The sequence below is a fragment of the Marmota monax genome, unplaced genomic scaffold (assembly GCF_021218885.2).
Source record: "Marmota monax isolate L192 unplaced genomic scaffold, Marmota_monax_Labrador192_F-V1.1 WCK01_AAM20220418_F8-fsc00444, whole genome shotgun sequence".
Taxonomy (NCBI): domain Eukaryota; kingdom Metazoa; phylum Chordata; class Mammalia; order Rodentia; family Sciuridae; genus Marmota; species Marmota monax.
The window spans coordinates 2,384-74,472 of record NW_026692644.1 but is presented as its reverse complement, the minus strand read 5'-3'; the positions used below and the strand labels follow the sequence as shown (position 1 = coordinate 74,472).

The 72,089-nt window shown below is 43.0% G+C and overlaps 4 protein-coding genes across 4 annotated transcripts; all 4 read left to right on the top strand.

Moving 5' to 3' along the window:
• The first annotated feature begins 8,024 nt into the window (after window positions 1-8,024).
• On the top strand, window positions 8,025-9,188 carry LOC124093779 (olfactory receptor 14C36-like). The gene has a single exon (XM_046446339.1). It carries the CDS (start codon window positions 8,038-8,040, stop codon window positions 8,971-8,973), a length of 936 nt encoding a protein of 311 aa, XP_046302295.1. The 5' UTR covers window positions 8,025-8,037; the 3' UTR covers window positions 8,974-9,188.
• Window positions 9,189-21,371: 12,183 nt separating this feature from the next.
• On the top strand, window positions 21,372-22,304 carry LOC124093754 (olfactory receptor 14C36-like). Its single transcript, XM_046446323.1, has one exon. The coding sequence runs from the start codon at window positions 21,372-21,374 to the stop codon at window positions 22,302-22,304; it is 933 nt and encodes a 310-aa protein (XP_046302279.1).
• A 17,943-nt stretch (window positions 22,305-40,247) lies between these two features.
• On the top strand, window positions 40,248-41,204 carry LOC124093752 (olfactory receptor 2T6-like). Its single transcript, XM_046446322.1, has one exon. The coding sequence runs from the start codon at window positions 40,248-40,250 to the stop codon at window positions 41,202-41,204; it is 957 nt and encodes a 318-aa protein (XP_046302278.1).
• A 13,187-nt stretch (window positions 41,205-54,391) lies between these two features.
• On the top strand, window positions 54,392-57,850 carry LOC124093767 (ras-specific guanine nucleotide-releasing factor RalGPS2-like). The gene has a single exon (XM_046446330.2). It carries the CDS (start codon window positions 54,522-54,524, stop codon window positions 55,956-55,958), a length of 1,437 nt encoding a protein of 478 aa, XP_046302286.1. The 5' UTR covers window positions 54,392-54,521; the 3' UTR covers window positions 55,959-57,850.
• Window positions 57,851-72,089: the final 14,239 nt, after the last annotated feature.

Here is a 72,089-nt window from a genome sequence, read left to right as displayed (position 1 = left end):
CACTATCTTCCCAAGCTTATGCAGCACAATCACAATCAAAACTTGTAGACTTCCTGGCTGAATTCTGCCAATCTGTCAAGGACGGATACTAATCCTTCTTTATGGCTGTCCATATGGATCATAAAATATGCCTTAAAAATGAGGAAAACAGGGACTGGGGTTGTGGCTCAATGATAGAGCACTTGCCTAGCACCTGTGAGGCACTAGGTCCAATCCTCAGCACCATATAAAAATAAATAAAATAAAGGTATTGTGTCCATCAACAACTAAAACTTTTTTTTTAATTAAGGGAATATAAATTATAAAATATGTGCTCTCAGACCACAATATAATTAAATTGGGAACCAACAGCAGAAACACAGCCATAAAAATCCCAAAATATTTGAAGATTGCACAATATCTTTGAATAGCACATGGGTCAAGAGGAAATTACAATACAAATTTAAATATGTTTGGGAGCTAAATTAAAACCTATAAAATTAATTGGATGCAATGAAATTAATTCTTAATGAGAAAATTGTGGAATTGTTAAGAATTTTTATCATGAAAAGATTTTAAAATTTGTCAAAATTTTAAGATAATCATTCGGTATTCACCTTCACTTTGTTAATGTGGCCTTTATTGATTTATGGATACTGAACCACTGCAGCAATCAGAAATTAAACCTACTTGAACATGGCATATGACTTATTTTGATGTACTGCTGAATTTGGTTTAGTTGAACACTTTTGCATCAGGGATACACAGCTACTTTTATTATCTTGTTGTGACATCTCCTGGCTTTGGTGTGGGAGTATTCATGGCCTTGGGAAATGAGTTTGGGTGTGTTACTTCCTCTTCAATTGATTGGGAGTGTTTGAGAAGGACTAGTATCTGTCCTTGACAGATTGGCAGAATTCAGCCAGGAAGTCTACAAGTTTTGAGTGTTTATTTCTTGGGAGATGTTTTCATTACTGGTTCACTCTCCATACTTATAAGTTTGTTCGACTTGTCTTAGGCTTCCTGCTCGTACTTCCACAAAACCAAGGGCGTGAGTGATAGACTCACAGCTAACAGCATACTCAACAGCAAGCACCTGACGGCCTTTATTCCCACATCAGGAAGAAGACAAGCCCACTGCCACCATTTCTACCAACGCATTATTGAGGGTCCTAGTAAGAGCAACTAGGCAAGAGAAAAATAAGAGGTCCCAATCAGAAAGAGAGACAGTAAATGCTTCCATTTTGCATGTGTGACACTACATAAAAACTAAATACGCTACCCAAACTCTATTAGAACTAATGAGAGAATTCAGTAAAGCTGCACAAATAAAAATCAACATCCATATGTCAGCAGGTTTTCTATAGGCTGACAAGAAAATAACTGGAAGTAAAAAAACTAACCTCTTTTTGATTTCAATACACAACCAAAGTCAAGGAAAAATGTAACTAAGGAGCTGAAATATCTGCCTAGACTTCCGTAAAACACTGATGTAATAAACTGAAGTCACAAACAGGTGGAAAGACACCCTGTGTTCACAGGTTGGAAGAATTAACAAAAGTGTCCATGTCACCCAAGCAATAGACACACTTAATGGAATTCCTGCTTAAAAATTCCAGTATCATTCTTCCCTTAAGTAGGAAAAAAGTCCTGAAAGTACTATGGAAACCTAAATAGCCAAATAATCTTTAGGGAAACAATGAAGGGTGTATCGTACCAGGTCACTTCTAAATATATCACAAAGCTGTTCTCATCAAAATTGATTGGCATTGGCTTTGAAAGACTCATCGACCAAGGAACAGGATCTAGAAGAGAGCAAAACATACACATTTCCAATCAATGCATTTTGACAAATGGATCAAAAACAAACATGGGGAAATAACGTTTCCTTCAATGAAATGATGCGAGCAAATCTGGATGTTCACACACAGAATGGTGAAGCTGGTCCCTTTCCTCAAATCAGACAGCAGATAAACTCCTTGTCCTTCGGTAAAGTTTATCATGAATTGCAGCATCTCAGTCACATCTGTTGGCTCCACTTCTATTTCTCATTTTCTTGCTATGTCTGCAGGTTCTTCATTCATGTTTTAAACCCCTCCCAGTCTCCACGAGGAATGACACTCTGACCTCCTCCCACTAATCCTGACTGTCCTTAGAGACATCTGGAATGGCAAATCTTGTCCAAGGGGTTTCAGTTTACCTTGCTCATGTCCATCAGAGCAGCCACTCTCTCTAGCCTTGCAAAATGTATCATGATTATATAATATAAATGTACATCATTATATAAATACATATTATACATGTATTATCTAACGCCTAAGGCTGGCCTTAAATTTACTCCTGACCATGAGCAACAAAAAAGATGTATGTCAGCACCCATGAAAACACCGCTCCTCTCATTTGCATCCCCCTCAGCGCTCCTGGAAAATCACATCTTTATCAGTGAACAGCAATATTTTAAAATCACCTTTATCAGAGCACTAGGTAGCAACAGGAGACTTCAGCCTCAGTGGTCTGTGTTGTGAACAGATGTGCTCGTATCAATTTTTGTTACCACACTTATGGAGCAGAGGCATAGCCAGTCTTGTAGAGCTCTTAGTGATGGGAAGATTCCCAGGACAGTGAATTAGCCTTGAATTCGACTTACACTCACCAGCTGCACAAAGGCAAAAACAGTGGCAGGATGTCCTAGATACTAAGCCGGGCAGGGACTTCTCCTCTCCAGCTGTGAACATCCCATGTGGCATCTTCCATGATGAGGTTGTTCCATCTGCATTTAAAACCTCTTTTTTAGTGCAACCAACATCACCAGTGATCTGATACACACCCATGGTGACTACCAAGAAGTTCATGTAAAATGTTTCCTACATAAAACAGTGTAGTTTAAGCTAATAACAGCCTTACTTTGGTCACGTAAAAAAACTCAACACTTTTAGGGTTGGGGTTGTGGCTCAGAGGTAGAGCGCTTGCCTAGCGTGTATGAGGCACTGGGTTCGATCCTCAGCACCACATAAATATAAAAAAGAGATATTGTGTCCACCTATAACTAAAAAGTAAATATTTAGAAACAAAAACAAAAAAACTTTTAACACTTTTAATACCCTTGTATGTCACAATTTCCATATAATGTTTATCTCTTGATCAAATGCTGGGAGAAAGAGTGGGGCCCTCAGATGGGCCTCTGTGTCCAGCAGCTGAGAACAGGGCTGGAAGCAGTGGTGTAAGCACACTCTGCTGGGGAGACAATCTTCAGGCACAATCTGGACACAGAAGATTCCTCAGGCCCATGCATGGCAGCAAGGGCTAGGTGGTGTAGGCCTGGATCCAGATGTGAGTGATGTGTGCCAGCTGGGCTAGTAGCTAGCATGTGCAGGATTGTAGAGACTGGCTGTGAGCCAGCAACAAAGGTTAGGCTGTCCACCTGGGCCTGAGCAGCTAGACTGCAAAACTGTAGTCAAATGCACCAACATGCAGCCCCGGGGCGAGCTGCGTATACACACACACTGGAGGAGGCAGGACCCAGGCAGGAGAACAGCTTCAGAGGCTCAGCTTGGCAGCACACAGCAATTTATCTGCAGAAGTCAGCTGTGCATACTTAGGCAGTGGGGAATGACTCTCGATTGGGATTTCAGAGCTGTTTGCTGACACACTTGTACTAGTAGCTGTTCTGTGACCTTGGGATAAAGTGTCCCTAGAAGTGCCAGCTGGGCTGGCTCTAGAAAGAAGGGTTCTTTTTGCACCTGGAGAATGTGGCGGCTGCTGATGAGGAACTCTGGGCCAAGGTAACTGAGTGGGAATAGCTCAGGGCACTCTAAGAGGAGATTGGAGCAGGGTGGTGGACCAGCCACCCAGAGATGGGCCAGGTCCCCAGGGTGGAGTGAGCACAGTAATGACAGTATTGAGTCTCTGGTGGCAGGACTGCCTGAGTGGCTCCACAGAGGGAGAAAGGAATGAGGTGGTGGATCAGAAACCCAGGAGATGCAAAGACTGCAGGGCTGGGTCCCTTGACTGGGACATATGTCTTGCAGCTCTGGATGACTCCTGGGAGCAGAGGGCGGGGAGCTGGCTCAGGTACCTGAAGCCTGCAGATGCAAAAATCATTATGGCGTGATGGTGAAAGGTATACAGAGTCCTCTGTTTTGTTGGAAGTTAGAGTTGCCAGCAGCAGAAGTTGGCAGGTTTCTCTACAGAGAAGCTGCTGGGCACACTGATGGCACATCAGTGTCCTAACAGCCAAGAGGGCAGAAGTGATGCAAGCTTCTGAGTCCCATGCCTAGTAGGGGACTAGGGGCATGTGGTGACTCCAGTCACATGGGTGATACTGAAAAGTCCCAACCCCCTTTCTTATTTCCCAACTGACTCCAAACACCTCCCTCACATGGGTCTACCCAGACAGAGGTGGGGGTTGGAGCTGGATGCTTGGGCAGGGTCCTGAAATGCAGGGAACACTGCTGAACCCCCACTCTTCTTTTCTCTGCAAGAGGATTATGCAAGCCAAGGAGTTTCATCTCCATCCTGTGCAGTGCTAACTTAAGGGATGAGGTGATGAGGACAAATTCAAAATGTTCTTCTGATGGGTTTGGGGAAGGTTTTTGCAGAACTTTTTTTTTTCCACGCTGCATTAATCTTCCACTTAAGTGCGTCCTAACGTCTCCAATGCTTTCTTTTTTCCTAAAAAGACCAGATCTCCAACACTGCCATTATGTTGACATTCAATTTCAATAAATTGAAATGGGAGCATTTTCAAGCCAAAAGCATGAAAGAAAATGAGTTTAAAAAATGAATTTTATGCAAATATGAAGCAAGAAAAAAACATATAGAGAAGGAGACAAACATTCCAGGAGAGGAAGTTGAAAGTCAGCATCAGGACACTCCTCCCAGCCAGTCCACCCCAAGGAAGTTTTAATCAAGCTCTCAAAAATTGAAGGGTTGAGAGAAGATTCTGAAGGTTGCAAGAGAAAAATCAGTCCATCCCACATGGGCATCACAATGCATTGGACAGTAGACTTCCCAGCAGAGGGCTTATAGGGCAGGGGACAGTGGGATGAGATGTTCTCATTACTGAAGAAATGAAACTTCCCAATGAGAACTCTGCACCCAGAATGTGCCATTTCTTAGAAATGAGAGATAAAGATATCCCCAGACAATCAAAAGCTGAGAGGTGTGCCCTTCCATAAGTTTTTGGATGCTTTTCAAATACACATTCTACACCTTTAGCATCTCAAGTCCCTCTTATAATACTAGGAATAAGGAGGAAGGAAGGAAGGAAGCACAGGGGTATGGAAGAAGAAAGGAGGGAAGGAGGAGACACTCAAATAGGGCAAGGATCTGCCGAGCAGCATGGTGCACAGCAGACTAAGGCCCAAACAGCCCCTGTGTCCAGCAGCGCATGAAGGATAAACAAATGTGGCCCCTGTTGAATAGTGTGAATACTGTGAGTCACTCATGAAATGAGGTTTTGGCACGTGCTACGAAGTGCATACCCTTGAAAACACTGTGGAATGTGAAAGAGGATGAAGAGCAGCTCACATACTGTAGGACCACAGTCATTAAATACACATAGTAAAATAAATAAGAAAAGAGGAAGATTAGTATTTATCACAGGCTTCAGCAGGAGATAGGAGGAGATCCAGCCTCCCACAGGTGTGGGTCTCTGTCTGCAGTGCTGGAGACTTTGGGGAGTCAGGACCTGGTGCTCGGGCATCACAGTGAATGACCTGAAAGCCACCAGATAGCTCAACCTACAGGGGTGAATTTATTTGGCAGGAATGTAAAACATATCCAAATCCATTCAGCTGGTGTCAAGTCTCAAGTGTGAATCCAGCCACAATGGCCCTGGCACTAAACCCTGTCCTCCACAATGTCCTGGCCTATATTTATTCATGGTTTTCCAAAGTTCCATTTATGTAAGACACTGTGATATGTTCAGAGTTCTTAAAGACATGCAAGCAATGAGCTGTGTCACTCTCTCCAATCTGAACATGACAAATACATAATCCTGTCATTCAGAGAGGGAATGGTGGAGGGCATCACAGATTAGCAAGCTCAGGGCACAGGCTAGTCATCTGGGCCCCTCAGAATGCAGGACTTGGTCTCTGAGGCACACACAGAAGCCCCAGTGAACCCCCACACAGAGAGGACTGCTGGGTTCCCCATTCTCACAGTGCCTGATTCCATGATCCCCACACACCTGCACAGGTAAAATATGTCTACTAGTTCAACCTCATGTCCACCCTGTAGTTGACTGGTCTTTCCCCTGTACTCTGGAGAGCACTGCCTGCCTGAGTTACTGTGAGCTAGCCCCATCATCAGGAGGTGGGTGCTGTGTTCCCGGAGGACCTCTGGGGACTGCAGGGACACAGTCACATTTTATATAAAGAGAGCACACCAGCCTGTTTGCACAACCTGAAACTGTGTCTGTGTGTCTCTGGAGATGTCCTGAAAGCCTGTCTGCCTGGAAACTCCTGGGAGACCAGATTTCAGCCAGAGATTTGGAGAAGACAGCAGGGGAGACTGCTTTACTTCAGGAGGAGAACACACGACCCTCAGAGTAAGTGTTTTATAATTCAACCAATGACCCAGCTGTAGTGAGGTGGCAAAGAAAGTGATTTTATTAGAAGAATAAGTCAGAACTGTTGTCTTGAAATCATAAGAGAATAGAAGCACGCAGAGTAATTATCACATGTTTTATTGCTATATTTCTAAATCCACAGTGGCACTATCAGGGACAGGAGTGCATTCATAGATAACGTGAAAGCTAAAACATGGGGAATAAGTCTTTCTTTATGCTGTCCCTATGAATTTAAAAGTTTTAGTGTCAAACCACTTTGCTTAATTTTAACTTGAATAATGTGCATAGTTGTATATATGTAAATTTTATAAAGAAGATAAAAGACATTAATATAAAGTCAAAATCATAACATACAAAAGAAATCACAGTAGACCACAGGAATTTTTTAAAGGAACAATGGATTGATAGAGACAGGTGCAAACACAGGCAAATCTCGGACAACTCTGAAAAAAGTTAGCAAAACACATGATCCTCACAGGGACAGCCCGGTTAATGTGACTCGAAACTTGAGCAAGGAAAAATCAGACAGAAAATAGCCATGCCACCACTCTCAGGACTTAGCGAGGCAGGGTTGTACCTCAAGTGGGGAGTCAGCAGTTAATGAACTTCTTATGAGGAAAGGATTGAAATACCTTTGCAATGTTAATGAATAAAAGGGGGGAAACTAAAAGTAATAGATCCTATCTACCAGACCCAGCCAGAACTGACCGCACACAGCAGCTTCCTACAGTTTGTGGAGGTAAGAGCATGGAGTGGAAGGATCTGGCAAGCAACAGAACATGAGGAAAACAGCCAAAGAGAGTGGGTGTGGCAGAGGCTTTCAAAGAGAGTGGGTGTGATCACAGGGGGCTTACTTCAACTCGAGCTGTGACTTCAAATTCAGTTACAGCTTCAACTTTGCTCCAAGCATTCACTGAGTCATAATTTGCAGAATTGAAAGATTTCCATAGAACAACATTGTAAAATCACATGTAAATCAGCAGCCTACCACCCACTCTGGAAGTCCTGACAGTGGCAGGCTTTAGGAGTGTGTAGAGACTCTCAATACTGATTTCTGCACATAGGGACAGGACAGTGAATAGAGACATGTCTCTTGATGACAGGCAGACCATGCTGGAGGGCACTGAGCCCATCCTTGCTGGGTGTCCACATCCACACAAATGTGCTGGCCAGCTCCTAATTACACTTTCATGGAACTGTGACCATACTCTAACACAGGGATTTCAGATGCACTGGGTACTCAGTCTTCATTGAGATGATGACTCGGTGCTGGGTGTTACAGAAGACAGGGAACCTCCTGAGCACTGAGTCCAATCTACTCAGAAGTGGTGAAGCCAATCAGGAGGCCAGTAGTGGACGTGCCTCCATGCACAGATTACCTAATACAGCAGTAAACACTTGGAGGAAGAACATCTGAGATGGTTGTTAACTTTTGTGTGCCCCTTGTCTTCTTTCCTCTGCCTCCCAGTCGACAGCATCTCCACAAGATGGCCAACTCCACCATGGTGACCGAGTTTCTCCTCATGGGCTTTGCTGAAGGCTGGAAACTAAGGTTCCTCTACTCCATGTTATTCTTATTCATGTACCTGGCCACCCTCTTAGGGAACCTTCTCATCGTCACCGTCACCACTGCTGACCAGAACTTGCACACACCCATGTACTTCTTCCTCAGGAACCTGTCCATCTTGGACATGTGTTATATTTCCGTCACTGTCCCCACTGCCTGTGTCAACTCTCTCACTGGCCACAGGGCCATTTCAGTGGCTGGCTGTGCAACCCAGATCTTCCTAGTCATTTTTTGTGCCTTTGTGGAGATTCTGTTTCTCATGGTCATGGCCTGGGACCGCTATGTGGCCATCTGCCAGCCCCTCCATTATTCAACTATCATAAACCTCCAACTTTGTGTCCACCTGACCCTGGCTTCCCTGCTCAGTGGCCTGGTCTACGCAGGTGCACACACTGGAAACACTTTACAGCTGAACTTCTGTGGCTCCAATGAGGTCCCTCAGTTCTTCTGTGATGTCCCCTCCCTGCTGAGGCTCTCTTGCTCTGACACATCCAGCAATGAGCTCTCCATTCTCATCTCCGCTGTGGTGGTCTGTGGAGGCTGCTTTATTTTGATCGCCATGTCCTATGTGCACATATTTTCTACTGTGCTCAGGTTCCCCACACAGGAGCAGGGGAAGGCCTTCTCCACCTGCGTCCCCCACATGCTCGTGGTGACCGTCTTCCTCAGTTCTATCTCTTACGTGTGTCTACAGCCATCAGTGACCTCTGAGGGGACTCCGGACATTGGTCCTTCTGTGTTTTACACTATAGTTCCTCCCCTCTTGAATCCTATCATCTACAGTCTCAGAAACAAACAGGTAAAGGAAGCTGTGCGGAAAGTCATATTGAGAAGGGTTTATTCCAGAAAAAAATAAACATATTTAAAATGGTAATTCTCATTTCACCCAATGACTTAGAAACTTTAAGAAAGCATTTCTTCTCTGCATTTTACATATTAGACCTCCTGTCACAGTACCATCCCCTTGAGGCCTATAGACTCAAATGTTTTCAGGAAATGCTGTGCATTTCATTTACAATTTCTGTTCTCCTTCCCCACATTTAAAAAAATTTCAGCAACTCTTTAATACGTATGTTTCATAAAATTTGGATAAAATGCTAAAGACTAGATGATTTCTTGATCTTATCTTTAGCAATATCAATGCTAATAATGCAGTGAAGAAGACCTTAACAAATTATATCTGATCCAGGCTGCAGGCATAGATCACTTGGATGAGGAGGAGGATGCCTGTCTGTAGGGATTTTAACTGTGGAAATGTACAAGGAAGCGTTCCCCTGGTGAGCAAACTCCCTCATGGTGACAGGCACCTGGTTTCCACCCTTAGAATGCCCTGTGATCTCTCTTAGGATCTAGTCATATAGCTAATATATGTGCCAAGTCTAGCTGGTATGACAATGACTTGAGAAGCCTCTGTGTTAGAGCCTCACCAAGCCTCAACCTTGATTGCAGCCACATAGCTCCTGGGAATAAAGGAACTTGCTTGCTTGATAACTACAATGTTTCACCAAGCTCTGCTGCTCCTGGATCTACTGCCTAACACTAACTTCAGACAATGGACTTTCTGGAGAGCTGCACAAAGCCCCTAACATTGCATATTGTAACTGAATTGTAACTGCAGAATATCTAACCTTACTGATACTCTAAACAATAACGAGCTTATGGTACTAATGACCCAATGTAACCTATTAGTATGAATAAAAATAACTCCTCAAACAAAGAGCCACTCTGCCATCTTCCCTGCATCTGCACCTTGTCTCTTTCTCCTCTTTATTATTAGTCCTTACACCTGTCATTTCAGAACAGACCCACAGGACAAACATGTGCTGTCCACCTTCCCCACAGACTCCTACACAGGCACCCAGACCTGTACCAGGGTGAGTACATGAGGGGCAAGGACACTGCCAGAACTCACAGGCACTGTGGGACAGCAGCACTTAACTGAAATGTGGGACCTCACCATGTCCCCCAGTGAGGGGGATACACAGGAGGCCGACAGTCAGGAAGTGTGAGCTCAGGGCCATGTCACAGTGGGTCCCATGCCCCTGAATAAGTCCTGTGGAGACCTTCCAGACTCACAGTGCTCAGCTGGAGAAGCCACATCCAGCAGCTGCCAAACCCCACACTGGCCCCTGACCTGTGGAGGGAAGGTGGATCTGGCAAGGGTGTGCTGTCCATAAGAGAAGCTCTGAGCACAGTGCAAGCAACGGAACCCCACACTCTGTGCTGGAGGGACTGTGGGATATGGGACCCTGCCTCCACCAGGACTTGAGGAGAAAACACACTGGGCGGGTCTGCTCTTCACCACAGAGAGTGGGACAGGCCACATGGAGCCACCCAGGGGCGTCCCAGCCAGCTGTGCCCCCCAGTGCTCAGACTGGCAGCACATTTGGGACAGGCATTCCCTCCACCTGATGCTGTGGTCTGTGACCATCCCCACCATACCCTGTGACAGTGTCCCCAGTGATAGTGAGTTGATGTTCTGTTTCCTGAACCCCTCAGCAGGCTGGCTCCTGGCCCCCTCTGAGAGCTGGCTGAGTGATACTGTGGGGGCCCCTCTGAAGCCACTTACGCATGAGGAGCCCCTTTTAGACCAGATCCTGAGTGGAAACAACTGCCTGCCCTCCTTGCCATGGGCACTGCTGGTCTCTTCCCGTCCACTTGCTGTCCTCTCAGCTGGGCAGTGCATGCAGGCCCCCCCCCCAGCCAGGGGGCAGAGAGGCAGTACCCTGGCTCTGTGCTTTGCTCCCACTTGCCTTTCTGCCTCTCTGTGCTGCGTGGGTTCCCACCTGTTGCCCTGACCCTTCTCTATCTGACCATATGGCGGCCACTTCTATTCCAACATCTTGGCCCTCCTATCTTCTACCCAAATCTCCAGGGTCCATTTCCTCTTTTGACCGAAGCAGTCATGCACATCGCAACTTCAAGGTGTCAGAGAAGGAAGAAGGACAGTTCTGCCCTCCCTAATGCAGACGGGTTCTCCAGGAGAGCATCACTTTGTGTGGTGCCAATGCTGTGGCTGAATTCCACTCTGGCTCATCCGAGAGGAATATATTTAATGACTGGGAACCACCAGGGACTGGTCTTTGTCTTTGTTGCAGATGGAGACACACTGGCCATGTGTCCCGCCTGTGCAGTGACCTCCAGTGCTAATCAGAAATTCTTTCCTGCATCTGATGTTTCAAATTGGTCTAGCTGAGCTCTGACAGGCATATCCTGGTCTGTGGGTGTCACCTTCTCTTTGCACTTACCAGAACTATCCCGAAAGTCCTAGGCTGGACTTCTCAGTTGTGCAGCCTAGGCGAGGTGGCTCATTCTCTGATGTCCACCTCTCACTGTTCCTCAGGTCTCCAGGTTCCTGTTGATCTTGCCTGCTGAGTTCACAGACTGTCCCAGGAAAGACTCTGAAGCCAGTCACTCATGCAGGCAGCTGAGCATGTTGAGCTTCAGCAGGGGCCACTGTCTTGGGTAATGGTAGAGGGATGGTCCTCATCTACTATGAGCCTCCAGCTGCAACGAGTGAGCACTCCTCCTGACTCCCCTGGGCTGGAGAGGAGCCAAGTCCACATGCAGGAGCCATGGGGCCAGAGGAAAAGCTCCTACTCATCACATAGGTCACCCATAGAGCCACTCTGAATGCAGCACTGGAAATCCAGTTTCTTCAAAGAAGATGCACCTGGCCAGGGCTCTTGCATTCTTCTGTGTAAGGGTTCTGCCTGAGGAAATGTACAAGATAGCAAATTTCCTCTGATGAGCAAAATCCCTTGGGATAGCAGGCATTTTGTTTTTCACACTTAGAGTATTCTGCAGTTTCTCCCAGGAACTAGTAAGATAACTACCACATGTGCAATGCCTAACTGATGTGGGAATGTCCTCTATGAGGAGGCACTGTGCAAGAGTTTTACCTTGATCTCAGTTCCTGGGAATAAAGGAACTGGCTTGCTGGGTAACTACAATGTTTCTCCAAGCTCCTGGACCTCCCCACCTAATAGTAACTTCAGACAATGGACTTTCTTGAGAGCTACACAAAGCTCCTTCCATTGCATATTGCAACTGTGGAATGTAACTGCAGAATAAGCTACCTCCGTGATACAATAAACAATAATGTAGTAATGGCAACAGTGACCTAGGGCAACCTCCTGGTATCAGTGGCCACTGAGACCAACAGCCACTTTCTGCCTCTGCATCCTGTCTCTGAGTCTCCTTTTACACTTCTGAGTTCTCTATCACTTTCTACATGGTCTTCAGCCTTACAAAAATTTGGAGGAAATCTTTTTTCCCTTAACTCAAGACAAAGCAGCAATGTTCTGGGAGGTATAGTGCTGCCTCCCTGACCTGCACTGGCCACCTGACTTCAGCAGACAATTGCCCTTCTCAATCTCTAATAAAACAGGCTCAGGACCCTCCCTGAGCCTCTCTTTCTTAGTTGCAAACTCAGGGTAATATTCTTAATATATAGGTTTTTTGCAGAAGTGTCATTTGGCAATACCTGTGAGGGAGCTGAGTCCATTTAAAGCCTGCCCAAGCACTCTTCCAACCCACTTAAAAGTGGCCAGAAATATCGTTCCTGGGCTGTCTTTTATGTGATTATGTACATAAACTCTCTCATCTTCTCCCCAAGGTTGACATTTAGAAATAGCAGTAACACCAACAATCCACCCAGCCCAACCAGAAATGCCAGGAAGGAGAGCAGCCAATAGGACAGTTGGGCTTCTCTCCACCCACAGGGACAACTGACACCTGTGGGTTCTTCCAGTGTCCTTTCCCTCCAGACCCTGTTTCCTAAATCCACCAAGTCAACCACCCCTACATCTGGGAAGCTAGACATTCTGTGACCCTTCTGCAACCCCAAGAAACCACTCAGAAATTTCCAACAGTGTTCAACATCTCTCACTAAATTTACTTATTCATTTTTGCACTAGGTTTAAGAAAAGGAAACAGACACAAGTCACCATGCAGTGCCCAGATACAATCCCCCAAACCTGTGCTCTGTGTCCTCCAGAGAGTCCCAGAGTCCTACCCCTCCATGGGTCATCCAGTGCCACATCAGACAGACTACATACCTCAAGCTTAATGACCACACCCCACTCAATGCAAAACACACACAGTGTATCCCACACTTGGATGGACAACATTGGATACACAGAAGTTACCAGGCGTTAAAAGAGACACTGCTAACAGAACCCCTGAGGTCTTTAGTCCCAGATAATTAGGGACTGTGCTCAGATGACACAGAAAGGTAGGGTTTCAGTGGACACAGCGAAGATCATAGTAGGTTTCCTAGACCTGTGCCAGAGGTGAACTGTGGGCTCACCACCTCCACACCCGGGGACACTCACAGGTCAACCCAAGGGATGGTTCCAAATCCTGATGAAATCCAAGTCAGGAAGCCTCAGTAGACATCGCTCTACCAGGAGATGCATTATCATAAACAATGATGATGTCGATTTTGGTAACACACATAGCACACATATTACAACATATTTACGTATTGAAGTAATGTATGTTTCCCTATTTATTCAGCTTGCTCACTCAGCCCATTTGATTGTATTTCTCTTAATGTTTTAATGCAACAACTGAAATCTTTCCATCGTTGTTTTCCTAACTCAGGGTTACACGTGCTCCACTCAGTCCTTCTCTCCTGCAATATCTCTTCCCGCCTCATATTCACCCAACTCATCTTTGTCTGCTTTTATACCTTGGATCCTATTTTTTTCTTATTTTCTTTTTTTGCTTGCCCAAATTTTCTCTCCTCCCCCATTCATCCACTTGTTAGTGTAGAAATAATTTTAATACATTTAATAACTAAATTATCGCATTATTCCAGAAAACTATCAAAGTCCCATATAAAAAATAAAGGAACTAGAGAACATTTTTAACATGCTTTTTTTTCTTAAGATTAGTTGCTACAAAGCTTTGCTATGAAGTTATTTCAGATTACAGGATTTAATATCTTCTTCTAAAGTTGTACTGATACTGGGGAAAGCAGAGGATACCTGTTGAGGGCAGTAATATTAAATAATTATATTGAAATATTAAATATAATATTTAATAAGTATTAAAGTGATATTAAATTAAATATTAAATATTATCTTTCATACTCATTAAGTATTATATTTATATTCAATAATAAATAACTACACGGCAATTAAGAAAATGACCCTTGCCTCAAAGTAGAACCCATCATCCTCCCAGCAGATGGATACAAACAATATGAAAAATCAAGGGAAAAAACCACCACAAATAGCCCACATCACTGCAGCAAGTTATTGCATTGAAACTGTGGAGGAGAAATATCAGAGACAGAATGTAGAAGGTCCATAGTTAAATGTTCAGTGAGCTAAAATGTAGATGTAAGGAACAACAAACTTAGAAAATATAGGAAGTAAAAGTACATCTCAATAAAGAGAGATTCTGAAGAAGAACCAAATAGAAATATCAGAAATTAGACTCAAAAAATTAAATTAAAAATTCAAATGAAAGCACCATTGATACATTAGACCACATAGAAGGCAGAATAATCAGCCCTTGAAGAAAAAGTATGTAATCTTGAAATTAATGTCAACAATAAAGAAAAGATATAACAGACCATGACCACCATGTTTAAGAAATCAGGGTAACAAACCTAAGAATTATTAACATACACAAAGAAACCGAAATACAAACTAAAGAAACACACCATCATTTCAATGAAATAATTTTAGAGTATCTTCCAAATCTTAGCAATGAAATGAAATTCCAAATATAAGAAGCACTTAGAGCCCCAAATAAGCAGATTATCCTCTCCATATACATTGTAATGAAAAGTCCTTAATATACAGAATAATGATAGACTTTTAAGATCTGTAAGAAATAAAGAGCAAGGCACATTTAGAGATAACCCAGCTCAAAATTTAACTGGTTTCTTATCCCAAACCCTAAAAGTCAAAAGGTCTTGAAATAATCTATACGAAACCCTGAAAGTAAATGAGTACCAGCCAAAATAGTATCTCCTGCAAAAATACACTTCAGAATTGAAGATTAATTTTAAAACTTCCATGATAATTGGAAGCTAAAGAAATCCATAACTACTAAGCCTGCTCAGAAAAACATACTCAATGAAATATTTCATGAAGAAGTGGAAAATAAGTATCAGACTCAGCATAGAGATGACTCTCATTAGAATGATGCTCCACTAAAGGAGAATCAAGTCTGAAGTAAGCATCAGAAATAAAATGACAGGGATAAGCATCTCTCTACAATGACACAGCATGGGAACTCTGCAATGAAAAGATATATATTTTCAGAATGGATTTGCAAACAAGACCCAAGTGTATTGTTTACAAGAAACTCACATTACAGGGAAAGACAGCCACAGGCTGAATGGGAAAGGGTGGGAAAGACATAAAATGAAAATGGAGACTCAAAGCAAGCAGGGTAGCTACCCTAATGTCAGACAAAGTAGAGCAAGTCAGACATAATCAGAAGACATGGGAAAGGTCAACTCATATTTGTCAAGGGAATCATCCACCAACATGACACCATGATCACAAATTTTATGCCTCAAACATTGCGCACCTACATACATAAAGAAAATCCTTTTAAATGTAAAGAAACAAACAGATGATAATACAATAATCCTGGGTGATTTCAACACACCACTTTCATCATTAGATAGATCAACTAGACTTACACTAAGTAAGGACTCTTTGGAACTCACAAATACTACTAAATAAATGGAAATAAGAAACACCTATTGAATATCATATCCACTGACAACCAAATTCAGTGGCACATGGAGTTTTCTCTAAAATGGATCATACTGAATGACACAAAATCAGACCTAGCAAATATCAACAATAGAGATAATTTCTTGGATCCTATCAGATTACAAAGGAATCAAATTTGAAATCAACAACTAAATAAAATGGGAAACCATTTTAACACCTGGAGTTAAATCATACACTTTGGGGAATTTGTCATAGAATAAATTTTTAATTAAAAAAATACTTAGAAACAAATGAAAACAGCATATAGCATGTCAAAAACTCTGGGACAGTATGAAGGAGCTCTAAGAGTGAAGTGAGAACATTGAGTGCCGACATTAAAATAGGGAGATACCTATTGGGTAACAAGTAATGGAATACTACATCTGAGGCCCAGAGAAAGAACAAGGAACTAATTCCAAAATCAGTGGAAGTCAGAAACAATTAAAAGCAAAGATGAGGTCAAGAATAAAATGCCAATATGAAAGATCAGTGCAAAAAAGATTGGGTTCTTTGAAAAGATAAATAAGATTGATAAACTCTTAAGCTAAACTAATAAAAAGAAACAGAAAGAAAGCCGAGTCCACATACGTACACATGAACAAGCAGATCTAACTACACCAGTTATGAAATGCATAATCCACTACAATGGGGTCTGAAAAATGTATTTCAATACACTAGAAAATCTACAAGATACTAATAATCTCAAGACACATGTAACCTACCCAAATAGAACCAGGAGAATATAGGAAACCTAAAGAGACCAGATTCAATCAATGAGATTGAAGCAGCCATTAAAAGACTTCCCACAAAAAAAAAAAAAGAAAAAAAGAAAAATCAGGAACAAATCTATTTGCAGTTAATTTCTACAGATCTTTAAAGAAGAATTAACGTCAATCCACCTCAAATTATTTCCTGACTTAGAAAGGGAAAGAACACTCCCAAATTTATTCTATGAAGCCAGGGTTACCTTGATAAACAAAAACAGACAGAAAAAATAAAAGAAAGGAAACTTCAGACCAATTTCCCTCATAAACACAGATGCAAACTTCATAATAAAATATTAGTATGTGACATTCAAAAACAGATGAAGAAGCTATCACACCATGATGACATGGGTCACATCTGAGGATGCTAGGTTGGTTGAACAATAGCATATCAATGATGTAATTCATCACATAATAGAGGGAAGAACGAGGATTACATGGTCCTCCTATTAGATGAGAAAAACAAACAAAACACCTTTCAACACATGCAGCACTTTTTCATGTTAAAAATCAAGGATAGAAGAAACTTACCTCAACATTGCAGGCTCCATGCAACAAACCCAAAGCAAACTTCCTACATAATAGAGAAAAACTGAAACCACTCCCTCCAAGATCAGGAACAAGATGGGGGACATTCACGCTCACCATTCTGATTCAGAACGCTTCCTGCACCTGCATCCAGAGCACTCAGTCAAGAAAAGGAAATTGAGGGGCTGTAAGTAGAAAAAAAAAGAAATCTAACTATCTCTGTTTGCTGACAACAACAACAAAATTCCACCAGAATAATTCTAGAGCTAATAGGTTCAGCAATGTAGCAGGATACAAAGCCAATATACATAAGTCAATTGTGTTCCTATTTCTAATAATGACTGCCCTGAGAAAGAAATCAGGAAAACTATTCTGCTCAGGTCCAACCATAAAAGAATACTGGGGAATAAGTCTGATCAAAGAAGTGAAAGACCTCTCAGTGAAAACCTGAGGAAATTAAAGATGACCTTAGAAGTTAGAAAAACCTCAAATATTCTTTGACAGGCAGAATTAATATTAGCAAAATGGATAAACTAACAAAAACTTATAAAGGTACAAAGAAATCCCCATCAAAATATCCTTGATGTGAGAAAAAAACAGTCCCAAAATTATTTGGAAGAATAAAAGACCCAAAGTAGCAATGTGAACCAGGAGGCAGGTCCTGGAGGCATCTCAGGCTTTATCTTTCATGCTCCAAAGCTGGAGGGAGAAAGCAACGGGATGATGGCGTCCACACCCACAACGACCACGGACACAGGAGGCACAGAGAGAAGCCAACAGGTCATCTGATACCTGCACAGGAATAAAACTCACGTCTTAGAGAAAAAAAATGGCCTTTCTATCAAGTGGTGTTGAGAATATCAGACAAATGAATTATCCGTCAATGGATGAATGAATCAAAAGAAGCTGTGGCCCACTCCTACTGTTGAATACTGTGAATCATCTATGGAACGGGGTTATGGAACTTGCTACAGTGTGCTTACCCTTGAAAACATTCTGGTTCATGAAAAAAGACAGGAAAAAGAAAAGGATACATACTCTAGGAACACATTCACTAAAACTACATAGAAATGATAAATAGGAAAATGAAGCAGGTTAGTATGTATCACAGGCTTGAGCAGGAGATAGGAGGAGATCCAGCCTCCCACGGGTGTGGGGCTCTGTCTGCAGTGCTGGAGATGTTGGGGAGTCAGGGCCTGGTGCTCATGCGTCACAGTGAATGATCTGAAAGCCACCAGACAGATCACCCTATAGGGGTATATTTATTTGACAGGAATGTGAAGGGTATCCAGATCCATTCAGCTGGTGTCAGGTCTGGAGTGTGAATCCAGCCACACTAAACCCTATCCTCCACAATGTCCTGGCCTATATTTATTCATTGTTTTCCAAAGTTCCTAGACAGTGTGACATGTTCAGAGTTCTTAAAGACATGCAAGCAATTAGCTCTGTCACTCTCTCCAATCTGAACATGGCAAATATACATTCCTGTCATTCAGAGAGGGAATGGTGGAGGCCATCACAGATTACCAGGCTCAGGGCACAGACTAGGTATCTGGGCACTCAGAATGCAGGACTTGGTCTCTGAGGCACACATAGAAGCCCCAGTGAAACTCCACTCGGGGAGTTCCCACAGTGCCTGATTCCATGATCCCCACACACCTGCACAGGTAAAATATGTCTACCTGTTCAACCTCATGTCCACCCTGCAGTTGACTAGTCTTTCACCTGTGCTCTGGAGAGCACTGCCTACCTGAGTCACTGTGAGCTAGCCCCATCATCAAGAGGTAGGTGCTGTGTTCCCAGAGGCCCTCTGGGGATGGCAGGGACACAGTCACATTTTATATAAAGAGAGCACACCAGCCTGTTTGCACAACCTGAAACTGTCCCTGTGTGCCTCTGTAGATGTCCTGAAAGGTTGTTTGCCTGGAAACTCCTGGGAGACCACATTCCAGCCAGAGATTTGGAGAAGTCAGCAGGGGACACTCTTTTACTTCAGGAGGAGAACACACGACCCTCAGAGTGAGTGTTTTATAATTCAACCAATGGCCCAGCTGCAGTGAGGTGGCAAAGAAAATGATTTTATCAGAAGAATAAGATAGAACTGTTGTCTTGAAATCATAAGAGAGTAGAAGCACGGAGAGTATTTATCAAATGTTTTATTGCTATATTTCTAAATCCACAGTGGCACTATCAGGGAGAGGAGTGCATTCATAGATAAGGTGAAAGCTAAAACGTGGGGATAAGTCTTTCTTTATGCTGTCCCTATGAATTTAAAAGTTTTAGTTTCAAACCACTTTTGCTTATTTTAACGTGAATAATGCACATAAGGGTGTATATGTACATTTTCCAGATGAGATAAAAGACACTAATGTGAAGTCAACATCATGACATACAAAGCAGTCATGATAGACAGAGGGAATTTGGGGAAAAGAGGTAGAGAGAGGTGGATACACAGGCAAACCTCAGAGATTCCCAGGAAACCCCAGCAAGATACGTGGTCCAAAGAGGGACAGCAGGGTTAACATGACAAGAAACCTGAGCTGGGAAAAGTCAGGACACAGCCATGACACCCTCTCAGGACTTAGCGGCCAATGGTTTTCCCACAAAGGGAAAGTCAGTGGTTAATGAACTTCTGACCAAAAAGGATTGTAATACCTTTTCAACGACAAAGAAGAAAAAGGGGAAAGTAAACAACACCTATCTACCAGACCAAGCCAGACCTTACCTCACACATATGGTTCCTACAGTTCATGGAGGTGAGAACATGGAGTGGAAGGTTCTGGCAAGCAACAGAACATGAGGAAAACAGCCAAAGAGAATGGGGGTGGCAAAGGCTTTCGAGAACCCCGCAATCCCCTCCTGGGAGAGGAAAGGAGAGCAGGAGGTGCAGAAGACCAGAGAGGGTGATGGGCAGTCCAGGGCCCTGCAGCCTTGGCCTTAGGACCCCAGCAGAACTAGGCCTATGTTGACCTGCGTACAGGGCTTGCTGGGTAAGCCAGGCTCATCTCCCCACACACTGCCACACTTACAATTTGAGATGCACTAGTTAGCTCTCTTTAAGACCGTTTCTTCCTTAGTAAATGACTCTTGTTGATGGAGATATTTAATATAACAGTTATATCACTGAGGCACAAATATTATCCTACAAAACTAACATAATACATAAAATCTGTGTTACAAAATTGCACATGCTGATAGAACAATATGGAAAATTGTTCTAGAGAGAAGTGAAGTATTAGTCCATGGAGCAAGGAAAGACAGGCAGTAGAGATAATGAGGGAGGGGACTTGGGGGCAGAGGACAATGCAGAATTATGGTTGTTTGTGTCAGGGTTCTATCCTGTGGAACCAGTACCAAACCCAGGAGTAAATTTGGGGGCAACATAACCACCCAAAAAGCCAAATACTTTTAATGACAAATAATCAGAAGATCAAGATTAGGAAGTACCTCCATCCATTTTATTACAAAGGTATACATTTGAGTGTCATGAAACCCAGGCTTTGGTAGAGTACCTACAACATCCACAGCATGGATCCCAAGGAAGTCCCAGTATTCAGTTCCCCGTGTGATCACAGGGGGCTTACTTCACCTCGAGCTGTGACTTCAAATTCAGTTACAGCTTCAACTTTGCTCGAAGCATTGACGGAGTCATAATTTGCAGAATTGAAAGATTTCCATAGAACAACATTGTAAAATCACATGTAAATCAGCAGCCTACCACCCACTCTGGAAGTCCTGACAGTGGCAGGATTTAGGAGTGTGTAGAGACTCTCAATACTGATTTCTGCACATAGGGACAGGACAGTGAATAGAGACATGTCTCTTGATGACAGGCAGACCATGCTGGAGGGCACTGAGCCCATCCTTGCTGGGTGTCCACATCCACCCAAAGGTGCTGGTCAGCTCCTAATGACACTTTCGTGGAACTGTGACCATACTCTAACACAGGGATTTCAGATGCACTGGGTACTCGGTTTTCATTGAGACGATGACTCGGTGCTGGGTGTTACAGAAGACAGGGAACCTCCTGAGCACTGAGTCCAATCTACTCAGAAGAGGTGAAGCCAATCAGGAAGCCAGTAGTGGACGTCCTTCCACGCACAGATTACCTAATATAGCAGTAAACACTTGGAGGAAGAACATCTGAGATGGTTGTTGACTTTTGTGTGCCCCTTGTCTTCTTTCCTCTGCCTCCCAGTCGACAGCATCTCCACAAGATGGCCAACTCCACCATGGTGACCGAGTTTCTCCTCATGGGCTTTGCTGAAGGCTGGAAACTGAGGTTCCTCTATTCCATGTTACTCTTACTCATGTACCTGGCCACCCTCTTAGGGAACCTTCTCATCGTCACCGTCACCACTGCTGACCAGAACCTGCACACACCCATGTACTTCTTCCTCAGGAACCTGTCCATCTTGGACATGTGTTACATTTCTGTCACTGTCCCCACTGCCTGTGTCAACTCTCTCACTGGCCACAGGGCCATTTCAGTGGCTGGCTGTGCAACCCAGATCTTCCTAGTCATTTTTTGTGCCTTTGTGGAGATTCTGTTTCTCATGGTCATGGCCTGGGACCGCTATGTGGCCATCTGCCAGCCCCTCCATTATTCAACTATCATAAACCTCCAACTTTGTGTCCACCTTACCCTGGCTTCCCTGCTCAGTGGCCTGGTCTACGCAGGTGCACACACTGGAAACACTTTACAGCTGAACTTCTGTGGCTCCAATGAGGTCCCTCAGTTTTTCTGTGACATCCCCTCCCTGCTGAGGCTCTCTTGCTCTGACACGTCCAGCAATGAGCTCTCCATTCTCATCTCCACTGTGGTGGTATGTGGCGGCTGCTTTATTTTCATCGCCATGTCCTATGTGCGCATATTTTCTACTGTGCTCAGATTCCCCACACAGGAGCAGGGGAAGGCCTTCTCCACCTGTGTCCCCCACATCCTCGTGGTGACCGTCTTCCTCAGTTCTATCTCTTACGTGTATCTAAGGCCGCCAGTGACCTCTGAGGCGATTCAGGACATAGTTCTCTCTGTGTTTTACACTATTGTTCCTCCCCTCTTGAATCCTGTCCTCTACAGTCTCAGAAACAAACAGGTAAAGGAAGCTGTGCGGAAAGTCATATTGAGAAGGGTTTATTCCGGAGCATAACCAAGATACATCAGAGGATGATTCTAGTTTTGCCCAGTGACTTTCAAACCTGAACCAAACCCTGCCTGTCTGGTTTGCAGAGCAGACTGCCTGCTGCAGAATGGCCCTTGTGAGGCTGCAGACTCAGTCTTATCAAGCAACTGGTTTGAATTTTGTGTCACACTTTCTAATCATCCCCCTCCAAAAAAAATCTGTAAGGAACTTTAGCAGCTGAATGTTTTCTTAAATGGAGTTCAACATATTTGCTGAGAATCTATATAGACTGGGCATTTTTTACTTGTTAAATATTTAGTGACATCAATGCTAAGGATGCCCTGAGGGAGATATTGAGAAATCAAGTATGAAGATAGCAACTAGCCTGCATGATCAAATCATATATTTTGTATGAAATAAATATTTAATCTTGTATATAATTTAGTCAGTTAAATTAGTTTGAAAATGAACAAGATTAAGTCCAAAAATATTATACTGTTAGATTTATTAGGAAACAAATTAATGCTTCAATATATCTGGAAAATAAAAGAGATAAACTTGAAATGTCAACTGAGGAAGTGGTGGTGGCCACCAGCTCTTGTCCTTCAGAACCAGCCCTATATTGGCTGTAAGAGAATCTATGATTCCCCCAACTGGGTCCATTTGTTGTTGCTGTGGAAATGCCCTAAGTGGCCAGGTGCATGGGATGAGCCTTTGTGTGCATGTCACAAGCCAATAGCCCGTGTTTCATTTTCAAGGCTGTGAATTCTCACCAGCTCTGCTGAGTAAAGTCTTCAATGTCTCAATGAACAGGTTAAATCCAGCTGTCTGCCTACATATTACATCTGGTCAGCTCAATTCAATCTCTTCATTTGGTTCCATAAAGGAAACATCTATCCACACTGTATCCTAAGATGTATTTTCAATGTTTAATCATACTGGAGAGATATTCTTCCTAAAATTCTGGGTTTTAAATTGTCATATTCTATTGTTATTATTGATAACAACTTTGAACTATGAATATAATATAAAAATAATAAGTAAATTTAATGTAAAAAAGCAAAATGATTGTTAAAGTTTCATGTTAGTCGATTAAATTAAAATAATTGAAATGTTTGTGGAATTTAAATCCATTCATGAAATCTTAAGGTATGGGCAGAATGACAATTTCAGAAAACCATATTGCTCTACACTGCATGGACAGATTTCAGTATCAGGAAGAAAATTTAAATGTATTTATCTAAAAAGTAGAAATATTGTAAGTATAGGAGACTGTTTAATAGATATATTTTTAAAATTTGATTGATGGCATATTTGTTAATAAAAAAATTAATAAACAGTCAAAACAAAACACAGTCAAAAACATACCAATACTGACCAATTGGAAATGAGGGGAAATGCGGGGCTTTTTCAAAGCTAGAGGGAGTTTTCCGATGCTGGTGCTAATTAAGTACAGCTCTGGTCAAATAACTGAGGATATGCATGGTGACGGCGATGACCAGTGAGGGTCAGCTCACAGTTGTTCCCACGGACCCCTCAGCATAGACTCTAGAGGTGATGTTACAAAGGCACTAAAGCCATTTTTCCTTGATTTGCTGAACTCTGAACGGAAGGTTGCTTCCCACTAGATCACATGGAAATGGAAACCTGCCTTGTGACAGTAGAAGGAGAAGGGAATGCTAGGTGACCTCTGAGGTGCTGTAGAAAAGTAGAGGGGACCTGTTGCTGCAGACCCCTCCCACCCTAGGAAGCCCAGAGGGAGCTTCCTCACCAGACGGTAAGAAGTAGACCTGTGAGAGGAAGCCTTGAACGCTCATAGAGCCCTTGACTGTCCCTCTGGCTAGAAATTACAGTGGAGACCAGTGTCCCTGACTGGGGAACCCCAACTGCCACAGGACAGCTGAATACCAGGGGGACATGGGCCCTGGGGCTGTGTTTAATTGCCTGTGGTGGAGGCCTGTTGGCCCTGTGGAGAACAGAGGCTGAGCTGCACAGCCTCCAACTCTCAAAGGCCACGACGTGTCCCCACGAGCACGGTGGCCCAAGAAGAAAACTAAATGCAAGCGAACCACATTCTTACGGATCTAGAACAACATCTAGTGAGTCGCTATGGCAGTCAGGAGCTCCTGGCACAGAGCACTTAAGGAGGGGGAGGCTGCCTGTCATTTCAGAACAGCCTCACAGGACAAACATGTGCTGTCCACCTTCCCCACAGACTCCTACACAGGCACCCAGACCTGTACCAGGGTGAGTGCATGAGGGGCAAGGACACTGCCAGAACTCACAGGCACTGTGGGACAGTAGCACTTAACTGAAATGTGGGACATCACCATGTCCCCCAGTGAGGGGGGTACACAGAGGTCAATGGTCAGGAAGTGTGAGCTCAGAGCCATGTCACAGTGGGTCCCCTGCCCCTGAATCAATCCTGTGGATACCTTCCAGACTCACAGTGCTCAGCTGGAGAAGCCACATCCAGCAGCTGCCAAACCCACACTGGCCCCTGACCTGTGGAGGGAAGGTGGCTCTGGTGGGGCTCTGCTGTCCACCAGAGCAGCTCTGAGCGCAGTGCAAGCAATGGAACCCCACACACTGTGCTGCAGGGGCTATGGTCTTGAGGAGAAAACACACTGGGCGGGTCTTGCTCTTCACCACAGAGAGTGGGACAGGCCGCATGGAGCCACCCAGGGGGGTCCCACCCAGCTGTGCCCCCCAGTGCTCAGACTGGCAGTACATTGGGGATAGGCATTCCCTCCACCTGAGGCTGTAGTCTGTGGCCATCCCCTACCCACACCCTGTGACAGTGTCCCCAGAGACAGTGAGTCAATGTTCTGTTTCCTGAACCCCTCAGCAGGCTGGCTCCTGGCAACCTCTGAGAGCTGGCTGAGTGTTACTGTGAGGGACCCCTCTGAAGCACTTGTTCAGGAGGAGTCCCTTTTGGACCAGATCCCAATTGGTTCCAACTGGCTAGGAGGACCTACCCAGCATGTGGCCTCACGGGGACAAGTTCTTCATGCTCATGACACATTCAAATGATTGTAAATAATTTACATGTTTTTCATATACTTTCTGATCATCTTTAAAAAAAAAAAAAAAACAGTGTAAAGTATTCTAATTAGCCAACTCCGTGTGGAGTTTTTCCTTAACTGGGCCGATCCCCACCCCAGTGTCATTTTTGTCTTTTTGTCACCCTGTTTTACTTTAGTTTGTTTTGTTTCATTTTGTTTTTTGTTTTTTTTACCGTTTTAATATTTGTCCTTTTACTTGGGTCTTCTCTTTACTTGGGGGCACGTTACACCTAGATTGTTTTCTCATTTTCAGCACGAACATGTTCAACGAATCTTCCCACAGTGGGAATTAAATTTTTAAATTTCATTTAAAAATGAAAATATTCCTGGTATTAAAGATATCCCTCCATTCCATAACTTGATTCAAAGGATCAGAATTTTAACTCATGAATTGCACATTTAGGCTTCTCCGTGTGGCCTTTAACTGTTTTGACAAAGGATTTCAATTTGCTACTTTGAAATTTGTCAACTCATTTGTCTGAATTTGCATAACTAGTATTATGCCCCGTCAACATGATATTGCCATTTCCACTAAAATTCAGTAGTAATTCAACACAAAAATATTATTCTAAAGATTTGGTTATTTTTAGAGAAATATTGTTAACAAAATGCATGTAGTAATTATATCTTCTCATGAAGATAGTATTCACATAATTTATGTAGCATGCTCAGTTCTTACTTCCCTTTATTTCTGATCTCTCTTTGCAGAGAATACCTTGGAACCCTATTTCCCGCAATATAAATTGTTCTTAAAACATTTTCAGTTTTTTAATTTAGTGACCAATCTTCTGTTAAACTTGTGTGTTTACCAATTACCACAGGATTGTAGTCCCACCTTCAGGGCCAGCAGGGGTGACTGTCCCAAATGGAGCATGATGCTCACCTCTCATGGGCTTAAGATTTTGAGGGCATCTGTGAGAGCCTCATCTTTCCTAGGGTGTCAACAAGTACTGCTGGGTCACTGGAATACATTTGAGCTGAAAATTATTCCATCTTATCCTTTGCATTCACTTAAAATCAGGCATTCTATCTAAAAGACATAAGTACCTGGCCTAAAACTCCTGCACCTTCCCAGGAGTTCAGAAATGAAGGACAGGGAAAAACCTTAGCCAAGATGTGGGGGAAGAGTGAAAAAAAGATCACTTTTTAGGTAGACATCAGCCTTTTGTAAATATGGTAAGTGGTGAGTATAAAGTAGAAATAGTATAGTTAAAACATTTGCTCTATAAAATTGTTAACCTTTAAATATATAATTGCTACTAAAAACAGAGTTCTTATACTTCAGAAAAATTAGTGCTGATAGTGCTCCCACCCAGCTGTGTCCCCAGTGCTCATACTGGCAGCATGTTTGGGACAGACATTCCCTCCACCCGAGGCTGTAGTCTATGGCCATCCCCCACCCAGACCCTGTGACAGTGTTCCCAGAGACATGTTTTGTTTTCTGAACCCCTCAGCAAGCTGGCTCCTGGTCGCATGTGATCAATTATGGATCAGCATCCACTTAGAACATTCGGCCTTTGGTTTTGGGGGATTGGCTTACTTCACTTACCATGATATTCTACAACTCCATCCAAGAACAAGAAAAGTCCTGGATCAGGTGGATTCTCAGCCAAGTTCTACAAGACTTTCAAAGATGAATTAACACCAATACTTCTCAAAGTATTCTATGAAATAGAAAAGGAAGGAACCCTTCCAAAGTCATTCTATGAGGCTAATATCACCTTAATACCAAACCAGACAAAGACACATCCAGGAAAAAGAACTTCAGACCAATATCCCTGGTGAATATAGATGCAAAAATTCTCAAATTCTGGTAAATTGCATTCAAAAATGTATTAAAAAGATAGTGCACCATGATCAAGGGGGATTCATCCCAGGGATGCAGGGTTGGTTCAACATACGGAAATCAATAAATGTAATACATCATATTAATAGACTTAAAAACAAGAATCATGATCATCTCAATAGATGCAGAAAAAGCATTTGACAAAACACAGCACAACTTCATGTTCAAAACACTAGAAAAACTAGGGATAACAAGACTTACCCCAACATTGTAAAAGCTATATATGCTAAGCCCAGGACCAGCATCATTCTAAATGGAAGAAAATTGAAAGCATTCCCACTAAAAACTAGAATAAGACAAGAATGTACTCTTTCACCACTTCTATTCAACATCATCCTTGAAACTCTAGCCAGAGCAATTAGACAAAAAAAAGGATACAAATAGGTAAAGAAGAACTCAAACTGTCATTATCTGCTGATGACATGATCCTATATTTAGAAGATCCAAAAAATTCCACCAGAAAACTTCTAGAACTAATAAATGAATTCAGCAAAGTAGTAGGATATAAAATCAACACCCATAAATCAAACGCATTCCTATACATCAGCAATGAATCCACTGAAAGAGAATTTAAGAAAACTACTCCAGTCACAATAACGTCAAAAAAATAAAATACATGTGAATCAATCTAACAAAAGAGGTGAAAGTCCTCTACAATGAAAACTACAGATCACTATAGAAAAAAATTGAAAAAAAAAAAGCTCAGAAGATGAAAAGATCTCCCATGCTCCTGGATAGGCAGAATTAATATTGTCAAAATAGCCATACTACCAAAAGCATTATACGGATTTAATACAATTCCTATTAAAATCCCAATGACATTCTTCATAGAAATAGGAAAAGCAATCATGAAATTTATTTGGAAAAATAAGAGACCCAGAATAGCTAAAGCAATCCTTAGCAAGAAAAGTGAAGAAGAAGGCATCACAATACCAGACCTTAAACTATACTACACAGCTATAGTAATAAAAATGGCATTGTTTTGGCACCACAATAGATTTGTAGACTAATGGTACAGAATAGAAGACACAGAGACAAACCCACATAAATATGTTATGTCATACTTGACAAAGGTGCCAACAACATTCACTGGAGAAAAGACAGTCTATTCAACAAATGATGCTGGCAAAACTGGAAATCCATATGTAGCAAAATAAAATTAAACCTCTGTCTCTCACCCTGCACAAAAATCAACTCAAAGTGGATTAAAGACTTAGGCACTAGAACAGAGACCCTGCGCCTAGTAGAAAAGAGCCTACAGATTGTGAGAAAATCTTTACCACATTCACCTTCAATAAAACATTAATCTCTAGGATATATATATATATATATATATATATATATATATATATATATATCCAAAAAAACACCAAAGAAACAAATAATCCAATCAATAGGCTAAGAAACTGAACGACACTTCACAGGAGAAATACAATTGATTCATATATTGCTAGTAATCTCTAGCAATTAGAGAAATGCAAATCAAAATTACTCTGAGATTTCATCTCACTCCTGTTAGAATGGCAATCATCAAGAATATAGGCAACAATAAATGTTGGTGAGGATGTGGTGAAAAAGGTGCCCTCATACATTGCTGGTGGGACTGCAAATTGGTGCAACCACTCTGGAAAGCAGTATGGAGATTCCTCAGACAACTCCTCAGACAACTAATGAAATGGAACCAGCATTTGACCCAGCTATCCCACTCTTGGTTTATACCCAAGGACTTAAAATCAGCATACTACAGTGACGCAGCTACATCAATGTTTATAGCAGCTCAATTCACAATAGTAAACTATGGAACTAACCTAGGTGTACCTCAATAGATGAATGGATGAGGAAAATGTAGTATATATACTCAATGGAATATTAATTAGCTTTAAAGAATAATAAAATTATGGCATTTGCCAGCAAATGGTTGGAGTTGGAGTATATCATACTAAGCAAAATAAGCCAATCCCACAAAACAGAAGGCCAAATGTTTTCTCTAATATGCGGATGCTAATTCACAATAAGGTGAGGATCACTAGGGAAGAATAGCGTTATGTTAGATTAAATAGAAGGAAGTGAAGGGAGGACAGGGGTGGGACTCTGTGGATAAGAAAGTAGAATGAAACAGACATTATTACTGTATGTATATATGTGACTGCAGGACCAATGTGATTCTGCAACATGTACACTCAGAAAAATGAGAAATTATATCCTATTTATGTATGATATATCAAAGTGCATAAATGCATTCTACTGCATGTATTACTAATTAAAACAAATAAAATTGTTTTAAAAGAATATAATTAAGCCAGGCACAGTGGCACACACCTGTAATCCCAGCAGCCTAGGAGGCTGAGACAGAAGGATCACAAGTTCAAAGACAACCTCAGCAAAAAGCCAGGTGTTAAGCAAGTGAGTGAGACCATGTTTCTAAATAAAATACAAAATAGGGCTTGACATGTTGCTCAGTGGTGAGTGCCCCTGAGTTTAATCCCTGAAACAAACAAACAAAGGATACAATTAATAAATGATGTGGGAAATTGGCATACCCATATATTATTGTTGGGGTTGTAAATTACTACAAAACTTTTGAGAGTAGTTTGGAGAGTTCTGAAAAGACTAAAAATAGAATCATCATATGACCCAGCATGCCTTGATGTTCATGCTAAAGAACTAAAATCAGCATACCATATTGTTACAGGCATATTATGGGTTATAGAAGTGCAATTCACAATAGCCAAGTTATGGAACCAAAAAAAAACAGGTGCTTATCAACAGATGAATGGATACAAAATGTGGTGTATATATACAATGGAGTTTTATTCAAGCATAAAGAAGCATAAAATTGCAGCATTTGCTGGTAGAAGGATAGTACTGGAGAGTATCATGCTAAAGGAAATAGGCCAGACCCAGAAAGTCACGGGTCAAATGTTTTCTCTCACATACAGAAGCTAGACCAAAATAAGGAAAAGAGGGCAGAATAATCCCATGAAAAACAGAAGGGAAGACAGTGGAGATAGGAATTGGGATGAAGGAAAGTGAAGAGAAGTGGGAGAAGGGAAGAGTAGTGGAATGAGATTCACCAAATGGAGCTATCAGTGATAAGCACGCACATGAATGTGTCACAGTGAACTCACATACAGATACACATACATATCTATGTGTATCACCAATTAGTGAAAAACTGCATATAAAAAGAAGGACCAGTGGAGGAATGGGCAGTGGAAGGGGATAAGGGGAGAGAAATAGGAAGTACTAGGGACCTAAGTAGAGCAAATTATATTCTATGCATCTATGATTGTGGCAAAATGAACCCCAATATTAAGTATAACTAAAATGCACTATATAACATTTAGAAAGATATCCACAAACTGAAAATAAACAGATGGAAATGTTATGACTTGCAAATGGAGTTCATAAAACAGGAGTAGCTATTCTCATATTTGACAAAGCAGATTTCAAGAAAAAAATCAATCAGAAGAGACAAAGATGGCAGCTACCATTAAAGAGATCAATCCAGCACTGGAGATATACCTCAGTTGGCAGAGTGCTTGCCTCACATGCACAAGGTCCTGGGTTCAATCCTCAGCACCACCAAAAATAAATAAATAAATATTTTTTAAAAAGAGAGAGAGATCAACCCAACAAGATCTAATAATAGAAAATATCTATGCCTGCAAATGTCACTGCATTTAATTTCATAACAAAAAAATCACTCTTGACTTTAGGTACCAAACAGAACCCAGTGAAATAATACCTGGTGATATCAACATACCCATTACAGTAAGAAACAGGTCATCCAGAATAAAATCACTTCTGATCTGAATGATACTACAAATCAAGCACATGTTAACAGACATCTATAGATAGCTGAGTTTAATATATATGTATATATAATGATATATATAATTTGATATATTTATTTATATATGTATATATAATTATATATAATTTGATATATATGTACATAAATATATATGATTTTATATAATTTATATAATTTAATATGTGTATATATGTAATATATATAATTTGATATATAAATATATAATTATATATAATTAATATATGTATATATGTAATTATATATATATATAATTTGATATATTTATATATACATATATAAATATATAATTATATATTATTTAATATACATGTATGTATATATATAAAATTAGAAATCAAAAACAAGAAAACTATTCCTAGAATCAAATGATAACAGTAATATAACATAAATATACCTAAACTTGTGGGATACTCTGAAGGCAGTACCAAAAATTAAGTTTATATCATTAAGTGCTCATATTAAAATAAAGTAAAATAAAATAAAAGATCACAAATAAACCATCCAATGCAACATCTAAAGCTCTTAGAAAGACTGGAACAAATTGCAAAACCAGTAGAAAATAGGAAATAATAAGATTACAGCTGAAATCAATAATGTACAGAATAAAAAGACAATACAAAGATTAATGCAACCAAGACTTGGTATTTTGAAAACAAACAAGATTGATGAATCCTTTGTCAAGCTAACAAAAAAGGAAAAGGATAGAAGAGCCAAATCAACAAAATTAGAAATGAGAAAGGGGATAATACCACAGACATTTGTGAAATCCAAAGGATCATTAGGGACTATTTGGAAAACTTATATTCCCATAAAATGGAAAAATTTACTTGATATTGACAAAATTTTTAGACACATATGACCCTACACAACTTGAACCAAGAGGATATAGAAAACCTAAACAAGCTAATATCAAACAATGAGATTGAAGCAATAATAAAATCTCAAGAAAGAAGAACTCAAGAGTAGACAGACACCCTGGTGTGTCCTACAAGACCTCAAGTAGAACTAACATCAATCCTCCTTAAACTAGTCCATGAAGTAGAGAAGGGGGAACACTCGCAAATTTAGTCTATGAAGCCAGTATCACTCATATACCAAAACTAGAAAAAAGACTCATCAAGGAAAGAAAACCACAGACCAATATTACTAAAACATATAGATGAAAAAATGTTAAAACATCAGCAAACCACATTCAAAGTCAAATTAAAAAGATTGTACACCAAGGTCAAGTTGGATTCATCCCAGTGATGCAAGGCTGACTCAATATTCATAAATCAATGAATGTAGTCCATCACATAAACAGAATCAAGGTCAAAAATGATGTGATTGTTATGGGCCAGGCTATATGGACAATGACCAGACTCCACTTTACTCCGAGACTCCATATCATATAAGAAATGCTTCTCCCATGGGAACACCCTGCCTCTGTACCCATCACAGTTGCTTAGCATAGCATGTTTGGCAATACAAGATGGTCATTCTCAGACAATTATAAAATTGTTCTTTCTCATTTTTCTTGGACATTGTATCGATTGTCTAGACATTAGTAAGCATTCTTTAACTTGTACCCAACTAGGGTCATTTTGAGCCACTTCCCTTCTGCTTATGATTATGGAAATCCCGAGGGAAATACCAATGTACCCACTGCATTGTTTTGCTAACGGCTCAATTCAGCTTCTGTACCCCTGCTTGGTTGCTTGCTGCTATGCCAACCTGGATGCAGTTTTTGCAGTTTTTGCCTTTAAATACCTTGAAATGCTCAGGCTTGGGGATGTTCCTTGCAGAGACAGTTATGGGTCCTGCAGGGAGTAGTCAATTGCCAGTTAAATAAAGATTCTCCAATTCAAACAAAATGGACTTGATACATTTTCTGAGTGGTCTGCTCCATAACAGTGATCACTTGAGTAGATCCAGAAAAAGACCCTGACAAAATTCAGCATCCATTCATGTTAAAAACACTGAAGAAACTAGGGATGGAAGGAATTTACTACAACATTATAAAACCTATACATAATAAACCCAAAGCCAACATCATACCGAATGGAGAAAACAAAAAGTATTTCCTCTAAAATCAGGACCAGGACCAGGATATCCACTCTCACCACTGCTATTCAATATAGTCCTTGAAACTCTAGGCAGAGCAATTGGGCAAGAGGAAAAATTAAAGGAGTACAAATCAGGAAAAGAAGTCAAATTATGTTTGCTGAGGACATGATTCTATTTCTAAAGGAACCAAAAAACTCCTCCAGAAGTTATAGTTCTGATAAACAAGTTTAGCAAAATAGCAGTATACAAGCAACATACAAAAATCAATAACTTTCTTCCACTCTAACAATGATTCCACGGACTGATCAAGAAAGCAACACCATTCATAATAGCTTTGAAAATAATAAAACACTTGGGAATGTATCTAAGGGGGTGAAAGACCACCACCACAATGGAAATTATAAAACCTTAAGAGGATAAGACTTATGTTGGTGGCTGGTTACAATTAATATCATCAAAAGAGATGTATTACCAAAAACAATCCACAAATGCAATGCAGTGTCCATTTAAATACCAACAATGTTCTTTACAGAAAAAAAAAAAGTCCTAAGCTTTATATGGAAAAATAAATGACTTAGAGAAGCCTTTACTAGATTGGTGATTGCAAAAGCATTCATTTCATTATTTAGATGATGAATGATGGGTACTGGGAAGCTGCTTGGTGGAAAAGAAAGACGCAGGGATTGAGGTTCCTGGTCTCTGCTGGCACAAACTATGAAACAGCCACAAGAAACACTTGTTCTCCCTTCTCTGGGCGGTTTCCGTATCAGTAATTTAGCCTCCAGGGGAAAAGAGGCATAAGGTGAACCACACTAAACAGCTGTTCTCAGGCTGCTAATTAAAAGAAAAATGAACTGCAAAGAAGAGAGGCGGTCGCTCCTTTCAGAGTGCAGAGTGCCTTCCTTGTTTGCCATTTAAACGTGTTTGAGTCAGGTCTTCAGAACCAACCGGAGCCAGTTAATGGATGCTCCGCGGATCCCAGGAGGCACCATCTCCGCCAGGCTGTGACGCCCTCCTCTGGCTTCTTAAACCCTCCTCTCCAGGCTCCCTGGAGCTGGGAGCCCGTGTGCAGAAGGGGAAGCTCATGCTCCAGGTCAGTGACCCTCTTCAAACGCTCCAGTTAGCACCCTGCTTGAGATGTCTGCCTGTCAACCCACATCTCCTGCGAGGTTTCAAGGAAAGAAACAGGCTGAGATGGAGACAGAAAACAGAAGCCCCATGGCTTTGGCTTCTGAGACCTTGCCCGCTGTGACATTGTCTGTAACTGGTTTTGCCTTTCAAGGTATCCCTCTCTCTAGATAGACAGACCCCTTGTGTCACCTGTGCCTGGCCCACCTCTGCAGTTTCCCTCTCTGTCCTCCATCCTCCGGGTAAGAAAGCCACTTTCTGCCCTTGAGCTCGTCCTTTCCTATCTTGATTCAAATCTTGTTGGACAAAGTGTAGGTCACTGTAATTTTTCTATGCATATATGAGTCTGTAAAGAGGTTTCTTACCCCAAAATAGATTGTGCACACGTTCACATGAGGAATCAATTAAGCCTGATCCTTATCATTGGTGGGTGCTAGGAAGGTTGGATTTAGTGAAGTTGGTAATGTCCATCTTCTACTGTTTCTGGTTTATTTTTGCTACCAGTAGCAATGATCTATCTGATGTCTTTTCATATGTTCATGTCTTCACACTAATTGTTTCCTGAGGATAAACTCACAATAGTGGCTAATGCAGAGATACTTTGCAAATATGTTTGATAACTATTTCCAGGGAAGTTGAATTCACACTCACACTGGAAGTATTGACCACTTCCTCATATTGAAGATCTTAAATGATACTGTGATTCTTTAAACAGAATTTTTTCTGTTTGCACAATAACACATCTTTGTTAGAGAGATTTGAATATTGCATGGTTTGCTGAAATGCATTTGGTTCTTGTGCTGAAGTGTTTGAGATACTTGTTCTGATGATTATGCGTTTACAAGTCTCATTCTTAACCTCTAAGTGGCATCATCGGTGTCTTCCCATAGGAATTTTGAAGTAGGTGTTCCCTCTGCTTGACTAGAGGAGGCTCTAACCTACGTGTAGCACCTACGTGTGTGTTGGTGTAGGGGTGGTAGGTGTTCACATGTAGATACTCTTTTCTCGCTGGTTTTTCAGACTCTTTCTCTGTTATGTGTCCTCTGGATCTCCCCAGGATCTACAGGGTTGTAGGCAGTTTTTTAAGTCCTCTTGCACAATTAATACATGCTGGACCTTTCAGATCAAATTTAGAGTCATTTTGCTTTTTCTAGGAAAATTCCTGTGGGTACTTTCATTAAGATTGCATTTTGTTACTTTGTAATTTTCCCCTAGTTTAGTCAGTTATAAGCTACTTCATCATTTTTTTGCTACTGTTATATAGAAATGTTCTGTTGCTACTTGGTTTAGGGTATAAATGAGTGCTTGTTGATGTGGTGCACCTGAGGCACTTTTGACACCACAGTGGGTTCCTGCAGGACCAGTGTGAGCTGAGGTGCAAGACCACAGTCACCAGATGGGGGGAGAACAGTGCCCAGGCTCCCTGGCAGGAGGCAAGTGTGGCCAAGCCCTGAGCAACCAGGTCCTTAGCCTGGCAACTTCATGTTCAGGACTTCATGTTGCTCACAGAGGCTCCACAGAGAAGAGGCCGTGGGATTATCTGAGCAGCCTGGCAGATTTGTGCCCTGCTGGAATTAATCTCTGCTATTCATTCAAAAAACAGCCATAGACTTTTCAGCGATTGGTTCATATTTATGGAAGGTATTATCTTTTGGAAACTCTACCGGGTTATAAAATAAATGTGAATTACTTCCATATCTTTCTACATACTGCAACAATTTTGAAGTTTTCTCTTAGAAGATCTTAGCGGATGCTTTCTGACCTTTAAGGGAGAAAGAATATCTCTATGAAAAGGTTCCAAATTTTTTATCTCAGGCAGGGGGATGCAGGACTATATTCCCAGCTGCTCAGAAGGCTGAGGCAGGAGAATAACAGGTTTGAGACCAGCCTGGGCAATATAATGAAACCCTGTCTCAAAAATAAGAAGGCAAGAGGCTGAGGCAGGAGGATTGCAAGTTCAAAACCAGCCTCAGCAACAGCAAGGCACTAAGCAACCCAGTGAGACCCTGGGAATACAAAAATGGGCTGGGGATGTGCTCAGTAGTTGAGTGCCCCTGAGTTCAATCCCTGACACCAAAAATAAATAACAAAAAGGGCTGAGGATATAGCTCAGTGACAGAGCACCACTGTGTTCAATTCTACTACAAAAAGTCCAGTTTTTCCAAATCTGGAGGAGTTATTTATTATATTCTTGGCACACATATATATGTATGTGTGAATGTGTGAGCATTATCTCTAGAACACACACATGCTGTGTACACATGCACACATATACATAATATATACTTTAAGTCATTTTCATTGAATTTCTGACTATATTAATGTGAAGTTGAAGTAGCATTTCATGCTGTCAATACCCTGCTGTTCTTCTCATACCTGTGGTCAGACCTTCCCTTGTTCTTGGGATCTGTGTGTGGATGCTTTTCTGAAGGACTGGGTTAGAGCTTGCTTGCATCACCTAGTATTTCTGCAACAGCTCCACACATCTCAGAACTTTCCCACATGAGGTAGTTGCATTACTGAAGTTTCAATCTCCTTTGTCCTAGGTAGTGTTCAACCTCTCTGACTTAGGTGTGAACCTGCTATTTTAAGAGTTATAATATATTTTTGTGAAAAAAAAATATGCGATGGGAACCAACTTAATGTATTGAGCATATTTTTTTATTTTTAAAATTTTTTAAAATTTTTATTTAAAACCCAAATTTTTTAAAATTTTATTTAAAACTCAGAACTCTTCGTTGCTCCGTGTATAACATGACCTTAGATTAGAAATTCTGCATGTTTCCGTTGTTCTTAGTTCTGCATCTTCTTTCCTTTCCATTTTGAACCTTTTTACTTTTGCTCTCTTTGAAGAGTGAGCCTACTATGATTGGAAAGGGGTTGTTCACCCTGTGTCAGGTTGTAGCTGGGATTACCACAGCTGTTTTCTGTCTAATCTCATTGAGCGCCTTCTTAAATCTCCTGAACTCTGACAGTCCATGCTGCTTTCATACTCTCCAGGATCTTAGAACTCACGTGTGCACACACACACATGCATCCTGGTCTTCTTTTAATGCCACTGATTGTGTTAGTGCTCTTCAGAATTATTTTCATCCATGTGGCTTTTTGTTGGAGTTGTAAGTAAAAACCTACCATTTCTGACTACTTCACTGAGAGAACAGTGGTGGACTCTTGGTGAACACGTAGAAATTGATTGTGTTCCCTTCCCCTGCGTCTGTGCAGAGGGGACGCTGGGGACAGGGACTCTGGAGTGACCCCCACCTAGCAACCAGATGGTGATAAGTGGGGGAGGAGTGGGGGAGGGGCTTTCAGGAACCTCAGCTCACCCTGCTCTGTGTCACACGTTTGGCTCTTGGGGTTGCTGCGCTGCTTCTGCAAACCGGGCTGGGCACACACATGTGCTCACACACACTCAGCTGTTAAGAATACCTTGAGTTCTATGCAGTTTTTCTAATCATGTTTGCATTTTAACATATGCACTTTAAATAAGTTTAGTGTTCACTAGTAATAATAATATTACTTTCTTCCCTCTTCTTACTTAATTTTAAATAAGACTAGCGCTCCTACACAAACATAGGGACATAGCTGACTGCTCCCCCACCCCAGTGTCTCTCAGACTGTCTTCCCTTTTTATTCTTTTGGTACTGGGGATTGAATTCAGGGGCACTCGAACACTGAGCCACATCCCCTGCCCTATTTTGTATTTTATTTAGAGACAGGGTCCTACTGAGTTGCTTAGTGCCTTGCCATTGCTGAGGCTGGCTTTGAACTCACATTATTCCTGCCTCAGCCTCCTGAGCCACTGGGATTACAGGCGTGAGCCACCACACCAGGCTCTGTCTTCCTTTTTGATCCATACATTACAGATACTTACATATGTACCGGGCACAGTGAGCAGGTTTGGTACATCTGTGCTGTGTAGCAAGAAAACCAGGGGGATTCCCACATAATCTCACCAAGCATACTTCCTTTCTCTCTGTGGAAAACAACCAAAATCCTCTCTTCCCTCTGCCGTGACATGCACTGCACAGGTGGCCAGTCGGTCACCTCCGGCAGCGCTCCAGAACACACTCTTGGCATGTGGCTGTGACATAGCGTCTGCTGACCACCCATCTGCTGACGTGGGTGGCTTAGCATAACCTCCCACTAGTTCATCCAGATTGCCACATTTGGCAGGGCCTCTTGGTTTTTATGAATAAATGATATTCCTTCTGTCCACATCCACCGTTCCCGGCCTGTCCCTTCACTCCTGGAGGCCAGATTGACTTCCTGTCCTGTGGGGGACAGTGTGGCCTCTCCTCAGCACGCTGGCCATTGTTTCTTGGGTGAGTACCATGCATTGGCATTGCTGGGCACACAGCAGTTCCAGTTTGAATTTTTCTGAGGCGCCTCCGCCCCACTGCCCATCCCAGCTGTCCTAATGTCTTTCCCATGCCCGCGTACAGAAGGCCCTTTCTCCGCGTCCTCACCAGTGCTCGTTTGGGGTCAATGCCATCCTGACAGGTGAGACCCTGCTGCCAGGTGGTTTCGTGGGCGTTTCCCAGAGCACAAAGGTCACTGCGCGTCTTCCACACGTCTATTTGCCATTTGCGGTGCTGAGGTCCTTTTGTTGCCTGTGGCCTCTGGGGTCCCCTCCCAGTCATCTTTGTCCAGTCTGAGGGATCCTTTAAGGGATTTTCTTGTTTTCATTATATATTCAAGATGTGTATGTGCCACCCACAGCCTGGATGTCCCTTCGGGTTCTGGGGCTCCGGGAGGTGTGCTGTGTCCTCTGGTCTTCGAGGCCCTCCAGACACATTCACCAGTCACCATGTCTAGGTCTTGCGACTGATAGGCCAGGAGTCTTATGAGAGGGAAAGGGGATGGGACAAAAGGTCCCGGGACAGAAGGTACAGCCTGGACTGCCCCCGTCTGACCCAGATATGTCTTCCTCTTGCAAACCTGTAAGAACCACAAAGATGTAACATTGATTTAAAACAAACCAAAAAGGGGGCTCAAATGTAGAAAAGGGACAGTTTTTTTTAAAGAGCAGAATGAACATATGGTAAAGGTTAAGCAGGTAGTCGTGACTTTTGAAGTGACACTTAATTCTACTCACAGTACTTTCACAAACAACTCTGACCTCCTTTTCCTGCCCAGCTGCCTTGAAGAGCTGCCCCAGTACCTCACTATCGCTTAGTGCTCTTGTGTCCTGCACTTCCCGTTCTTTCCCTGCTGACCTGGCTCCATTACCTGGGCTGTCACCTTTGCCACTCACCTGCCCTGTGCCCTTTGGGGCTGTTCCATGCCATCCCTCACTGTCCGGAGGACAGCTGTCCCCACAGTCCTTGCTGGCTCTGTGGGAAGCCTGTCCCCTGGCTCCTGCCTGCTCTGTTTCTCCCATAACAGGGATGCGAGGTGTGTGGAACCCTCTCCACCACTCACTAGGCTGTCACTAGCAGTGTCTCTTTGATGCAGGTTTGCAGTGGGAATGAATGTGAAATTGACATGTGAGTGGGGAAGGAGCTGATGGCCACGGCCCGCAATCCGATGGACAAGGTCAGCCTCTTCTCTGATGCTCACCACAGCTTCTAACTGTGTCTTCAACTTAATGGTTGTTTTTAAATGAGGCAGATCACTTTTAAAATGGTGATGAAAATTCCCAAATTGGCCAGAGACCTGACTAAATTATTTGACTGTTTGATTGAATCAATTGTCCAGCAGTTATATGGACATCTTAAGTAATGGGAGCCCTCTCCTAGGGAAGAGCCCTCTCTGGAACCCTGGTATTCTGCCATAACTCTCTCACACTGAGCAGCAGTTGCCAGGTGTCCCCTGTCTGCATTCCATGGGAAACAAACTTTCTAGTTGCTCTTCAGCAAAAGGTAACTGAAAATCCAGCTCACCAAAAAGTGCCTAATGTCTAGTTATACAGAGAACTCTAACTTGCTGGTGCTTGTTACACAGGCACGTCTGCACGACCCCCCCCACCCCCATGACCTTCCTCAGCTCCACGCGTCTCTCTCTCTCTCTCTCTCTCTCTCTCTGTGCCCAGGTCAAACAACCCCATGGATGGAAACAGGAGCTTCTCCAGGGATTTCACGCTGGTGGGGCTCTTCCCTAACACTAGGGTCTCAGGCCTCCTCTTCGCCATCATCTCCATCATCTTCTTCGTGGCCATGACGGCCAATGGGGTCATGATCTTCCTGATCCATGTGGACCCCCAATTGCACACGCCCATGTACTTCCTGCTCAGCCACCTGTCGCTCATCGACATGCTGTACATCTCCACCACTGTGCCCAAGACCCTGGTGGACTACCTGAGGGGCCAGAGGACCATCTCCTTCGTGGCCTGCACTGCCCAGTACTTCCTCTACATGGGCTTTGTGGGGGCCGAGTTCTTCCTGCTGGGCCTCATGGCCTATGACCGCTACGTGGCCATCTGCAGCCCGCTGCGCTACCCGGTGCTCATGAGCCGCCGCGTCTGCTGGCTCATCCTGGGCAGCTCCTGGTCTGGTGGTGCTCTGGACAGCTTCCTCCTCACTCCCATCACCATGCGTCTCCCATTCTGTGCCTCCCACAAGATCAACCACTTCTTCTGCGAGGCACCCACCATGCTGAGGCTGGCGTGCGGTGACAAGGCTGCCTATGAGACGGTGATGTATGTCTGCTGTGTCATGATGCTGCTGGTCCCCTTCTCAGTGGTGGTCGCCTCCTACGCCCAGATCCTCCTCACCGTGCAGCAGATGAGGTCGGCCGAGGGGAAGAGGAAGGCCTTCGCCACCTGCTCGTCACACATGATGGTGGTGACCTTGTTCTACGGGGCCGCCTTGTACACGTATATGCTTCCCCAGGCCTACCACACCCCACTCAAAGACAAGGTCTTCTCCGCCTTCTACACCATCCTCACGCCCCTGCTAAACCCTCTCATCTACAGTCTGAGGAACAGGGATGTGATGGGGGCCTTGAGGAGGGTGAGGGCCCGCCGTCGAGGGGCCTGCGCTGTGGTGAAGGGTGAACTCTGACAGCAGAGACCTGCTCGTGGTCCCGGGGCACCATGAACAGTGTGGGCCATGCTGGCCACAGCTGCCAAGGCCAGTTCTGCAGAGTGGGCCTCAGCATCCCTTCCATCAGAGGCCTGTCATCATGGGGACATGCACACCAGGGCGGTGACACCAGGGTCCCCGGGAACACTGACGTGCTCTTTCTTTGTTCCACCGATTCCAGTTCTTCTCTGATTGCAGCTCATGCAGAGAATGTCCCCAGATGTCGGGTTAATATTGTATACCCTGCACATATTTGATGGCTTCATCACAACATTGTTTAAACTGTTCATTTAAACTATCCATTGGCAGAATACGTGGAGAATTTAGGGACGTCACCATCTGAAAGTGACTGATGCACTGTAATCCCTCCAAGGAAAGCCCATGCAGACTCACAGGGGTTGTGAGGATCCAAGTATCCTTTCTTTGAGTGGCAACTGAAAACATCCCTCCTTTGTCTAAATTTGGTTCTGGGAAAAAATGAATCGTGAGTTTTCCAGAAATTCAAAGCCTAAGCTTTCAACTGTGAAAGGTTCTACTCCGTTGTATTTGTTATGGGGCAAATGATCATTGCTTTGGAAGTGAGAGGGAGTTGGAAAAGAGGTATCCATTAATCTAGCAATCTCCATAATCATGATCCAGCGCCCTCTGCGATTAGTTAGGATTGTTGGTCACGTCGAACCTCTTTATAGATATTAGTGGTGGGAAGGATGTTTCCATCCTCTCGGGCCTTCCAGAGAAATCATGGCCAGCATGTTTTTCTTCTCTACATCATTAAGTTTCTCACTGGATACCTGATTGTGGTCAATGATTCAATACCATTTTCTTTTAGGAAGCTTGACATCTGGGGAAGTGTTTGGCCTGGATTATAGATCCAGTCATGGAAACCAGCCACACACAGCAGGCCCTTGGGCCATCTCGACTTGGATTATAGATCCAGTCAGGGAAACCAGGCATACACTGCAGGCCCTTGGGCCACCCCTGCGTGGTGCTTGCAGGATTTGTGCTCTTGCAGCACAGAACTTAGAGGCTGCTCTTGCTAAAATCACGGACCCTTTGTTCGGGCCTGCTCATGGTAACAAAGCAGGACAAAAAAACCCACTCCCGCCCCCACTCTGTGCCTGTCTCCTCTGCTCTGAGCAGGCTCTCCTGCAGTCACGGATTCCAGGACAACAAGCCCCAGTGAATCCCATTTCTTGTTCTCCAGGCAACAGCAACTTTCTCATCACAGGAAAGACCCAACCCAAACACCCTGACACAACGTGTACCCGACCACTGCTAGTCCACACAGGTCACCTGTGAACACCTCTGTGAGCCCACTCTGTTCCTTCCCTGTGAGGCTCTCATCAGTCCCCTCTGCTGAAGACAGGCTGAGGGGATGGACCCCCTTGCCTTTCCAGCAGGCTCCTCCCCTGAATCACTGCTCATCTCTTTGATTGGCACCTTGAAATAGGTGGCAGACCTGGTGGGTTGGGAACCCTGGAGCCAGGATTCTCACCCTGAGACTCTCACCCATGTGCCAGTGCTCACAGGGTGATGGCAGGTGAATCAAACACAGCCATACCTGCCATCGTACTGAAAACCTGCTGGTGCTGGGCAGAGCCTGTGGCCAAACGAACAAATGCCTGGGAACTCCATGGTGGGCTGACCTCAGCTCCCTGGGACAGCAGGCCTGCTCTTGTCCAGGGCAGCCTTGTAGAAGCTCTCTGTCTGGAGAATCCCATTTCCCTCGGTCTGCCTAGACCAGCTGGGGAAGGGCCAGGTTCCAGATGACAGCAAGGGAACCTCCGACACAGAAGAGGCTGAGGCACAAGAAACAATAAATAAGGAGGGAAGGAGGGACTGACCTGTGGGAACTGGGCGGCAATCTCAGGAACACCCTCGAAAGTCCTGCCAACTTCTGCCCGTCATGTGATGTCTCTGAGGCTCACTGTCTCTTCTGTAAAATCTGGGTGAAGACACATTTTACCTTGTAAGATGTTAAAGAGCAAAATGATAAACTTAAAAACCCTTCATGAGTACTCGTCAAAATCTAGTGTTTTAGCTATTCTTAACAATGATAGTACTGCATGCTCATAATATTCATCATTTTAAATTTCTGCCATCTGTCTTTTCCTCCCTGTTTCCCACATGTACATATGCTGTTTTGTTAATTATAGTAAGGTAAAGAAGGGCTGAGGAGGAGCAAACTGAATATCATAACTCTAGGGATTGAAAATAACTTCAGCTGGGCGCAGTGGTGCACACCTGTAACCCCAGCAGCTTGGGAGGTGGAGGCAGGAGGATCACAAGTTCAAAGCCAGCTCAGCAACTTAGGCCCTCAGAAACTTAGCAAAACTCTGTCTCTAAATAAAATGTTTTAAAAAGGGCTGGAGAATATGACTCAGTGGTAAAGCACACCTGGGTTTAATCCCTGGTACAAAAACAAATAGAAGAAGAAAATAACTTCAACCACAAAATTAGCAAAAGAAATAGACAATGTTCAGAAATCAGAAGATGGATTGCCCAGAAAATTCAAACCCATGCCCAAGACTAGAAACTGCAGGGCTTTTTTTTTCCATTTTCTAATTACCTTTCCTTTCCAGAAATATTAGCTACACTCTCCCCAAAATACACAACCAAACCCTCAAAAAAGGCAGTCGACAACCGATTATCACTTGACGCCAGCCCCCTCTCTACATCCACAAGCAGACGGAGCACACAGGAGGTTCGTGGCTGGGATGCGATGCTGTCACTGGGCCATGCCTTTGTCAAAATGCAGGAAGTCACGCAACAGAAGGAGCAAAGCCTCATGTGCACTGTGGACTTTAGTCCATGGAGAAGTGTGGACCTTGGTTAAAGCAAGACATTGACAGTAGGGAAGGGAGCAGACAGGCACTCTGTACATCTGTCCTGGTTTTTGTAAACCTAAAGCTAAAGTTAAACAGAAACCTTATAAGTCCCTGATCCTGTGTTTCATCCAGAAGTCATCAGAAGCTCTCTGCAGATGGAGGGAGAGCCAAACGCCCCATCCCAAATGTAACATTTGATGTATTTCAAGTTGACTCTTCACAAAACCGGAAGGCCTCTGAAGACACGGGAATGGCTCTGAAGTGCTGTCTCTTTGCCAGAGGAACTTCACATCTACCTGCTTTAGGAAGTGACAGATAACCACAGGCATCGCTCATCTGATAGGTCCACCCCTCCTCTCTAGGAAGGAAGGGTCTTTCCTCTGGAAAAAGAGGTCGGGGTCTGCTGTCTGCCAGAGAGGGGTGACCACGGGGGCTGTTTTAGTCAGCTTTGCATCCCTGTGACCAACATTCCTGACAACAACCTAGAAGAGGCTCACAGCATCAGAGGGTCAGTCCTTGGGGGGCCATATCCATTGCTCTGAGCCTGAGGTGAGACAGGACATCTTGGTGAAGGTATATGATGGACAGAAGCTGCCCGGCTCATAGCTGAGTCAGGAAGCAGAAACAGGAGAGGAGGAAAGGGGCCCAGGGATAATGCCCCCGTCCAGGGCACGTCCCCATGACCCACCTCCTCCAGCCCTGCCCCTCCTGCCTCCACTTCCACCCCTTGGTCCATCCAAACCTCCACTCAGTGGGTGTTCAGTAGGTGTTTCACCTCTGAACACTCCTGCAGCAGCACAGGAGCTATTTGGGGCCACTTCACATCCACACCGTTGCAGCGGCTGTTCCTGGGAGAACCCGTGTGCTTGACAGGCCACGGCTGCTGTCCTGCGACCTTCTTGACCTCCACAGCCTTTCCCCATGAGCCACCCCATGCCTTTGCATGCAAGGTCCCCACCCGGCCCCTTTGGCCTCATATTCCAGACTTTGGGCATGTAATAAAGTTTGTGTGTTCTTTTTTTCTGTCTGTTTATTTCATAGACTAAAGTCACCTAACCTTCAAACTTCCCCTGGAGTGTTTCCCCAAGTTCTGCATTTTCCCTCGCACCAGAAGAAAGCCATCTTCCAAGAGAAGGGTGCTGCCGCAGGACAGACCTTCTAAGGGGAGGGGATTCATCTTTCCTCAGTGGGTGTTCTAGCAGCCATTGTGAGGACTCAGTAGTCCAGGTGACCCTGCTGTGCAGATCAGAAAGGACACACTGAGCCCACCCTCCTCTCCTCCATCGCAAGCCTCCTCACAGACTTCCTCTGATAGTCCACTTTTTCATTGCTGTGACCAAAAGAGCCAGCAAGAACAATTTTAGAGGAATTAAATTGCTTCAGAGGTCTCAGTCCCTAGGTGACTGGCTGCATGGCTCTGCATCCAAGGTGTGGCAGAATATCATGGTGGCAGAATGTGGTGGTGGAAAGCAGTCAGGACAAGGCACCAGGAGGCAGAGAGAGCTCCCCTCACCATGGACAAAATGTAAAGCCCAAGTGCACACCCCCGGCAACCCACCTCTGCCAGACACACTCTTCCTGCCCAGTCACAACCCAGCTAATCCCTAACAGTGGGTTAATCCACTAAGTCACAGCTCTCATTTGACTTCTGAGCCTTCTTGCACTATCTCACACATGAGCTTCTGGGGGACACCTTGTATCTAAACCATAACACCCCCAATGTTTCTGCTCAGGTTGCAGATTCCAGTAGTTCCCAGGACTGTGTAGGAGATAGAGGTCCACATCTGCAGATATGGGCTCATGCTTGCAGTAGCTGATCCAGAGTATAAAGCAGATGAGATATTTTAGTGGACTTGTTAATATTGTCACCTGATCCTTAAAATTCTCAAATCCTGCCACCTAAAAGCCCCGTGGAACGTTACCTATAAGAACACAAGGTGCCGTGTGGAATTAGCCTCTCTTAGCATCTCACTGCGACTCTCTTGCACACCTTAGTGAAGGCTGTCACACTCAACACGCGTCTCTCTGTGCCTCTGTGGACTAGTCAGTGTGGCCAGCATAGCCACCAACTAAAGGGGACCTACACATGGCACAGAAAATGAAGACTGGAAGAAAGTGTACCACACTATGCATGAGAAACACATGTGCCATCTTTGAAACCTTTACAGGGGCCTTCTAGCCTGAGTCTGTCCCTGCACAAGGCAGTCTGTACAGCTCAGCCTGCTCACATGGTGTTGGTGGTCTATAGTTTCCTATCTGCAGTGATTTGTTAGTATTGAGCATATTTACACCTGTGCCTTCTGAAGGTCTCTGCAGTTTGTCTCCATCCTCTCTTGCTTGGTTTAGGGAATTGTGCATCACTTCTTAGGATCACCTTCCCCTCTGTGTCTGAGGGGTCCCTCCAGCTCTTAGCAGGGTCTGTGACCACTCTTCACCATTCTCAGGGCTATGTGGATGAGGCACTGCCAGGGTCTGTTGAAATAACAGCTGTTTCCTACATCTTATACTTCCTTGTATTTCTTTAAGATGATCCTGAAGAACCCCATGGACATCTCTAGGATCTTCCCTTACACATTGCAAAGCCCAGGTCCTGGGGGTGCAGGCCTGGGTGAGAAGCAGAGGGGTCCTCTGAGCAGCTGCAGAGGGCAGCAGGGGGCCCCACTGCCACCTGCTCCTGGCAGTTCCTCCTCATCCAGAGCTATTTTGCCGAAACTCTGACCTGGGCCACTGAGGGTATTTATTACACAAAAGATAATTATACCGAGTTTGTTTTATTGCTTTTGATTGTTTTAAATGTTGTTTTGTTTATTTGTTTTTCTTAAGGAGATGACAAACAAAAAATTTTTTTCTTCATTATTTTATGACATTAAAATTAAAGCATCAAGAATTTAAAGGCTTGGGAAATGGCCCAGGTAGCATGTTGCTAGCACGGGGCCAGAGCTTCCAGCTGACCTGGCAGGAGCAGGCTCCCAGCTCTGCCCTCCTCACAGCCTCCCCATGGATAGAATGACTTCGAGCCTGTCTTCCCAGGATCAGCTCAGTGCTTTCCAGGCTTGACAAAGAGAAAAAGATCCATCAAGCCATGAGGAGGAGTGGGATCTGGAAACAACGGTGGCGGTGTTTTCAACAAATCTAGTGGACACCCTTAGTATATGGCTAGACAAAGCTATTCTCACTCAAAACTGAAAACACTGAGTCATTCATTCTGGAAAAGTGCTATTAAGATATATTTCCCATTATCATGAAATTTATAAGCATCAGGTACAATTCCATGGATCCTAACATATTCACAGAATTGTGCAATAATTACACAATTTAATTTTAGGCATTTTCTTTTTAGTGGTGCTGGAGTCAAACCCAGGGCCCCAGGCATGCTAGGCAAGCATTCTGTCACTTGTTTTAAACTTTTGTTTTGAGACATGGTCTCGGTAAATTACCAGTTTCAATTCAAACTTGCAATCTTCCTTCTTTAGTCTCCCAAGTCCCTGGGATTACAGGTGCCATGCCCAAGCTTCATTAACATTATTTACTGCCATCATTCCAGGAATGTACGCATAAGTTAATAGTATATCATAAACATTATTATTTATTTTCATATTAATGTTACATAATTCCATGTGTCCAGTTTTCTGCTTTGTCATTCTGGATGATGATTTCTATCTAGATTTATGTAGATGTTATACCATATCTTTCAACAAATCAAGAAATTAAAATGTTTTGAGCAAATAACAGAAGAACCAGATATCTCTTGTTTTTATGAAAATTCATGCAGTGCTTTGGCCTAGAATTAAATGTCTTATCCTCAACCCTCTTGACCACTCACACTCAATAGTCAAAGAGTGTGGATCAGAGACAGTCCCACCATGTGGGAGGAGAGACATTCTGTGAAGAGGAACAGAGGACCTGGCTGCTCCTCAAGGACATGCCTTGGCTGAGGTATCACACTGCTGAGGGGTCCCTCCGGGAGAAGACTGGGCTGTGTCTCTTGCCACTGAGGGGTCTCAGGAGGGATGAGAGTGTGCAGGCACACCCATGGTGAGGAAGTAGTGAGCAGGGAGGGAACACTCAGAGCAGCCACAGCTCATGTCCATCAATAGCAGGACTTGGTCCAGGCTGCACAGACAGCTCTCAATCCAGGTTAAGTGACACAGTGAGGACCACAGACCTATTTCAGTAGCCACAGAAACTCCAGCCCAGTGACACGTATAGAGGAGTCACCAGGAACTGCTTGCCCAGCCTTGTCAGTTGAAGGAAGTGATTCTTGGCAGTGACAGTTGGTTTGGAATGTCCTGTGTTCTGATTAAGTTAGAGAGCCAGATGGACGCTGGTCTGCAAAATGCTGTCCTCAACACCAGGAAGGTCCGCCACAAGGTAGCTGGCACTGGGAACTTGCTGAAGTGTGGCCTCACAGCTGAATCTCATCTTGTCCTCCAGAGGAGCTTCTTTGATGTAAAGTGCAACTCATTTGGGGTCAGGGACTGAACCATAATAGAGACAGAGCTGGTCAAGGACCTGAGCCCTTGTGTTCAGCCACCTCTTCTTCAGCTGTTCTCCATGCAGAAATGCCTGGTCATTATGTTTGAGGAAGAGCATGGGGGGAGCTCGAGGTTAAAAGTGGTCCAGGATGTGACTAGAGGTCTCAGGATTTGGTGGTCTCTGTCCTCAGGGAAGCAGCTGCATTCCTGTCCCAGGTCTGCTATTTCTGGCATATCCCTTTTTGTAAATGCAAATGTCCTCAGCTGTGGAATCTCTCTACTCAGACCATGTCACAGGGTCGACTTGGGGATCACAAGCCATGATGCAAAAGCTCCCCAGAAGCTGCAGATCACCACACCCAACAGTGGAGGAGAGGAGCTTTCCCCCTCTCCTGCCTTTAACCACCCACTCCCTCCCTGGAGGAAGCCACTAGCCAGTGTGTGGCTTTTCCTCCCAGATATTTAAAATTGAAAGGCCATGCATATTTACACTGAGCCAGCCGTTTTATGCTAAAGCTTTACCTTCATCTGGTTACGTTCAGCCTCATGATACCAATAAGGAGCCTCATTTCAGTGCTCAAATGACAGAGCAGAGGACCCAGGACACAGTATTGCATGACTTACCCAGGTCCACGGCTGAAGGCTGGTCTAAGCCCAGGCCCCCTGCACCAGCACCCAGATGCTCAGGCCCTCTGCTCTTCTTCTGGCTCTGCACTGGCTCATCTACAGGAACACGGTTCCCACTCACCTTATCTGCAGGTGTGTTGAGGGCCCTCTCCACGACCTCCCTGAAACCCCACTCTGACTCAGGAGGCTCTATGGGGCACCAGTGAACACTGGCATCTAAATTTAAACTCTGAATCTCAGCAGCAATTCCACCCTGGACTAGGAACTGTGTATGGGCCACCAGGAGGAATGGGAGCCATGAGTATCCAGGAAAGCACTGCTCACAGGCCAGCGCCATCTGTGGACTCAACATTTCAGGCTGACCCAAGTGTCCTTCAGTGCACAGCTGAGGACCTGAGCCCCATTCCTGTCCTCTCCTCCCTCTCCAGGCTTCTTCTGCCCAGGACGGTGGCCCAGCAGCAGCTCGGTCCAGGCTGGTGAAGCAAACTCCTCCATCCACTCTGGTCCTGTGTCCACATGGAGCCAACTCCCTGAGGAATTCATGAGCAGCCCCACCAATGTGCTTGCTGACAGGTTCTCTGTGTCCTCCTGGCCTCCTGGGCCCTGCTGCAGGAAGAGGCCCCTCTAATGCTGAGGTAAGATGGGAAATAGTTTCTTGGTTTATCTTATTTTCAAATGAACTCGTTTGGAAATCTGACATCACACATGACAGATGACATAGAGGTTTCCCTGGGGGGGGGGGTGGACTGGCTCTCTCATCATGTGACACTGGGCCAAGGGGGCATGCCAATGGCAGCACCAGCCTGTCAGCTGTGTGGGAAGGATATGTCCTCAGCCCCCATCTTCCTCCTGGATCAAGAGGCTTGTAATTTTCCATCAAGACACATGAGAAAGGGTGACATCCCTGTCTTTCTTTGGGGGTGCTGCACCTGCCTTGGGGCCTTTCACTGGACAGGAGAACTCAGGCCTAGGCCCACCATGCCCAGCCTCCCGTGAGTCTCATTGTTTCCTGTAACTGCCTTGGTCTCAGGATCACCTGTAAACAAGAAGGATCTGGAACCATCCTCACTGAGGGAAGCCCTAGGTGAGGAGAAAGGTGTGGGCTTTCCTGCTGGCTCTGGCCTGGGAGCCTCCCTCCTGCTTGCTGTAGCTGGGGAGGGCTTGAGACGTGGGGACAAAACTCACCTTGAGGGTGAGGAACCCTGGCCCTTGTGAACAGACCATTAGTCCTCAGGCATGTGGGTTTGCCTGCCATTTCTACTGATGGATCTGTGTGGTGTCTCCTGAGCAGCACGTGCTCTAGGCTCAGATCTCCTTTAACAGCAAAATTGGTAGATTCTACTCCTGGCCTCTCAAGGTGCTGGGAGATTATGCATGTGCATAGGAAATAGATGCTATGTGAAGGTCACTAGGCAATTAATAATCACCAAGGAAAAGTAGAGCATGAAAGGTTCCATCTTCCTTAAGTGTCATCTCCAGAGGAGCCCTCCCCTGAGTGATGGACATGAGGCAACTATCGCTGCTGAATTCACATTAATTACCATGAAACAAAGTAACCATCTCAGTCCTTCCCCCAAACTAAACACAGTCCAGGGTCCCAACAGTGCTGTTCCCATGCAGAGGAAACTCCCACCCTCTCAGAACTGTCTGGTGGGCTGAGGTCTGGGCCTGGTCTGAGTCCCTTCCTTGGAGTCCTTAACACAATGTGTCCATTGCAGCTGCAGCTGCAGCTCACAGGACTGGCTCTGAGGGCTGCAATGATCCTAGGCATGTGGGAGTGTCACCTTGAGTTGTGAGGTTTTGCAGATGTGAGCCTTGACTGCTGAATCTCTGACCACACAGAGCCCAGGTGAGTTCTGAGAAGCCAGGGGAGGAGCAGGGCGAGGTGTGGACAGTGTGTCCTCCCTGCAGCTAACGACTTCCCACTGTGTCTCTAAAGGTCCTCTGTCAATAGAAGATATGATTCCAGTAGTGACCATGAAAAAACTCCAGGTAGATTCCAACAGTGAGACAGGACCCAAGGGAAGGGCATTCCTGGGAGTCACTGAAGTATAACTGCTCAGCTGGAGACAGAGCAAGGGGCTGTGAAATCAGAAAGAAAAAAGAAATGTGACTTTTCACCTTCAGCAGCTAATGGTGCAATAAAAGAGCTGTGATGTCTATGGGCTTTGAGTGCTTGACTCCCAGGCATCTTGCTCTGCTGTCAAGGTGTCTTTCCCACAAGGTCAGCTGTCTCCTGAATCTGCCTCTGACACATGTCAGCCCTGGGGTTGCCTGGGTAACGCCTGTTGAGAATGAAGCACAAAGTCTCTGGGTGGGGTCTGGTGCTGACCTCCAGTGCAGGTGTCTCATAGACCTGGATCTCTCGTGGCTTCCCAGACCCTGGATGTGGAGGGGATGCTGTCCCAGGGAGCTCAGGTGCAGGGTAGTAAGGAGCCCTCTCCTCTGCTGGACTTCGGGTCTTGATCAGCAACCTCAGGGTTGTCTTCTGGCTGTTTACTCCTGGTGCACTGATGCCCTCGTGGTCAGGTCACCTGAAGAATCCCCTAAGTGTGGTGAGGTTGTAGCAAACTCAGCCACGTGCACGGCGAGCCCTGGAGCTGGTGTGGCCCCAGGTCCTGGAGAGTGTGCCAGAGCTGGAGCTTCTTAGCTGTGCTCACCCCAGATGCTGAATGCAGCTGTGCACACAGGAGTTATGAACCTGGAGAGACCCCTCAGCCCTGGCAAAGGCCACTAGAGGTGTCTGCATACCCCTCCTGGCTGAGTATATCCAGCCTGTTTAGGACAGACAGCCATCATGGGTGGACACCATTGTGTGTATAAGGCCCAGCCCTTGAATTGTGTTCACCTGTTTCGTGGAATGAGCCCTAAGAGAAGCTCCTCTAGGAATACCATTGCTCTATTTTTCTGGGGGACATTTTCAAGAGGACAGAGTGGGAAGGACCACAGGCCCTGGTGTCACAGCTGAGCTCAAACTGGAACTGAGGCCAGCTGTCCCCATACTATAGCCCCTGTCCAGAGACAGGATATTTATGGTCTCTTCAAGGTCCTGTTTTTAAATCACAGTGTGACTGTAGGAGGTGGGGCCCGTGGGTGGAGGGGACATGAGGGCAGGGCCATCATAAGTGAGTCACTACCCTCAGAGAGGAGCTACAGGTGCTTCTGCCCCTTTTGTTCTATGAGGACATAGGAGAAGGGACCTCTTCAGTCACCGACCGTGGACATTCCTGTTCCCAAACTGTAAGCAGTAAATCCCCTGTTCATGAGCCACTTGGTGGTGGCATTTTGTGACAGCCTCCTGAGTAGGATAAGAACCTACTCACCTCTGCTGAGCACCTTGGCCTGTCCAGGCAGCTCCCTGCTGGTGACCACCAGCCCCTCGTGGTGTCAGAGCTGTGGCCACAGGCGCCACTCACCATAATTGGGTGAGGAGGACACATAGAAAGAGCCATGGGAGTCAGTGACTTTCCTGTGTCCCTGTTGGACAGCCGTGTGCCATCCTGATGGTGGGCTCACCCATCCCTGCCAGCTCAATAATGTCCTTTCCTACCTGTTGGTCTCCTGTAAGGAGGGTGTCATTGACTATGGATGTGGACATGGGCTTCATTGGTGTCACATGCTGTGTCTCCTCTTGTGTCCTTCCCATGTGGGAATCCTGACCTTCAAACCACACAGCCGGGCCCATGAGGACCACAGGGCAGGTGCAGAGCGGGGCCTCTCCTGCTTGAGCCTGTAGCACAGGGTCCACGTGGACTTACCTCAGCACCCTCCTCCACAGGATGGCCCAGAGCTGCCTATGCACGCTCTCAAGCAGGACGCCAACCCATAGGTGGCTTTTGGGGATTGGGACCTCTGCTGTACCTTCCCCTGCTGATACCCTCACACCTTCCCTGTCACTGTCCCTGGGCTGCACGTGGCTCCCCAGGCCTCTGCAGCTGAGGCTCAGCCCTAAGTGGTGACAGTGTGGAGTTTTCTAATGGCCCTCCCAACTGCAGGGGGAGGTGTGTGGGTGTGCAGCAGTGCCTGTGTCCACCCGAGGGTGCTGAGCTGCAGTGGCTAGAAGGCAGGGCAGCCGCGCTCCCTGGGACACTATGAGCTCATGGCTCCCCACCACCAGCTCCCTCCCTGGCAGGTGCAAAGACTCTTGACTGCTCTGTACTAAGTGGGTAAATGAGAGCACTGCCAAATATATATGTCTTGTTACATAGGCTGCTGGGAAGACTAGATATCTGTATGTAGAAGAATGAATGAGACAGATCCCTCTCTCTCTTCTGCACAAAAGTCAAATCAGTGTGGATCAAAGAGAGGAATTAAACCAGAAACTTAGCGACTGCTAAAAGAAAGCATAGGGTCAACCCTGCAGCATGTGGGCACAGGCACTGACTTCCTTAACAAGACCCCTAAAGCTCAAGAAATAAAACCAACGATCAATAAGTGGAATGATGTCAAATTAAAAAGCTTCTTCACAGCAAAGGAAATGATTAAAGAGCATGAAAAGAGGGTTGGGGATATGGATCAAGTAGTAGTATGCTCGCCTGGCATGCGTGAGGCACTGGGTTCGATCCTCAGCACCACATAAAAATAAAATAAAGATATTGTGTCCATATATATATATATATATATATATATATATATATATATATTATAAAGAGCATGAAAAGAGAGCCAGCAGAATGGGAGGAAATCTTTGCCAACCACTCCTCCAACAGGGATTAATATCCATTATCCATGAAGAACTCAAAAAAAGCAACACCAAAAAGTAATAACCCAATCAATAAGTGGGCAAAAGACAGAACTAAACAGGCACTTCTTAGAAGAAATACAAATGCACAAAAAAAACATGAAAATTTAATCTTCCTAGTAATTAAGGAAATGCAAATCAAAACTGCAGTGAGCTTCTACATCACTCCAGTTAGAATGGCAATTATCAAGAATACAATTAATAATAAATGTTGGCAAGGATGGTGGGGGGGGAAACATTCATACATTGTTGGTGGGACTGCAAACTGGACAACCACTCTGGAAAGCAATATGGAGTTTCCTCAAAAGACTAGCAATGGAACTCCCCACATGACCCAGCTATCCCACTGCTTGGTACTTATCCAAAAGAACTGAAATCACACCCCCCCCCCCCCGCCCCAGCACCAGCGGCGGGCGCTGAATGAGAGACGCTGACAGCCTGGGTGGCGAGGCGTGACGCCGGAGTCGCCTCTCCATCTTCCAAGGCGACGGCCGCAGCTGCACAGGTTGGCGCTACGGCCCGCGGTGGTGCGGAGGACTGAAGACATAATGTATTTGTGGCCTTGGACATGAAGTAATCAGTCCTCTGTTGCTGTAAACATAGGGTGGGGACTGATGAGGGAAGCATGGACCTAATGAACGGACAGGCAAGCAATGTTAATATCGCAGCTACTGCTTCTGAGAAGAGTAGCAGCTCTGAATCATTAAGTGACAAAGGCTCTGAATTGAAGAAAAGCTTTGATGCTGTGGTATTTGATGTTCTTAAGGTTACACCAGAGGAATATGCGGGTCAGATAACGCTAATGGATGTCCCAGTATTTAAAGCTATTCAACCAGATATCAGACCTACAAGACGTAAGAGAAGCTGTGACTCCTGTGAATTCAGTAAATTACATAGGGAGCTTTCAAGTTGTGGATGGAATAAGAAGGAAAAATATAGTTCTGCACCAAATGCAGTTGCCTTCACAAGAAGATTTAATCACGTAAGCTTTTGGGTTGTAAGAGAGATTCTTCATGCTCAAACATTAAAAATTAGAGCAGAAGTTTTAAGCCACTATATTAAAACTTCTAAGAAACTATATGAGCTGAATAACCTTCATGCCCTCATGGCAGTGGTTTCTGGCTTACAGAGTGCCCCAATTTTCAGGTTGACGAAAACATGGGCGTTATTAAGTCGAAAAGACAAAACTACCTTTGAAAAATTAGAATATGTAATGAGTAAAGAAGATAACTACAAAAGACTCAGAGACTATATAAGTAGCTTAAAGATGACACCTTGCATTCCCTATTTAGGTATCTATTTGTCAGATTTAACATACATCGATTCGGCATACCCATCAACTGGCAGCATTCTAGAAAATGAGCAAAGATCAAATTTAATGAATAACATCCTTCGAATAATTTCTGATTTACAGCAGTCCTGTGAATATGATATTCCCATGTTGCCTCATGTTCAAAAATACCTGAACTCTGTTCAATATATAGAGGAACTACAAAAATTTGTGGAAGATGATAATTACAAGCTCTCATTGAAGATAGAACCAGGTACAAGCACACCACGTTCTGCTGCTTCCAGGGAAGACTTAGTAGGTCCTGAAGTAGGAGCATCACCCCAGAGTGGAAGAAAAAGTGTAGCTGCTGAGGGAGCCTTGCTGCCACAGACATCCCCCTCCCCCCGGAATCTGATTCCACATGGACACAGGAAGTGCCACAGCTTGGGTTATAATTTTATCCATAAAATGAACACAGCAGAATTTAAGAGTGCAACGTTCCCAAATGCAGGGCCAAGACATCTGTTAGATGATAGTGTCATGGAGCCCCATGCACCATCTCGAGGCCAAGCTGAAAGTTCTACTCTTTCTAGTGGAATATCAATAGGTAGTAGTGATGGTTCTGAACTAAGTGAAGAGACCTCATGGCCTGCTTTTGAAAGTTCTGCAGAGTCAGAAGATTTGGCAGTACATTTGTATCCAGGAGCTGTTACTATTCAAGGTGTTCTCAGGAGAAAAACTTTGTTAAAAGAAGGCAAAAAGCCTACAGTAGCATCTTGGACAAAATACTGAGCGGCCTTGTGTGGAACACAACTTTTTTACTATGCTGCCAAATCTCTGAAGGCTACAGAAAGAAAACATTTCAAATCAACATCAAATAAGACCGTCTCTGTGGTGGGATGGATGGTGATGATGGCTGATGACCCAGAACATCCAGACCTCTTCCCTGCTGACAGACTCTGAGAAAGGGAATTCATACAAGTTTCAAGCTGGCAGTAGAATGAATGCAATGCTGTGGTTTAAGCATCTGAGTGCAGCCTGCCAAAGTAACAAACAACAGGTTCCTACAAACTTGATGACTTTTGAGTAAAAGCCTGAAGAGGAAGAAGTAGAGCTCTGCTCCTGGGTAAGAGCTGGGGCCTGACGGAAAATGCCAGCAGCAAACCATCCTGTGCCAGGAAGAGCCCATAGGCTCCATCCCAGCCTTGGGAATGCTGAACCAAAAAGCACTCATTTCAGGGAATAAAGTGAGATATTCCCAGAGAACAAATTGGAGTTGTGAAACAAACTGCCATGAACCATGCTTCTTATCTCTGAACTGACCTGTGGAAACCACTGCCTTAAAAGAGTGAAAGGAAAACCAACATGAAACACCAAATAGTGTGTGTGAATCTTCTGGCGGTGCTGCGCTTGGGATAGGTCATAGCTGATTTCCATTTCTTTTAACTTTGTACTGATTTTGGAGGGGGGGAATCATCTTTTTTTAAGATACACTCTGAAAAGGAACATGTTTCTTGTGGATGGTACCGGTACCAGGAGCTGGTTTTGAATGTGGTGATACTCGGATACTTTAATTTCGCGGGATTTTACCAGCAGCCCACCTGCAAGGTTTGTTCAGCCTCCAGTAGTCCATATCCTCACTGGTTTTCTCTCACAGCAAGAATGTAGGATTAGAAATGTTGATAATGTAAGTTGTTGGGTTTGTTTGGGATGGGGGAGGAAGGGCTGGTTTTGGTTGAGGGGAGATCTTTTTAAACACTAAACTTCTGAATTGAGTACTGTCTGGGGAACAATATTTCCTGCAGGAGGCACAAAGCCCGAGTGTTCATCTACCAGTTCTTTAAAATAGGTTCTAAAAACCATGGTTGTTTCTAACTGGGTTTCGTGTTTAACTTTCTCTATGAATTCAATGTTGAATGATAGATCTGCTTAGTAAAGAATGTAATCTCAAACTTTCCTGAGAAGGATTTTACAATGACTAAATTTTTTTCAAGTTAATTGGATTATCCCTCTCCCAGTTTCAGGGAGTCATCAGAGGTGATAATATTGATATTTTGCCAGGATATTTTCTTTCACAGTGTTTAATGTGCGTAATGCCAGAGTTATTTTTTTATTGTTTGTTTTGTTTTTGTTCAGTATGATATTCAAGATCATATTTGTTTAAAAGATTCCTCATAAATATGTATGTATTTTATCATAAGACAGTAATTTTAAGAGGGATAAAAGACAAGTTTGAGGATCTAGGAATTTTAAGTATTAAACCCTTCTTCCTTTTATGACTTACCTTAAACATACCAAAACATTTTTCTTAAAACTGAACTATAAGTCCTTGACATGAACCTATATTGTCAGTAGTTAACCAAGAAGTTTTGAGAGAACTCTTCTATGCAACAGTGCATCCACTTTCTAAAATAAACGTCAAATTTAGAAGTTAAAAGGTGTGATACCTTAGAATTTTAACAAAAAAAAAATTGCACCTGAACAAAACTGTCAGATGTTACAAACTCATGAGACATCATAAATGTTAGCAGTGGTCCAGAGTAAGAAATGTTTTTTGACTGATACCTCCTAATAGACTTATTACTTTGGGCCTCATATAAAATTTCTCACATTTATTTTCTTAGTAAATTGTATAAATTTTATTGTAAGTTTCGCCCTCAAGTCCAAAAAACAAACAAAAAATATTGTGTATACAAATAATAAGCTTAAAATGTATCCAAAGGAAAGTAAAAGAACTTTTTCTGAGTGTGAAATTTTTTGATTTCATTTTGTGTTTGGAAAAGATGTTAACAGTTCAGATAGATTTCTCATATAATAGTTACAAATACATTTTTTTCTGGGTTGTAGTGACACAGGCTGGAGAGGGCAGAGTGTTGCCTGTGCTGAATGATTTTTCAGTTAATGATCTAAGCTTAACCCATGTTGGGTGCCTAAAAACACCTGCGTAGCCAGCAGTATTACTATGTAGACCTTGCACATCTTACTTCTGTTTTGCATTTTTTATAAATTTCTTACTTTGTTTATTTCTCTTCAGAATAACATTTTTAGCAGTGTATGTGCTTTCCAAAAAATATTGTGAATAAGAACCCTGTGGATTTTTTTATTATTATTTTGTGTGTCATAAATAAGCTAAGGGTAGGTATGTTGTAGGTTAACCATATCTGGGAGATATGCAACTGGAAGTCAGAGCCTGACATCTCACAGTTTTGCCAAAGAGAGCAAACTAAGTTGGAAGATGTGTTTGATATTTTCAGCTCTAAACATTAATGAGTGCTTGTACAGAATAAGAATAGTGTTCACATTTGAGACAGAGTTGTGGCCTCTGACTGTCTGAAATTTAACCTAACAGTACAGTAGAAATTGTTTCTATCTTCAGATTTGTCTATTCAAAAGATTACTCGTTTCTTTTTAAGATTATTCATAGCATTTGAAGTAAATTGAAATCGGTGGGAAATGAATTACAATAGTGTAGGTGAATTTTTGACCTGTCATTCACAAAATATCATCTGGTTATAATTCAAACAAAGAAAATATAAGTCACCAAACTATATTGAATATTTAGGTAGTTTGTTAGTAGGAAGATAAATCTTATCAAACCTGCCCTTGATTGTAAATCAGTGATCCAAAAACTCAAAATTTTCATCAGCATTAAACTCATTTTTTACCATAGGCAAGAAACTCAGTTATTATTTAAATTTAAGCTGATGCATAAGCATAGTGATTGGCATATCAGTGGCATGGGGTAGTAGTATACAGAACTAGCCACAATACAATTTGAGGCACATCTCATGTAACAACTTATTTGAACATGGAAGCTTATTTTCTATATGAAAGTAACATATCAGTTTTTAAAATATAACTATAAAACCATCACCTAATGGTCTTCTGGGCACTGTTTTTGGTTTCATGTATCTTCTGTGTTCAGACTTTGCTTAATTTTCATAGTGTTATTTTTAAAACTGTAAGAATTGAAAGACAAATGATCAAACACACCTTCCTATTCTGTTTTCTTCACTGTGTAAATATTATTTGTACAAGCATTACAAAAAGGGATCCAAACAATTTGAGTTGGAGTGTTTTTTCTCCCTAGGCATGTGCTTCAATGGCAAATATTTTTCTGTGTGAAAAATGCCATATAATTACTGCACTGCCTCTTTACAGGCTGTATTGGTATTGGGTATTTCTATATATCAACTCACAGTGTTTATAGCTGCAAAGTTTTTATAAACAGCTTTTTTCCTCTTCTAGAAGATTCATAAGGGAGCTCAAAAAGACCTATTGCTATAGAAAGTAAAAAAGAGTAGTCTCTAGTAGATCTGTTAGTTGAACCCGGGGCCCTCTAAAATTAGCAGCCTATCATTCTCTTAAAATCATTAGAATTTACTTGGCCAAATGTTTAGCATCTGTCTTTTTTCCCTAAGGTTAAATCTGTACTGCTGTATACATTTATTACTGAAGGACATCATATTAGGAAATCATTACTAGTAATAGATTTAATCCATTGGCTTTTTAGAAGAACATATCAATTATTGATTTCCTTGTTTTTTGAGGCACATTCTTTTACAACCAGGTTTTAAACCACTATATTATTTTCTTCTGCAAGCACGGGGTGCCAGTGTTACTTAACAGGAGATAATCTTTAATAAAAAGAAACCCTGTATCTCAAAGGCCTTTGAAATGATTGGATCCCTTTTTGAAAATGAAGGTTATTTCCCCGCTGTGCTGATGGAATAGGAGTGCTACTGTTGTGTGAGGAAGCAGTGAGGTTTGTCTGACTTCCTTCAGTGACCTTTTAGGGTTTGCTTTTGTTTTTCTCTCTTCTTTCTTTTTTTTTTTTTTTTTCTTTTTTTTAATTTTTTTTTAATTTTTTTTTATTGGTTGTTCAAAACATTATAAAGCTCTTCACATATCATATTTCATACATTAGATTCAAGTTGGTTATGAACTCCCAATTTTACCCCAAATACAGATTGCAGAATCACATCGGTTACACATCCACATTTTTACATAATGCCCTATTAGTAACTGTTGTATTCTGCTACCTTTCCTATCCTCTACCATCCCCCCTCCCTCCCCTCCCATCTTCTCTCTCTACCCCATCCACTGTAATTCATTTCTCTCCTTGTTTATTTTCCCATTCCCCTCACAACCTCTTATATGTAATTTTGTATAACAATGAGGGTCTCCCTCCATTACCATGCAATTTCCCTTTTCTCTCCCTTTCCATCCCACCTCATGTATCTGTTTAATGTTAATCTTTTCTTCCTGCTCTTCCTCCCTGCTCTGTTCTTAGTTGCTCTCATTATATCAAAGAAGACATTTGGTATTTGTTTTTTAGGGATTGGCTAGCTTCACTAAGCATAATCTGCTCTAGTGCCATCCATTTCCCTGCAAATTCTATGATTTTGTCATTTTTTAGTGCTGCGTAATACTCCATGGTGTATAAATGCCACATTTTTTTTATCCATTCATCTATTGAAGGGCATCTGGGTTGGTTCCACAGTCTAGCAATTGTGAATTGTGCTGCTATGAACATCGATGTAGCAGTATCCCTGTAGTATGCTCTTTTAAGGTCTTCAGGGAAAAGTCCAAGAAGGGCAATAGCTGGGTCAAATGGTGGTTCCATTCCCAGCTTTCCCAGGAGTCTCCATACTGTTTTCCAGATTGGCCGCACCAGTTTGCAGTCCCACCAGCAATGTACAAGAGTACCCTTTTCCCCACATCCTCTCCAGCACTTGTTGTTGTTTGTCTTCATAATGGCTGCCAATCTTACTGGAGTGAGATGGTATCTTAGGGTGGTTTTGATTTGCATTTCTCTGACTGCTAGAGATGGTGAGCATTTTTTCATGTACTTGTTGATTGATTGTATGTCCTCCTCTGAGAAGTGTCTGTTCAGGTCTTTGGCCCATTTGTTGATTGGGTTATTTGTTTTCTTATTGTTTAATTTTTTGAGTTCTTTGTATACTCTGGATATTAGGGCTCTATCTGAAGTGTGAGGAGTAAAAATTTGTTCCCATGATGTAGGCTCCCTATTTACCTCTTTTATTGTTTCTCTTGCTGAGAGAAAACTTTTCAGTTTAAGTAAGTCCCATTTGTTGATTTTTGTTATCAACTTTTGTGCTATGGGTGTCCTATTAAGGAATTTGGAGCCCGACCCTACAATATGTAGATCGGAGCCAACTTTTTCTTCTATCAGACGCAGAGTCTCTGATTTGATATCTAGCTCCTTGATCCACTTTGAGTTAACTTTTGTGCATGGCGAGAGGAGGGGATTCAGTTTCATTTTGTTGCATATGGATTTCCAGTTTTCCCAGCACCATTTGTTGAAGATGCTATCCTCCCTCCATTGCATGCTTTTAGCTCCTTTATCAAATATAAGATAGTTGTAGCTTTGTGGATTAGTCTCTGTGTCCTCTATTCTGTACCATTGGTCCACCCTCCTGTTTTGGTACCAGTACCATGCTGTTTTTGTTACTATTGCTCTGTAATATAGTTTTAAGTCTGGTATCGCTATACCGCCTGATTCACACTTCCTGCTTAGAATTGCTTTTGCTATTCTGGGTCTTTTATTTTTCCATATGAATTTCATGATTGCTTTATCCATTTCTACAAGAAATGCCGTTGGGATTTTGATTGGCATTGCATTAAACCTATAGAGAACTTTTGGTAATATCGCCATTTTGATGATGTTAGTTCTGCCTATCCATGAACAGGGTATATTTTTCCATCTTCTAAGATCTTCTTCTACTTCTCTTTTTAGGGTTTTGTAGTTTTCATTATATAAATCTTTCACCTCTCTTGTTAGGTTGATTCCCAAGTATTTTATTTTTTTTGAGGATATTGTGAATGGAGTGTTTTTCCTCATTTCCGTTTCAGAAGTTTTGTCGCTGATATACAGAAATGCCTTTGATTTATGCGTGTTGATTTTATATCCTGCCACTTTGCTGAATTCATTTATTAGTTCTAGTAGTTTTTTTGTAGACCCTTTTGGGTCTTCTAGGTATAGAATCATGTCATCTGCAAATAGTGATAATTTAAGTTCTTCCTTTCCTATTTTTATGCCTTTAATTTCTTTCGTCTGTCTAATTGCTCTGGCCAGTGTTTCGAGAACTATATTGAATAGAAGTGGTGATAGAGGGCATCCCTGTCTTGTTCCAGATTTTAGGGGGAATGCCTTCAATTTTTCTCCATTGAGAATGATGCTAGCCTGAGGCTTAGCATAGATAGCTTTTACAATGTCGAGGTAAGTTCCTGTTATCCCTAGTTTTTCTAATGTTTTGAACATAAAGGGATGCTGTACTTTGTCGAATGCTTTTTCTGCGTCTATTGAGATGATCATATGGTTCTTATTTTTAAGTCTATTGATGTGGTGAATAACATTTATTGATTTCCGTATATTGAACCATCCTTGCATCCCAGGGATGAATCCTACTTGATCATGGTGCACAATTTTTTTGATGTGCCTTTGTATCCGGTTCGCCAGAATTTTATTGAGGATTTTTGCATCTATGTTCATCAGAGATATTGGTCTGTAGTTTTCTTTCTTTGAGGTGTCTTTGTCTGGTTTCGGAATCAGGGTGATGTTGGCCTCATAGAATGAATTTGGCAGAGCTCCTTCTTTTTCTATTTCCTGAAATAACTTGAAAAGTATTGGTATTAATTCTTCCTTAAAGGTTTTGTAAAACTCCGCTGTATACCCATCCGGTCCTGGGCTTTTCTTGGTTGGAAGTCTTTTGATTGCTTCTTCTATTTCATCTATTGTTATTGGTCTGTTTAAGTTGTGAGTATCCTCCTGACTCAGTCTGGGCAAATCATATGACTTAAGGAATTTATCAATGTCTTCACTATCTTCTATTTTATTGGAATATAGGTTTTCAAAATAATTTCTAATTGTCTTCTGTATTTCTGTAGTGTCTGTTGTGATATTGCCTTTTTCATCCCGTATGTTAGTGATTTGAGTTCTCTCTCTTCTTCTCTTCGTTAGCATGGCTAAGGGTCTGTCGATCTTATTTATTTTTTCAAAGAACCAACTTTTAGTTTTGTTAATTTTTTCAATAGTTTCTTTTGTTTCAATTTCATTGATTTCCGCTCTGATTTTAATTATTTCTTGCCTTCTGCTACATTTGCTGTTGTTTTGCTCTTCCTTTTCTAGGGCTTTGAGATGAAGTGTGAGCTCATTTATTTGTTGGTTTTTCCTTTTTTTGAGGAATGACCTCCAAGCGATGAATTTCCCTCTTAAAACTGCTTTCATTGTGTCCCATAGATTCCGATATGTTGTGTCTGTATTTTCATTTATCTCTAAGAATTTTTTGATTTCTTCCTTTATGTCTTCTGTAACCCATTGATCATTCAGTAACATATTGTTCATTTTCCATGTGATGTAGGATTTTTCCTTCCTTCTTTTATCATTGATTTCCAGTTTCATTCCATTATGATCAGATAAAATGCATGGTATTATCTCCACCCCTGTATATTTACTGAGGGTTGCCCTATGGCATAATATATGGTCTATTTTTGAGGAGGATCCATGTGCTGCTGAGAAAAAAGTATATCCACTTGATGATGGTTGATATATTCTATATATGTCAGTTAAGTCTAGGTTGTTGATTGTGATATTGAGTTCTATAGTTTCTTTATTCAGCTTTTGTTTGGAGGATCTGTCCAATTGTGAGAGAGGTGTGTTGAAGTCACCCATAATTATTGTGTTGTGGTCTATTTGATTCTTGAACTTGAGGAGAATTTGTTTTATGAACGTCGCAGCACCATTATTTGGTGCATAAATATTGATAATTGTTATGTCTTGTTGGTAAATGGTTCCTTTTAACAGTATATAATGTCCTTCCTTATCCCTTTTGATTAATTTAGTCTTGAAGTCAATTTTATTCGATATGAGGATGGCCACCCCTGCTTGCTTACGAGGACCGTGTGCATGGTATATTTTTTCCCAACCTTTCACCTTCAGCCTGTGTATGTCTTTTCCAATCAGATGTGTCTCCTGGAGGCAGCATATTGTTGGATTTGTTTTTTTAATCCATGTTACCAGCCTATGTCGCTTTATTGGAGAGTTTAAGCCATTAATGTTTAGAGTTACTATTGATATATGGTTTGTACTTCCAGCCATGTTTGATTATTTATCTTCTTTTTTTTTTTTTTAATTTAGTTTGTTTCTCCATGGTTAGCTTTCCCCCCACCCTCTGTCTTTATAGAGGCACTTCCCACTGATGGTTTTGGTTATTGTTTTTCATTTCTTCCTCGTGTAGTGTTTTGCTCAAGATGCTTTGCAATGCTGGTTTTCTGGCTGCAAATTCTTTTAGCTTTTGTTTATCATGAAAGATTTTTATTTCGTTATCGTACCTGAAGCTTAATTTTGCTGGATACAGAATTCTTGGTTGGCATCCATTGTCTTTCAGTGTTTGAAATACGTTGTTCCAGGATCTTCTCGCTTTCAGCGTCTGTGATGAAAAATCCGTTGTTAACCTTATTGGTTTACCCCTGAATGTAATCTGCCTCCTTTCTCTTGTAGCTTTTAGTATTTTCTCTTTGTTCTGTATATTGGATATCTTCATAACAATGTGTCTTGGCGTTGGTCTACTGTGATTTTGTGTGCTCGGTGTCCTGTATGCATCTACAATTTGTATATCCGTTTCCTTTTTTATTTCTGGAAAGTTTTCTGTAATTATTTCTTTCAGCAGGTTACTCATTCCCTTGGTTTGAATCTCTGTACCTTCTTCTATCCCGATGACTCGTAGGTTTGGTTTCTTTATGTTATCCCATATCTCTTGGATGTTTTTCTCGTGGTTTTTAACCAGCCTTTCTGAGTTGGCTAGGCTCTTTTCAAGATGATATATTTTGTCTTCATTATCTGATGTTCTGGCTTCTACTTGCTCCACTCTGTTAGTGATACTCTCAATTGAGTTTTTAATTTGGTTTATCGTTTCCTTCATTTCTAGAATTATTGTTTGGTTTTTTTTATAATCTCAATCTCCTGATAAAGATGCTTAACTTCTTCTTTTATCTGTCTATGTAATTCATTTTCAAAGTGTTCTTTCACTGTTTGGATTTGCTGTCTCGTATCTTCTTTAAGGTTCCATTCCATCTGTCTAAGGTATTCCTTGAGTTCTTTATATGACCATTTTTCTGCTGACTCTAGGTCCTCCTGAATATTTAGGCTGTCCTTCATTGTTTGTACTCCTTTTCTTCCTTGCTTTTTTATGCTGCTCATGTTACTTCTTGTTCTGTTTGACTGCTGAGTTACTGTTTACTCTTATAGATTTATTTGATGCTTGAGAGGAAAGATATTAGAAGGGAAGGGAAGAAGTCACTAAAGAGAATGAGAGTAGGCAGGTAGAATTCAAGGAAGGGGGAATAAGAAGATTGAAAAGAAATGAAAAGACAAAAGAAACAAGAATAATAAAGATTAGATAATAAAGAAAGAAAGAAAAGACGGAAAAAAAATTTTAACAAAAATAATAGTGATAATAAAAAATGAAAATTAAAATTAAAAAAAAATAATAATAAAATAAAAAAAATTAAAAAAAATAGAAACATTGAAAAAAAATTAAAGAACAACAACAAATAAAAATTGAAAATGAAAGAAAAAGAAGAAAAAAAAAAAAAAAAAGAAAAGAAAAAAAAATGATAATAATAATAATAATAAATGCAGTCCTAGAGTTCTATTAACTTCTCTTCCAGTAGGTGGAGCTGTGCCCACTGGGCCAAGCTTCTCCTCTCAATAGGTGGGAACCATTCACTGTGCAGCAGCTCTTTCTCCTAGACTGGGCGGGTCTCCAATCCTGAGTGTCTAGGGCCTTGTCTTGTGTTTCCTCAAGCCAGGCCGTGCTCACCTGTGGCGCTCACCACAATACTGTCTACACGCCAGGTCTGCTGCTCCTGGGAGCCCTGTTTTCATGAACACCTGGGCTCACTCTCCCTGTTTGCCTCCCTCAGACCCTAAGTTTGTAGAGCTTGGGGCTGAGATCCCCCAGCGAATTTGCTTGCCCTCCTGTAGCCACGCCCCCGGTAGCTGGTGCAAGAGACCTCAGTTGTCAGCACTGGTGGGAGCGGTAGCCGGGAGTTCCGCGCCGCGAGTCCTGCGCCACTCCTGGTTCCCTCGGTCTGGTTATTGCGTTCACAGGAGAGCTGGGAGTGGCCCTTAAGGTTTCCCCGCTGTGTGGAGAGAGATGGCTAGGGGATTACACACCTGTCGCGCTGGTTTCACTGCAGTTATCTCCTCCGCCCATGACGCCATTTCTCTGCCATGGTGATATCCCATGCAAATGGTGACCGTTTGTTCCCTTTGCCGGATGACCAATGCAACGGGTGGGTCCTGACTGTCTCTCCCAATCCCCGTTTCAGTCCTGTGGCCACTGCCTATGAAGGCTCGGTTGGCTTTTACCTCTGTAAGTTCCTAAGGGCCGGCCAATTATTTCAGCGGGATCGTTAGTGCTGAGTCACACGAAGCAGGCGAACCGGAGCTTAATTGCCTCCGATTCGGGCTCTGTGTGTGTGTTCTGAGGGGCCCAGCCTGTACACCCCAGATCCACGTCAGCTCAGCATTGTCTAGTGATCCTGAGCAAACAGCATTTAGACAGTTTACGGCTCCCTATGCCCTCACAGTTGAAGATGTCAGAGACTTGATCTCTCTGCGCCTGCCACCATGTTACATCTCCTCAGTAATATTCATGTTGCCCTTACAGCTTCCTGGTATAAGCAAGTTCTTGGGATTATACAAACTGCTGCTTCTGTTTCCAGTCCAGATTTCTAGAAATGAAACTCTGGGCCGCGCTGACGAGCGTCCGCGCTTGTCTGCGACCGTAGCAGAGCCGCCCTGGCAAGCGTCCGCGCTTGTCTGCGCCCGTAGCAGAGCCGCCCTGGCCTCCGCAGCTCTTCAGCCCGGTGCCAGGCCCCAGGGGCCCAAGCGGCTGCCGCCGCGGCTCTCCGTCCCCCTCCTCCGGAGCACGGGTCCCCTGACAGGGGGGTGCAGAACGACCCCAGAGCAGGCTCTGCCCGAAGGTGCAGCGGCGAACAGGCCACAGAGACGCTCGAGGCTGCAGTCCAGCCTTCGGAGGACAGGGCTCGGCACGCAGCCCAGCTGCAACCTCTAGGTGCGGCTGCCGGACAGTGTATACGGAGCCATCAGGACAGCAAGCAGAAAGCAAATGGCGGCTCCCGCGGAGTGGATTTTCGGCACAGAAACCACAGCCCCGCCAGCAATCCCAATCCACAAACTCTCCCTGTATAAAAAATATTCAAAAAAAAAAAAAAAAAAAAAAAAAAAAGGCGGGGCGCACTGAGCTTTCTTTGCCTCGGGTACTTACAATCCACTGCTGATTGCACATTCAGCTTCTCCGCCCGGAGCGAAGCGAAAGAGGAAGCAGATGGGAGCAAAGCGCCCGCGGCTCTGAGCAGCCAAGCGTCTCTTTTTCGATTTCTTTGTTCTTCCTGCTCCTTGGCAAAGTGGTCCACTACAGATTAACGGTGAAAGGAGCTTTAACAGACTGTGCGAAATTTCTATTAAAGCCGCTGCTTTGAGCACCACGCTCAGCACTTCAGCAACCCCCGTATGCAGCGGCCATCTTCTCTCTCTTCTTTCTTTACTTCTTTCAAAATTAGTAAATTTATGATTTTACAGCCAGAGTGTATTCTGTTTTTTCTAAGCCTTTGAGATAACAAAAATTGCTGCTAAATCACATTGATGATAAATGACACATTGATGATAAATGTGGACCTTTTTAAAGTGATTTAAGTACCTTTTGATTTTGTTCTCCTAAAAATGGCTTGTGTCTAAAGTGACTTTTTTTTCTATTTAGAGGGTTCTAATGAAAGAGATTTGTGCATAAAACTTTTAAGCTTATTGAAAGCAATTGCATTATACCTATATCTCAAGTTGTAATATGGTAAAATTTTGGTCAGTGCCTTATCAATTTGAAGACCATTCTTAGGACATTGAGTACAATTTGCCCTCTTAGTTCAGGAGCATGCTCTCCACCATCTTAATCTTACAGCAAGTCTAAGGATGTCTGTGCAGATCCTTCAGGTGCTTGTTGCAGTCCTCCTTGGGTTTTGAGTCTTTTTTTATACAACTTCCTCCCTGCTTCTCTCCTTTCCAGGTAGGAGAATGAAAATAAATCCACTCAAATCAATCTTTTGATAAGCACTCCTAAAAAAACAGCTTTGAAGAACATCCATCCAGCTGGGTTCATTTTTTTCTCTTGTTTGAGCATAGAGTTAATAATAATCAGCCCCTCTTGGAAATCCCTAAAATAATAAATATCCAGGAAGATTAATTTGGTTTTTATTAAAGCTACTAGAATCTTGTAAGCACAGTTCCTGTGGCCAGAAATGAGATTTTATTTGCTTCATCCTTATATTTAAATAAGACTCGGAATGAACAAACAGTCACTTAACGTACCAGATATGGCTTACCTGAAAATATTTGTGCAGCACAGTGAAAAGGACTCCAGTGTATAGACATTTAGAGACTAACCTAGCTTTCTCAGTGAACGCAAATCTCAGAAATACTTTTGCTTCTCTGAGACTATTAGAAGACCTGGAGCACTGTTGTTTATCTGTGTCAGGATGCTCTTTTTACACTTTTTAAAGGGCTATTATGTTCTAGAGTAGCAAAGTAGATAAACATAGTATTTAAACCTAAATGAAAGGGTAATTGGTCCTAGAGGGTTATTAGCAGAATTTCAATTTTGATTCTAGCCATTTGAACTGCAAAGCAATGATGGGGTTAAAAGAATATGTAGAGTGCTTTGGGATGCAACTTTTTTTTTCCTTAATAGAAAAGAAGAAAACTTCATAAATATTAGCTGTGCTTTAGATTAGATGCCAAGTAAGAAATATTGCCTCCCTTGAAGATACCTTCCCCATTAGAACGACTCCCATATGTAGTCCAATAATTATTGATTTAATAGGTATGACTGTAAAAATAGCTGATAATAAGTCACCAAATTCTCAGTATTTTCTCACCTTTATTATTGGCATTCATTGCGGGGATCTGGTTCCCAACATATTCTAAAGGAGATCAAACATCTGTGGGAATAAATACCTAGTGATGATAATATTCAGGAAAACACAAGCCATTTTTTTTCTTCTTTATCCCAGTTAACTTGAGGTACTCTAATGAAGCATTCAATTGCATTATGACCTCCTTGAGTGATGTGCAACTTGGTTCCTCTCTCTTTTTGTTTCTTTTTAATATGCAAATGTGAGTGTGTGATCTTCAGTGTGTTTGCATAAGCTAATTTAAAATGAATTTAAGAACAGTTTTCTGAAATATTTCTATTGAAATAAATGACTTAAAATTAAAAAAAAAAAAAGAACTGAAGTCAGCATAGTATAGCAATACAGTCACATCAATGTTCTTAGCAGCACAATTCACAGTAGTCAGACTATGGAATCAACCCAGGTGCCTGTCAATAGATGAATGGATCAAGAAATCATGGCCTATATACACAAAGGAGTTTTACTCAGCCATGAAGAAGGAGGAAGTTATGGCACCTGAAGAAAATGTATGGAGGTGGAGACCATCATGCTAAGTAAAATAAGCCAGACTCAGAAAAACAAGTGTTGAATGTTTTTCCTTATATGCTGGAGCTGGAGCAAAATAAGGGGGAAAAGCAGAGGGGAGAGCTGGGGGAGGATCTCAGAGGATAAAGGGAAGATGAGTGTAGTAGGAATTGAGGCAACTGGAAGAGGGAGGGGAAAAGGGAGGAAATGAGAAGCTAATTGACAGAATTATACCATATGCATGTACAAATATACCCCAGCAACTTCCACCTTTATGCATATCTATCGAGCACCAAGTCAAAATTAATAAATAAATAGAGGTAAGATCAGTAGAGAAGAGGGAAGGGGAGGGGGAGGGGGAGGGGAGAGAGAGAGGAAACAAAAACCCAGGAGGCACTGCTGACCCTTCTCAACTGTACACAAGGTATTCTCCCTCCACTCCACGGTGACCTTTCTCTCCAATATTCTTTGTAGTTGTGTTCACGATTCAAACACTTGCAAAAGCTTCTTTTATTTATTTATTTTTACATTTTTCCATAGGGGAAGCCCAGGGTAAACCACGTGGGCAGCAGGCTTGGTTTGCAGAGGAAGAGCCTTATCTCCAGAGCACCCCTCCCTGCAGACTTGTCCCAGCTGCCCAGTGCCCCCCTGGCCCAGGCCCACAAGTCAGAGCCCTCCACTCCCTGCACAGGCTGCGGAGTCTGTGGGGCACTGGTGCAGTGGGCAGAGGGGCCAGCTATCCTGCTCCTGTGACTTGGATTTCCTCCAGCTCACCAGGAGGGTCAGTTCTGGTACAACAGGGTGAGAAGAGGGGAAGGAACCTGTTCCCGGGTAGTAGAAATAGTCCTGGAGCGACGCAGAGATTTACACGCAGCACTTACATTTCAGGAGTCAAATGTGTTTTTTTAAGATTATTTTGTTTTACTTTGCTTTAAACTTCTCTAAAATGTAAGATAAAAAGTAATTTCTCCCATTTCTGTTAAGCTTTTATGTTTCACGTTAAACATTTTGCTGCTGCTTTTATCTTTATGTATGAAATAACAGTTGTACTGGGTCATGATCTTATGATGATCCCATGGCTTTGATCTCCTTGCATTAACAATTTATATGTATATAGTTTAATATTTTACTTTATATAATGATTTAAATACAGTTCAGTGTATCTTTACTTTTCTGTTTCATTTTGTCTTTCTCAATGAAGATCTCTGGTTATGTATATCTATGCATTTAAAACACACCTTTCAGCAAGTCTAGAAATTAAACTGTTTTAAATAAGTTACATGTCAACCAAGTATCTCTTATTGCACCATCAGCTGAAGCAGAGCCCTCTGGTCTACCACCAAGTACACACACACACACACACACATACACACCTGCACATATTTTATACTTATAAGGCCACAAAGTGTATTTTAGAATACATCCTCTATGCAGTGTGTAAAGCAACCACCAAATAAGAGCAATGTAGACGATGTTCCATAACGTGACAATGCACAGTGTCTCTGGATGCCTGGGTCCTCGTGGGTTCTGTCACTTATTTTGAAAGGAAAAGCTACCAGATGGTCTCCAGACACTCCCAGGGATAAGCCAGAGGGACTCTCACTGCTTCATTTGACCAGGAGGATCATAATTCTCACAGAAAGCCCTACAGGAAACAGGCCTTAAAAGACAAATTTTTCTGAAAGCTCTTGATGGATGCAGGGCACATATTTATTCACCTTGACTCAAAGATTTTTAAAAAGAAGATGGAGCCCCATGATGGAAAATCCATGGGATTGATGAGGACAGGAGGCCTGTGAAAATAATAATAATAATAAGTAGACAGAGACACAGACAGGGTGCAGAGACAGGGAAGGTGGTAGAGTGGCCTTTGTCCAAGCGGCCACATTTATTTATATCGGTAGGTTACATTAGGTCATTAGTACCATAACCACATTATTGTTTAGAGTATCAGTAAGGTTGCTTATTCTGCAATTATACTTCACAGTTACAATATGCAACGTTAGGAACTTTGTGCAGTTCTCAAGAAAGTCTGTTGTCTGAAGTCACTGTTCGGCGGGCAGATCCAGGACCACCAGAGCTTGGTGAGACATTGTGGTTATCTAGCAAGTAAGTTCCTTTATTCCCGGGAGTTATGTGCCTAAGATTAAGGTGGAAGCTGATAATGGAGGGCATTGCCATAGCAACCGGGCATCCTATGCCTTTGCACAGAGACTTCCTCAGGCACCAAGCAAGTCATCAGGAACCCCAATCCCAAACACAGAACCCCTACAGGTCTGCCCTGTGGGTGCTGCCCAGGATGGTGAGAAGGGACAATGGTGCCATTGGGTAAGTGGAGTAGACATTTGGTGACAGAGGGAAGGAGGCCTGTGTGACATCCGGTAGGGTCCCAAGGTGGGTCCCAGG

Excerpts from the sequence above, each read along its gene's own strand:
- LOC124093779 (XM_046446339.1), top strand. The coding sequence starts at position 8,038 with ATGGCCAACTCCACCATGGTGACCGAGTTTCTCCTCATGGGCTTTGCT.
- LOC124093754 (XM_046446323.1), top strand. The coding sequence starts at position 21,372 with ATGGCCAACTCCACCATGGTGACCGAGTTTCTCCTCATGGGCTTTGCT.
- LOC124093752 (XM_046446322.1), top strand. The coding sequence starts at position 40,248 with ATGGATGGAAACAGGAGCTTCTCCAGGGATTTCACGCTGGTGGGGCTC.
- LOC124093767 (XM_046446330.2), top strand. The coding sequence starts at position 54,522 with ATGGACCTAATGAACGGACAGGCAAGCAATGTTAATATCGCAGCTACT.